This window comes from Herpailurus yagouaroundi, unplaced genomic scaffold (assembly GCF_014898765.1).
Source record: "Herpailurus yagouaroundi ecotype Mexico unplaced genomic scaffold, PumYag 250, whole genome shotgun sequence".
Classification (NCBI taxonomy): Eukaryota; Metazoa; Chordata; class Mammalia; order Carnivora; family Felidae; genus Herpailurus; species Herpailurus yagouaroundi.
Window position 1 is genome coordinate 21687253 of NW_024412467.1, and position 72089 is coordinate 21759341.

Below are 72089 nucleotides of genomic sequence, written 5' to 3' on the forward strand. Positions count from 1 at the left end.
AGGTATGGGCACTTTGCAGCCTCAGTGTCTGTCCCAGTGAAGAATATGAAGACACAAAGGATCTCCCTCTGATGGATTTATATGCAGACATTTTGTGAGCAGCTTTAGATGTCCTGGCTCCAGTATCCAGCAGGGATGAAAAGGCTTGGAGGCATGCTGGCTATATTCAGGGGTAGCTGCACACAGTCACCTCCCCACTTGGGGGTCTTCTCTTTCCTTGACTGCTGGCAGTGCTGGAAGCTGGGGCATCAGGTCTCTAGCCTGGGAACAAGGGTGATTTCTAGTGGGTCCTCAGTGCTAAGCTATACCAGCTGCATGCTGCATCCTAGGGAGCCTGGCCCACATCAGTAGGGATCTTGTCCTCAAACTCTCTCTGTTCTGTGACCATCCCTCATTGAGCCTTTGTGATGGCAAGAAGAGATCTTGTTGGAGTAGGAATCTTGCTGTTTGCTCTTTTTAGAACATATGTTTCCAGTAGAATTTGTCCCCTGGAAGGGTCCTGGAGCTGGCCCACACTCTTACCCAGAAACATTTCCTCCCTGTTGGGAAATGAACTCGTCAGCTGGCAAGTATCCAGTTAGATTCCTGAAGGGTGAAGTGTCCTGTCACTTTTCTGGGCTCTGCTCATCCCTTCAGAGCCCTCATTGTCCCATCGTCATCACTGGAAGCTGGGGGACAGCCTTTTTGATCCTTCTCCCTCTCCCCTGGGGACCATCTTGTCTGTGTTCTTGTGCTCTAAGGATCAGTGTGCCTGAGCCTAGAGAATGGGGTCTGGCTGCATTCCTCCCCAACACCCCAACATTGTGGCTGGTGTGACTTCCATGAATCAGTGAGTCACACTGATGTCCTAGCTGCCAGTGGGGCAGCTGCCAGTGAAACATAACTACATTTTCCTTCTGAAAGAACAGGAGTGACTGTTCTCTTCATACTGACATAGATCAGCCTACTCGATATGCTAAAAGATGGTGCATCTTCCCCAATAGACATTACACTATGAAGCCAACTCAGCTCTTCAGTGGTTTCAATGAGTGCTCAGCACAGCACAGAGGCTAGAGGAAGGGCAGCAGCATCCAAACAGCCAGCCAGCTAGCCAGCGGTTTGGGGAGTCTCCTGCCTCTTGAATTATACTAGCATCATTTATATGAGAAGGGGAGAGAGACAGAGACAAAGAGAGACAGACAGAGAGAAAGACAGAGACAGAGACAAAGAGACCAAGAAAGAGAGAGACAGAGAGGCAAGGAGAGACAGAGACAGAGAGAGAGAAGGAGAGACAGAGAAGGAAGGAGGGGAAAGAGGGAGAGAGAGAGAGAAGGAGGGAGAGGCTTACTCTGGAGGATGGAGAGAGATGGATGGAGTAGGGTGAGGGCTGGGGGCTCCTCTGCTCTGGTAGCTGTGGTCCAGGTAGAGCCCTTCTGTTTCTCCTTTTCACCCTCGAACCAGCCAGAAGAATCTCTGTGGCAAGTGGACAGATGATCTAAGGAAGTGATAAGTAGAAAGGAGTCTTTTCTTCCTTCCTGGGTGCTTTTTTCCTCTCAAATCATGGCTCTTTCAAGTGAGCTTTCCAGCGCATCCCTGGGACCCACTGCCAGCTTCTTCTTTGCATCAGAAACTAGGTTGTCTCCATCTTCACTGCAGCTGAGAGCCAAATGTGCTCTCCCTTGTCACAGAGGGGTGAACAGGCATCAGGAGCCCAGGCCCGTGTTCCACGTCCGGAGTGCTGTGGCCTCAGTGGCCGGCCTCTCTCTGGCCATCATGGGAATTGTGCCCTGTGTTCTTCTGGTGGGAGAAACCCACAGACCATGGGTCCTCTGTGCCACAGCTTGCAATGCGGCACCAAGGCCTCTCAGCTACTGCGAGGTGCATGCCATTTTCCAGAAGTCTCTGGCTGCTTCCAGTCTGTGTGTCCAGCTACCTGAACACTTCAGTACATGTTTGCTTGCTTCTCTTTCTTTCTTTCTTTCCCTCCCCACCTTCCCCTTTATCCTCCTTCTTGTCCACCTCTTCCTTCTTTTTATTCATCTTCCAAAGCCCAAATTTTCTCTTCTGAGGCTAATTATGGCAGAGTCCTTAATTTGGAAACCATTGTTTTGTCTTCAACAAGAATCCTATAATCAGGATTTTGAGGGGTGTAAAATGAGCTTCCACCTTTATGTGTTAAGAATAAAATGTTCTTGGGGAGTCTGGGTGGATCAGTCGGTTGAGCATCCAACTCTTGATTTCAGCTCAGGTCATCATCTCATGGTTCGTGGGTTCGAGCCCTACATTGGGCTCTGCACTGACAGCATGGAGCTTACTGGGATTTTTTCTCTCTCTGTCCCTCACCCACTCTCTCTCCCTCTCAAAATAAATAAACTTTAAAAAACAAAGAAGAAAATGTTCTCTATCCTTTCCTCCATTTCTCGCTTAGTAAACACATGCTTGTTACACAAAGAAACCGTGGGTGTGCAAGTGTGGCCAATGCCACAGTAAACAGGCAGAGGGGCAGTAGGGAACAGTCCTCTGTGTCTGTAAGCACAGTAATATAAGGCTACACTTCCCTCGGATCTGGAGGGAAGACATCTGGAAATACACGGGACCACTGCAGTCCACTAAGTCATGAACATGCCTTCCTCCCTGGTTTATCCATGAATAGACAGGCCGAGTAGGGGCAGGGAGCGTGCAACCCCAAAACAATTGCAGAGATAAAGAACACGACTTGATTCCCTTACAATACTATGAGCACGTTGGTGTGAATTGTGTGTCTCCAGGACTTTCTCATTTCCTCCTGACCTGTTCACCATATCTCTGTGAAGAAGGCTGGGGTCTCTGGTTATCAGCTGCAGCTGACTGAGGAGTCCCAGAAAAAAATGCCAAGCAAATTCCAATCATTTCTCTGTGCTGGATGCATTGATTCCCAGGGCTGTAAGTCTAGTGGGGCAGTAGGGTGTTGGCACCCCAAGGTGAGTGAATTGAGGGCAGGCTTGGGATAGAACACGGACTGTTAGAGGCTGTGTTGTAAGAGACAGACAGGGCATGTGCCAAGGGGGCACTTGTCCTTGCACGGTGCATGTGTTCCAGAAATCAGAGGCCTGACCCCCCACTTAGAGGGGGAAGAGTGCCCCCACTCTTCCCCATCCCATGTGCTCATCTATAAAACGGCAATATGCACTGCCTACCTCATAGGAGGGGCTTGGACCCAAGTCTCTGAGCACCCCTGAACTCAGTTCAGAGGAGGAAATTATAAAAGACTGCATTATTTAATATCATCTTATTTTTATCCTCTCATATTTCCTTATGTCTGCCTTTATGCTGCCTTTATTTCTCTATATTACAGATCTAAAACAAAGCCCACATCTTTTCCTACCTCCCTTCTTGCCCATCGCTCCTGAGCTCATCCCCTGTCCTACTCGCCACAGGTCCCAGCTCTCTGGCTTTCAGAGTCCCCCAACTAAGCCAGTGGTGGGTCCACCCTGGAGTTCATGAGTTCTCCAGGCTGCAGAGCACTGAACCAAAGGGTCCACTCAAGAGGCTGTATCTCAGAAGTGAAATCAAATGACAAGCTAATCACATTGTTCTTGTAGAGGGAGATTCCAAGTGTGAGCCAATGATACAGCATCCATGGAAACCAGAAAGAGAGACATTTCAAAGCAGGGGCCTAGAGATGGAGCCTAAGCAAGTCCTCCCATCAAGAAAATATGAGAGTAGGTCTACCCCTCGAGGATCATGAATGTGCTAATCAGAGAAGATTGCTCCTGGCACACACCTAAGAGGTTATCCCTCTGGGGAATCTAAGCCATGACCAGGGGGAGATGCAACTGGCTGGTTAGAGACTGCATGTTTGTGTAGTCCTCCCCTCAAATTCATATTTCGAAGCCCTAACCCTCATGATGAAGATACTTGGGAGTGGGGTCTTTAGGAAGCAATGAAGTTTAAATAAGGTCATTAGGATAGGGTCTTAATTTGACAGAGCTGGAGCCCATAGAAGCAGAGGAAAAGGCCAGAGCCCTTTCTGTCTGCACCATGTGAGCACACAGAGAGAAGAAGGCGGCCGTCTGCAATCCAGGGAGAGTCTTCACCAGGAACTGAATTGGCTGGCACCTTGATCCTGGACTTTGCAGCCTCCAGAACTGTGAGCAGAAAATCTCTGTTGGTTAAACCACCCAGTCTGTGTGGTGCTTGTCTAAGACAATGCCCAAAGGCCATAAACCTGACACCATTTCCTATGTCCCAAGGAGATTCCAAGTGCTTTGTCTAGTCTGCTCATTTCATCCTCGCCATTTTAACCTCACAAATCAGTGGGGTCAGCCATTTTCGTCCCACGCACCGATGAAAACCCCAGGTATAAAGAGGTCCAGAGACACGTGCAGATTGTCTCAGCCCTGCAGCTCCTGGGCCTCACACTCCAGCTGTCTGGTGCCGGAGCTTGGACAGCAAAGCGCTGGATGTCTGTGCCTCGTGGGGTTTTAATGGTAGAAGTATTAGTCAAGGGCACAGCACTTTCAGGCTCCCCTGACTGGCGGCCTGAGGCTGCGGCCACCCTCTGGTCCATCCGTGGGGACTTCCCTCTCAGGGCGGGTCAGTGAGCAGAGGAAAGAAAGCCTCCGAGAAGCTGCTAACCTGGGGGGTCGGGGAAGGTACAGAAAGGCTGGGCCTCCTGTTGATTCATTGTTCCTCTCTCTGTGTGCCCTTCCTGGCCTTTGTCCCCACTTCCCCCAGGAAGTCCCTAGCCATTTCTAGGTTAGGAGAAGGGTGAAAGCTGAGGAAGCAGGGATTCCTGTGCCCTGGCCCGTGGTTGTTGGGAGGGCCTCTCGCTGAGGACCGCCAGCAGGTGATGAACATTCCCCGTCCATTTCTCAGAAAAGTGACTTTTCACCCCACCCTCCAGTGACCAGGGTGAGGGCGAGCACGCACCATTGGCCAGGGCTCTGTGCATGTGGAAATGACGGCTTCTGTCACAAGGGCTGCGAAGCTGCAGGTCCCCTTGAAAGGGAGAAATCACAGGTCCAGAAGGAGCACATCAACAGCGTGAGAACACCATCTGTGCCACAGGGGCTCCCTACGAGGCTTGAGATGCTTTTGCTGAAGCAAGCATGCGTTCTCAGGTATTGCCTTTCCTGTGCAGCAGGAGAGAAAGCTCCAGAGTGGCCCCGTGGTCTCAGCTCTGATACAGGAATATGTGCACCAGGAAAGGCCAACTGGTGAACGAAGCAGCTTTCAACAGCAGTTTTCTTCTTTGCTCTTTTCCTAACATTTGATTTTTCATGTGGATTTAAGACTTCTCTCAGCAGCAATTTTACATTACATTTCTGAATCATTGCTAGTTAATGACATTTCTATTTTGTCAAGCACTGAAAGTGTCTTTTCAAAGATCCAGGTAGGTGATATGTTGTGGTGCATGTATCTATTTATTTTAATTGCTTAGTGAGCTGCAAAGCAGTCGTGGCCACAGGGGTAACAGTGTGGGTGCTGCAGTACGTGAATGATGATGTGTCAGGTACTTTGTCAGGCATTTTATATACATTATCTCAGGGAGGCCTCCAGACAACCCACAAGTTGGATAGTTTTCCTTTTTTTAAATATTTTTAAAATTTATTTTTAATTTATTTTGAGAGAGAGAGAAAAAACATGCAAGCAGGGGAGGAGCAGAGACAGAGGGAGAGAGAGAATCCCAAGCAGGCTCTGTGCTGTCAGCACAAAGCCTGACATGGGACTCGAACCCATGAACCATGAAATGAAGACCTGAACTGAAATCAAGAGTCAGATGCTTAACCGACTGAGACACCCAGGTGTCCCTGTGTACTTTTATTGTCCCTTGCTCAAGGTGGTTGGTGGGCATTTAAGAGACCACAAAGAGAGATCATACTCAGTACCATATCTGTCGTGGCTGGACAGGAGCATATGCCCTGTTTCCTTCTGTACAACTTTCAAGACTGGGGGCACTGAACTGCCAATTAGACATTGGCCTAATTGTAATTGGTAGTTCTGTGCCTCTCCTCATTCCCTATTTTCCTTCATCCCTCTTTTCTCTCCTTTCTGATGACAATAGAAACACTTATTTATATCTACTAGGCAATCACTCCCTGTGATGGACTGAATTAGGTCCCTCAAAATTCTTATGTTGAAGTCCTAACCAGCCATACTTCAGAATGTGGCTGTATTTGGAGACAGAATCTTTTAAAAGGCAATTAAGTTGGGGCACCTGGGTGGCTCAATCAGTTAAGTGTCTGGCTCTTGGTTTCAGCTCAGGTCATGATCTCGCAGTTTGTGAGTTTGAGCCCCACGTTGGACTCTGCACTTACCACATGGAGCCTGCTTGGGATTCTCTCTCTCTCCCTCCCTCTCTGCCCCATCCTGCTTGTGTTCTCTCTCTCTCTCTCAAAATAAATAAATGAACTTAAAAAAAAAAACATTAAGTTAAAATGAGGTCATTAGGTGGGTTCTAATCCAATGAAGCTGGTGTCCTCACAAGAAGAGGAAATGCAAACACTCAGAGAGATGCCTGGGGTGTGTATTCAAGAAGAAAGACTACATAAGGACACCAGCTACCAGCCACAGAGAGAGGCCTCAGGAGAAACCAATCCTGAGGACAACTTGATCTTGGACTTCCAGCCTCCAAAATGGAGCAAATAAATTCCTGTTGTTCATGGCCCCCAATCTGTGGCCTTTTGTTATGCCAAAATACTCCCAATACAGACTAACATACTCCCAAAGTGTCAGCAGTTGAATACAATGTGGTCCCAGGCATCATCCATTGACTCCCAGTCCAGTGAGAGAGATAGGCAAGTTAGCAAATAATTGTAGGACAGTTTGATGAATGCTCTGAGAGGGGAGTGCATGAGGGTAGTGTGGGGAGGAGGTGAGGAACAGTTGGTTGGAGAGATGACCTTTGAGCAGAATCAGAAAGAATTCGGGTTTACCAAGCTAACAAGAGAGAAAGAGAATGGCATTCCAGATAGAAGAGCAAAGGCAAAGGAAGGTGGAATTTTAAGAATCATGATGGTTCCTTGGCAATCTCAGATTGAACTCTCATGGTTTTGGCAGACTTGAGTGAACAGGCAGGTCCTTGGCATGTACTAATCTGTAATTTTGCAAAGGCACAAAGGTGAAGATGAGGGTGTGTGTTGCTGGTGTGGGAACAAGTCCCCTTAGCTGTTAAGTGGGCTTCTGTATTGAAATGACTCATTCAACACAAAGCATGATTTCAGGCTCATAAAGACCCATGAGAAACAAAGCTGTAGATTAGGAAATAGAGACAATTACATGTTAGAGTCATATTCAAGACTCAGAGCATTCACAAAAGTCTCTCAGTGACTCTCTTGTGGATTTTAAGGGTCCTTGTAGGTCTGAGATTAATATCACCCTGTGTTGGATAAGTATGTTTTCATTTCCTGCCATTGTCCCCTCGTTAACTCAGTCACTCACCAATCACTTATTTTTTATTCAGCATTTCTACTTTGTGCCAGTCACCATTCTAGGTACCCAGTGATGACAAAACGCATGTGCCTCCGGTCTCTTGGAGGTCCCAAACTACTAGGCGGGGATAATGAGCAAGGAAGCCAACCTAGATGATTGCCAAGATTGAGAAATGCTTCTAAGGAAAAGTGTTGGTGTTGGAGGATAGAATAACGGGTAGGGACAGATGGTAGGGGGTGAGTAAAGGGCTCTTTGGGGGAGGTAAAGGATAAGGAAGGCTGCCTTCCCTGCAGGCAGAGGGAAAAGCATGTTTGAGGGCTCTGAGATGGGAGCAAGGTGTGTGCTGGAGGAATGGGGAGCAGAGAGTGGGGGTGTTGAGAGGAAAGGAGGAGCAGCAGAAGGTGAGTGGGAGGAAGTGGGTGGGGCCAGATTGAGCTTGTTCCCCATGAAATCGGGAGTCCCAGTGGGCTTTTGACTAGGGAGTGCCAGGCTCATCCCTCTGGCTCTCACTTGGAAAACAGATGGGAGGGGACACATGTGAATGCCCAATCAGAACACAGGTTCCTAGATATGGCTGCAGATTAGAATCCCTTGGGAGTTCAAAATACTACTGATGTCTGAGTCTCCCCCCATCCCAGACATTCTGATTTAATTGGTCTGGGGTGCAGCCTGGAATTTTAAAAAGTTGATTCAAATGGGCAGCAAAATGTGAGACTTTCTGAACCTTCTAGATAGGATTCAGTAGAGATTTGAGGGCGCTAGGACTGTAGCCATGAGAAGCAGCGTCATGAACAAATAAATGAGATGCATTTTAGAGACAGAAACAGCAGCTTAGCAGGCACCCTGGTTATGAGCAGCAGAGGAGCAGCAGGATTTAAAGATTACTCAGAAGTGAGGTCAGAGCCACAGATAGACATTTGGGAGCCATTGATATTTGGGTTGGTATTTAAAGCTGCAGAAATAGAAGCAATCACATTGGAGAGAACATGGATAGAGGAGGAGGGCTCAATTTTAATAAGATGGGGAGGAAGAGGTTAGATTTGGGCGGCTTGGGGCATAAATGAGAGATGTGGTGCCACGGAGGTGTGCGTGAGGAAGGACTGGCCATTGACAGGAGGAGTAATGCTCCCACCATTTTAGCAGGGGGAATGAACAATAGGGGGGCAGTTATGGGTGGCTTTGTAAATTAGTTACGGGAAAGTGAAAGCACTTTTAGCTGATAGATTTCATTTTCTCAATTGAGTATAAGCAGATAGGAGCTGAGGGTGAGTGGCCAGGTAAGGGTTGGGGAAAGGAGGAGGGGTGGGAGGTTTGCAGAGTTTACAGAAGTTCTGAGAGTCACAGGAGTAGGGGTGGAGAACACACTCTTTGGAGAGTGTTGAGAGTTTAGGGTGGCACTGTGTGTCCATCTGAGGATGATGGTCATGCATTTGTAGTGATTGTCAAGCTATGCCTTTGCCTCCACTAACAAGGCTTAGAGGCATAGGTGCAAGCACAGAGACATGGTGGGTTTCATCCTAGATTGGAATTTGCACATCTTTGGTGACTGTAACAGCCTTAATAATGGGAGATCCTAGATTGTGGGGTGAAGGATATGTGGGAGGTGTGGGTGTCCTGGAGGATGCACTGCCCCATCTCTCTTCAAGGCAACCTGGTGATGGCACCCTCAACAGGACCCTGTTCCCCCAGGCTGCTTCCAGCCAAGGACCACAGACACCAATGTAATGGCGGGCGTACTGGATTTACTTTGTATTTTCAAAACAATGTTTGTATTAGTTTCTTATTGTGAATTTCCTGTATGAAAAATTACTACAAACATAGTAATTTTAAACATCACACATTTATTATCTCAGTTTTCACGGGTCAGGACTCCAGGCATACTTAGGGTCTCACAAAGCTTTAATCAACGGGGGTTGAGGTCCTTTCCCACATGCAGGTGTTTGTTGGCAGAATTCAGTTCCTTGCAGGTACAAAACCAATGGAAGCTTGTTTCCTCAAGGTTAGTAAATGTACAGAAAGGTTGGGCTTCCCCTTGACTTATTCTTTTCCCTCTCTGTGCCCTTCTTGACCTTTATCTTCTCTTCTTGAGCCCAGGAAGGCTCTTGTCATTTCTCAGGCCACAAGGGGAGGAATCTGTGACTCACCTGAGTTGCAGAACCAGGGATTCTAGATGAAGGAGACCATCTCTACTCCTTCTGTTCTCTTACCTCCAGACCAGCTTTTACAAGGTTCACTTCCTTAGGTCAGGTCCACCCAGGATAATCTCTCTTCTAATTAATTTAAAGCCAACTGACTAGAGACTTTATTACATCCACAACATATTTTCACTTTTGCCAGACAACATAACCTCATCAGTGGTATTCATGTGTCTGGCCAACACTCCAAGGGAGGGGATTGAACAGGGCAGGTGCACCAGGGGAGTGGGAATATTGGGGACCATCATGGAATTCTGGCTATCCCAGCATTCACAGCAGGTGAAAATTTTAAAAAAAAGTAGTGTTTTTATTTTCCTGAGTGTAAATGTAAATTAAGTTCATAGGGTAGAATTTGGAATCTATAGACATGTACAAAAAGGGAAATTTAAACCAATTCATAGAATATCATTTCTTCCCTAAATACAAACGTGGTTATAATTTTTATTTCTCTTTCTTTTTTAAATGTTTATTTATTTTTGAGAGAGCATGAGTGGGGAAGAGGCAGAGAAAGGGGGACAGGGGATCCCAAGTGGGCTCCACGCTGTCAGCAGCAAGTCCAATGTGGGGCTTGAACTCACAAACTGTAAGATCATGACCTGAGCTGAAGTCAAATGTTCAGCCAAGAGAGCCACCCAGGTGCCCCTATTTATTTCTCTTTATATAATGGGACCACAATATGGAATTTTTTGGATTTGACGTTAGATTAAGAATTCTTTGAGAATGTGAATATGGCTCATAGTATTCTGTTGCATGAATATGGATTCGATTTATTTACTGTTTTCCTTTTTACACTCTGGTTGCTTCCAATTTTTTGGCTATTATAAATAATCTTGATAAATTTACGCTAGCATATCTAAGTACTTATTCAGAGCTCCCTATTCACTTGAAATTTTGAGGCAGAGATAGTTAAAGCGGTGGGATCAGATTCCAGTAAAGAAAATAATCAGAAATGGAACACATCCACAACCTGTAATGGGTTGTTTGGAAAATAAAATCAGTTTTTATTTGGGCACATTTTTTTCCACAAGCATTTATTGGGGAAACCAAGATTCCACTGAAGTGCTTTGACATAGGGCTTCGTGAATATGGGGATGACATTTATCTCAGGTTATAAGTTACTGTGTCACTCGCACAATAACTGACCAATACAAAGATTTGCCTATGCTACTAACATAATTTTGTAACAGTCCCTGAAGGAAAAGATCTGAGTGTGGAGAAGGGGTAGAGAAAGAATGGGAGGTGAGTTAAGATCGTGTAGGAAGGTGGAGTAGGAAGACGGTGCGTCACAGGGTCCATGACCGCAGAGTTAAAAAAGAGAACTCCCTTTGTCTTCCAAAGGAGATTTGGAAGCTGAGCAGACTGCCCTGGGCTGGCATGAAAGCTACCTGTAGTAATGAGCTCAATAAAGTGATTTAAAACATATTGATCTTTGTGTCTTTGTGGGTTTGGGCTTAACCTTGGTGGTTGTCTTACTTCGGGGCAAACACTTTGTACTTTATGTGGAGTGGGAAGAGCCTCCATCATTCAGGGATGAGTTTGGAGCACCGTGAGGAGGTCTCAGGCTCTGTCTGAGGACACTTAGTTCTGGAGATGCGGACAGGGCCTTGGGCCTGTGCTCCTGGGATGGAAAGGCAGTGCATTACTTTTACTTTCTAGATTTTCTGGGAGTGTATATGTGTGTGTCGGGGAAGGAGATAGGAAGGGAAAGAGCAGGAATGATTAGTTGAGTCCCTATAGTGGGCCACTGACAAATGCTAGGGAGGCTGGTCCTTGGCATTGTCATGCCTGACAAATGACGTGGGTTTTTTATGTTTATTTATTTATTTTGGGAGAGAGAGAGAGAGAGAGAGGATGGGGAGGGTCAGAGAGAGGAAATGAGAGAGAATCCCAAGCAGGTTCCACGCTGTCAGCACAGAGCCTGATGTGGGGCTCAAACTCATGAACCATGAAATCATGACCTGAGAAATCAAAGGTCGGACATTTAATGGACTGAGCCACCCAGGCTCCCTTATATGCATTTTGCTCTACTCTGAGGAGCATACCAGCCTTCTCTTTCCGAGTGCAATGGAAGTCATCTCTCCCATGACAATTGTGCCCAAGCTGTTTGCTATGCTTTGTCTTCTGGGAGTAAATTATTATTTCCCTTGAAGAGACCTCTGTGTCTCCTTTGCTGAGCAGAACCATAGACTCCCTCTCTCCTCCCCCAAGAAGCTCTCCAGTGGAGTAGCTGTGAGCTTGGTAGAACCAATTTTCATGTGAATGAATGGCGAGAGCATCAAACTCTAGTTACTTCCTCAAAGGAAGCATTGCTCTCTCTTTTCCTTTCTGTAGTCTCAATGAAGACCCTAAGCCACATGTGAGAAGTGTGTATGTTTTGGGAAGAGTGACTCACTGGTGGTCTGTCCATAGTAAATCTCCAGGAAGTGGCTTTGCTTCTAGGACTTTTAAAATCCTGTTCTTTTCTCAACTTTACAATTATGATAGTCAAAGGACCAAGCATAGGTATATATAAGTAGTTCTCAACTGGGGGTGATTTTGCCCTTCAGGGGCATTTAGCAATGTCTGGAGACATTTTGGCTAATGGTGGGGGAGTGGGGGGGTGGGTGGAGAACACAACCCATCTAGTGGATAAAGGCCAAGGATCTTGCTAAACATCCTACAATGCACAATAATTATTCTGCCCCAAATGTCAAAGGTGTCAAGGTTGAGAAATCTGGGCATAGACCAAAGTATTACTCCTGTTACCAGGAAGCCTGGGTTCTGAGTTTATAAGATAGAAACCAAAGTTTACATGGGAGCTGTCTGCTTGAACTCTATTTAGGGAAAGAACATGACCTACTTTTCAGCATTTCCCCTAAAGCAAGATTAGTCAAAACATTTCAAATATCCCTAATGTGGGAGAAAACAAACAAACAATGTCCAAATCAATGGGTTAAAAGACTCATTTACATAACAATGAGACACTTGAAGCAAAGGAAAATCTGGGCTAGAATTGCCTCACTTTGAGTGTTCCTTGAGAAAGAGAGCAAAGCTGGTAAAAGGGACATTCCCCTTCCTTCACATGCCTGCATCATGCCAGCATCCAGCAATGATTTCTGTCGGAGGCAGTGCTTACTGGGCAGAAGACCTAGAGATGGCCTCCCTTTGGGCAATTTATGCTAAATTAGTTTTGTGGATGCTTCAGGTACCAATTCCTCCAGACTTTCTTCATTACAGAGAGTGCCTCTGGGACCAGTGGTGAGAAACAGTGTCTTAAATTACCGGGTCATAAATTTAATATCAGAGACCATCTTCCCTTCCTATATCAGATACCTATAGCAAATAGCTTTCAGTGTTTTCAAAAATGCTCACACTTTAATGTGATATCTGGGGTTTGGAGAACCTTAGGTCAGGGTATGGGCTTTATGAGCCCTGAAACTGTCATGCAAAATTGTGTGTGAGTTCGGTTACCTGGGGAGAGAATCCACTGATTTCATCACATTCCCTAAGGAGACTTTATTCCGAATATTAAGAACCACTGCTATGGATTCATTCATTCATCAAATATTTATTGAGTGCCTATTCTGTGCCAGCACTGTGTTACATACTGGAAATAAAAAGAACTAGATGGTGGTGAATCATTGATTGAAACTTTGAAGAAAACAGGAAGGAGTCTAAAGAGGAAAGTATAAAATTAATCAAGACACATTGAAGAAAGCAATTGAAAAATTTAAAGAGCCTAAAGATATCTTTTATTTGATATTGATAGACATTTCTATTTATACATATACAATATTGTAACGATACTGCGGAAATGGAAACAAAGCAGAGAAAAAGTTATGGTCATGAATACTTACATGAAGTAGATTTTTATTAATAAGCAATTCACATCTCTAAGCGGCTGATTCTGAAAATAGAACCCAATTTGTTCCTCCCCCCAAAATGTTGTTTTTAATTTAATTATTAGGTGGATTGATCATCTGTGTTTCCTACAGCTTATAATTTCAGTGTTTTGGAGATGATACTGAAATGAAAGCTTGCTTTCACAAAGGTACAGGTAAACTCTTAAGTCTGTCACACCAATGAATTATCATGAAGGCTTCTGTTTCTATTTTGTTTACTTTTCCTCTTCTTAATGCTACAGTTATAGTCTGTTTCCTAAGCCTACCCAGACCCTGAGATTGGTCACTGAGGGAGTAGAGGTGGGTGGAGGTGGGGGAAGGTCACTTCCAGTCATCAGTGGGACTGTCAAGGACACCCGGACTCTGCCCTATCCTACAGGGTAATTCTGGGCTGGACCCCATCCCATGTCCATTGGACTCATAGCTCCAAGCTAAATGGCAGAGACTTCTACTACTCTCCTTTGTGACTTGTAGTCCATGTTTCTTCATATGGATGTCACCTTATTCGTGGTGCCCCCCCTTGAATAAAAACTTGCTGTCTAAACTGTAGGCACTGTACATTTACCTAAATTTCCTTTCACTTTAAATAAGCAAAGCCATAGGAGATCCCTGTTTCCTGTGCCTGAAGGGAATTCAGTTCATGCTGCTTGCCTTGGTGATGCTTAGAATCTCTATTTCATAGCATTTAGAAAGTACCTGAAGGTTTATATAGTAAATCCCATTGTCTCATCTGATAGACGAGGAAACCATGGTTCCTAGAACTCAAGCTTGAAACTAGCTGAAACAAACTAGAATCTCCATTCTGAGTTCCTTCCTGGAACTCCCTTCACAGTGCTAAATTTCTGGAAGACATAAACATCAAGATTACTTTTCTTCAGTCCTTTCTAAGCAGAGTTTGATGGCCTCTAAATTTAGTTCCTGTCTTCTGTGGATGATTCAGACCCAGCCCAGCTGAGAACAGCAACTTACCCCTCTCAGTCTCCTGAAAGGAAATAAACATACAAATAGGACAGTTTCTTGACAGGTCACTTGAATGTGGATCTCAGCAGAGACAAATGCTTATCAGACATAAACATACGAGCAAGAGAAAAGTAGGTCTAATGGCTCATTCTGCCCAAGAGGCCCTATTTCCTATAGTGTGAGCAGGATTCTATTTCTTACCCAGTTAATACATTGCTCAACAATCGTTCTCCCAATGCCAGGGAAGCTATCTTCCCTGCTTCTTGGGTGCTCCTACTTTTGCAAAAGGGTCATGTCACAAAAATCTATTTGGTGGCTGAGGGAAAGACAGCAAGTTATTCCTTAAAAGTCATCTTCCCTTCTCCCATAAATATAAAATTTTCCAAAAATATCCAAGCATCCAATTGAAAAAATGGACAGAGGACCCAAATAGGCATTTTTCTAAAGAAGACATACAGATGGCCAACATACACATGAAAAAATGCTCAACATCACTCATTATCAGGGAAACAGAAGTCAGAAACACAATGAGATATCACCTTACATCTGTCAGAATGGTTAGAATCCGAAAGACAAGAAATAACAAGTGTTGGTGAGGATGTGGAGAAGAAGGAACCCTTGTGCACTGTTGGTAGGAATGCAAACTGGTGCAGCCACTATGGGAAACAGTATGCAAGCTCCTCAAAAAATTAAAAATAGAAATGCCGGGGTGCCTGGGTGGCTCAGTCAGTTAAGTGTCTGGCTCTTGGTATTAGCTCAGGTTGTGATCTCACGGTATGTGAGGGGAAGCCCCACGTAGGACTCTGCACTGACAACGTAGAGCCTACTTGGGATTCTCTCCCTCCCTCTCTCTCTGCCCTTCCCCAGCTCACACACTCTCTCTCTCAAAATAAATAAACTTAACAAAATAAAAAAAATAAAAATAGAAATACCATATCATCCAGTAATTCCAGTACTGGGTATTTACTCAAAGAAAATGATAACACTAATTTGAAAATATATATGCACCCCTATGTTTATTGCAGCATTATTTAAAATAGGTGAGATATGGAAGCAACACAAGTGTCCATCTATAGATAAGTGAATAAAGAAGATGTGAGATACACACACACACACACACACACACACACAGTGAAATATTACTCAGCTACAAAAAAGAACAAGATCTTGTCATCTGCAGCAATATGGATGGACCTCATGGGTATTATACCAACTGAAATAAGCCAGACAGAGAAAAATAAATACCACGTGGTTTCACCTATATGTGGAATCTACAAAGTAAGACAAACAAACAAAAAGCATAAATAGACCCATAAATACAGAGGGGACATTGTGGGCGATTGGCAAAATGGGTGAAGGGGAGTAGAAGATTCAGGCTTCCACTTATGGAACAAAAAAGTCATGGGCATAAAAGGCACAGCATACGGAATACCATCAAGAGTATTGTAATAGCATTCTATGGTGATAGATGGGAGCTACACTTGTGGTGAGCTCAGCACAGGGTATAGAGATATTGAATTGCTATGATGTACATCTGAAACTAATGTAACACGATGTGTCAACTATACTTGGAAAAAATGCCCAGAGAGAGAAAAAGAAAAAGTTTTTAACCTGGTCACTGTCGGCGCAGGGGAAAAAAAGATTATATTCTCTAGCTCCCTTTGCTTTGAGTATGGTCATGGGATCAACTTCCAGCCAGTGGGACACAGGGGGCGGTGTTGTGTGCTGTGTGCCTCAGTGGGACAGAGTGTGCTCTCCTGTCCTTTTCTTCTTCCCTGTTGGGTGGAATGTCAATGTTACAAGGGATCCTTTTGGAAATGCAGGTGCTATGCAATGGTAAGATAAAGGCTGACAGGGCAAGAAGATTGTCTTAGTCACGCAAGCTGTCACAACAAAATACCACAGACTGGCAGCTTCAAAAGCAGTCCTTTATTTCCCCCAGTTCCAGAGACTGGGAAGTTTAAGATTAAGGTGCCCACTAGATGGCCACCTCATTGCTCTGTACTCACATGGCAGAAAGAGCTTGTTTGGTAAGGACACTAATCTCATCTTGGGGCCCCACCCTAAGGACCACATCTAAACCTAATGACCTCCCACAGGCTTCACCTCCCAATACCATCACACTGGGGGTAGGACTTCTACACATGAATTTGAGGGGGGCATGAAATTCAGTCCATAACAAAGATAAACCTCACAAGCAAGGTCCCGTACATGAGAGCGAAGTGTTTCTAACTTGTTAAGCCACTGTGGGGACCTCTCTCACATCCAGACAAATTTATAATACAATAAATACAGTAATTTAGGTTTGTTCTTATTAATATCACATACTGTTTCCTCTTGTCATTTTTATGGTAAATTTTACTCCATGAAAGCTCATGTAGATTCTTACCACACACAGGCATTCAGGCAACAGGTGGAAGAGTTTACATATGACTCCCCACATGTGACAGACCGGAAGGCCACTGTGGTTGGACTGTGACTGGAAGTTCACTGAGTAACTTCACTGAATCACAGATTGTGCAGACACATGAGGGAGAGCACTGGGCACCATTCTTCCCAATGGACCATGGCAGAACACTCATTTGATGCAGAAGCCTTTCATTTCTGTCACTAGAAGGGGGGAAGGGAGAAGAGACAACATGGAGTGAGGCTAAGGGGGCTATCTTTGCTGGGGCTTCCCTAACACAGTACCACAAAATGGGGGGCTTCAACAACAAAAATCTTTTACCCCACAGTTCCAGAGGCTGTAAGTCTGAAATCAAGGTGTCAGCAAGGCCAATGTCCCTTAGAAGCATGGGAGTCCTCTCTCCAAGCTTCCAGTAGTTCCTGGTTCATGGCAGTGTAACTCCTGTCCTCCCTATGTGGAGAATGTGCCCGCATTCTGTTTGTCTCTGTGTCGTATTTCATTTGATAAGGACACCAGTTGTGATAGAGCTACGGCCCACCCAGACGACCTCATCTTAACTCATAATGTCTGCAAGACCCTATTTCTAAATAAGGTCACATCCTGAAATATCCTTTCTCAATGATAAAATAATGCACCCTCATTATAGCTAACTTGGAAATGACACAGAAGTTAAAAGCCCATAGGAAAATCGCCCCTAATTCTAAGACCCAGAAAACCCCTGTTAAATTTGACTTCTATTTCATCCATTATTTTCTTCTTTTTCTATGCATATTTTAGAACCTGGACCATGATCTCTATTTCACTATATGCTTTGATTTTTCACACAACATAATAGAAAATTTTCTATGTTATTATAAGTTGTATTTAAACATTCTTTCAACAGCTGAATAATGTTGAAGATGGCCAAATAATAACACAGAGAAGATGATTTTCTGCATTCCAGACACTGTTTCAACCAACTTATGCACATTTTTTTCCATTTGATTCTGACTACAGGATTCCTATAAGGTAGGAATTATTTTCATCATACAAATTGATTAAAAAATATCGAGGCTGAGTTTTAGCGATGTGTCTAACATCATACAGTGATTAAACAGCCAAAGAGGAATCTCGAGACAAGTTTGTTGGATGCTACTTTCCACGTTTCTAATTACTGCTTAATTTCCTATTCTTGGACATAGGGTTTGCTTCCACATTTTTACTGTTATAAATACCACAATTTACTGTTACAAATACCATCTTTGGACAGAACATTTCCCCCCACCCCAAATAAATTCACAGAACTGGAATTACTAGAATTAAGATTTGAACGTTTAAAAAAACCCCACATTTTTGTTACATTATTGCCAATTTGCTTTCCAAGTAAGTTGTGCCAACTTGAGTTCCCTCGAGTGCTGTTAGTGCCGTTCTTGTTTCTTTATACCGAGCACTGGACAGTCAGACTTGCTAAGCATATCTGCTATTTATGATCACTGAAAATAGATCGATTTTTCTTTTATTTGCATTTTTTTGGTTATTAACAGGGTTACACATTTTTTTTCGTGTTTTAAGACATTTGTGTATTCCATGAGTAATCTGGGCCCATTTATCCATTACAGCTTTAGTATTCAGTTGAGCCATGTGCAATTGATGTCTTTTGTAAGTCAAAAAGTTGATGACTATCAGCTCAAATTTTTTTTTAAATTCATTAAGAATATTAATCTTTAGGCATTTTGGCTATAAATATTTTTGTTGATGTTTTGATACAGCTATTTTTATTTCAAAATGAGCATCCAAGAATCTGGAAAGCATTTAGGTAATGAAAATTGCATGCTAATGATTCCATGGACTTTTTTTTTTTTTTTTGCTTTTTCATGTTAGTTGTCCCTTCTGAACTTCCTTCTCTTCCCCCACTCTCTCAGGTTTGAGTCCAGAATGATGTATCTATATGAGGTAGATCATAGCTTCGCCTCCACTTTAGAGATAGAATAGGAAATGTCACTGAAAGAATTATAGGCACCAGTAAAACAAGTAAAAGTAATGCATCTTCACTATGGTCGATGACCTTTTAAAGTAAAAAAAAAAAAAAAAAATTAAAACTGTAGCCTGAAAGCATTTGGAGACATTGCTTTTACTGCAACAGCTTAGAGGCTCTTTAAGGAAAGAGTAATGGGGGCACCTGGGTGGCTCAGTCGGTTAAGCAGCCAAGTTCAGCTCAGGTGATGATTTCACGGTTTGTGGGTTCAAGCCCCGCATCAGGCTCTGTGCTGACAGCTAAGATCCTGGAGCCTGCTTCAGATTGTGTCTCCCTCTCTCTGCCCCTCCTCTGGCCCCTCCTCTGCTTGCATCTTGTCTCTCTCTGTCTCTTAAAAAGGGAATAAAAACGTTAAAAAAAATTTTTTTTTAAAAGGAAAGAGTGATGGTGGTTTAGGTGAGGGGATACACCCTGCATGCCTGACAGCTGAGAATTGGCTGTGTCTCATTCTTAGCCAAATGAAGAGAAAGCCAGACCATCTGGCTCTGCAATGAGTCCGTATCTTCTTCCTGCAGGTAGATGGGGAACCATTTGAAAGAAAACTGTCATGACTGCGTATCACACGCACATTTTTAAACATCTGAAAGGAAAGGGGAACTGTACAGGTTGCTTGTTAAATCTAAGGTAGTAGTAAGAGAGACAGAAACTCTGCTTTGGCAGCCGTGAGTATTTCAAAGTTTACTGACGAGCATTTGCTTTTCAACATCTCAGGCTTCAAGATCCTCGTTTGTAGAAACAGTTTCTGTTTGCTTGAGTTCATACGGTTGTACCCCAATCCTCTTCCTTGAGTCTCTGGTTGAAATGACTCACATCAACTCTCCCTTGGCCTTAAATATTTTTTTACATCAAGTACCGATTCTCTGCCACAAAGCTGGGAAGCAAATCTTGGCTCCTCCTGCGTCCAAGCCTTTGATCAGCCCAATGTATCTTGCTGCCTGCCTAACGTGTAAATAAGATTGCATTTTGTATTTACAGCGTGGCTCCTGGGAGGGCAACTGAAGCTATTACACATGGGGTGTTTGCAATAACAATAAACTGTTCTTCATGGGTGAGGATGACATTCCTGACCCACCCTCCAAGAGCATGAGCTCACAGCTGGTTTCCCCAGGGAGAACGCCACTCCTGTCACCTGGTTGCCATTTGTCGTGCGCTGGCCAGGCTGGGGCTGCAGCTAGGGAAGAGAACAAAGTTTGCCTCTGTGCAAGGCTAACTGACCCATTCACAAATCCCAGGCTTCAAGCCTGCGACGTCAGTCTTCCTGGCACGCGCCACAGACCCACACAACTAACCGTTCCAAGTCATGTAGGAACAAATCCGTCAGCACACAGGGTTCTGCCATCCGGAGCAGGCATTTCTGCAAGCCCCCCAGTGTGCCTGCTGGAGTCTGTGTGCAGAGCTCAGCCAGCGGCCACCGCCTACCCCCCAACTCCCCTGTGCACTTGGCCTGGCCTTGTGAAGATGGCTTACACACACATTCCAGATGTTCCCTGTAACCAAGAGCCCTGGAAACAGCCCCACACACATTTGCTTTCTAAGGGCCTGACTGGAATGAGACCAAATGGTCTGGGGTTATTGTCTGATTACTGGGCAGTTGAAGACTTGACCCTGTTTCTCCATAACCTCTCTTTGCTTTTGGACCTCACTTCACTAATGGGGCAAGATTCTAACAGCCGTGGTTGTAGTCAGGGTCCCTAGTAATATAAGAATCATACAAATGTGGGGCTCCTGGGTGGCTCAGTCGGTTGGGTGTCTGACTTCAACTCAGGTCATGATCTCACAGCTCGTGAGTTCGAGCCCCTTATCGGGCTTTGTGCTGACAGCTCGGAGCCTGGAGCCTGCTTCGGATTCTGTGTCTCCCCCTCTCTCTGCCCCTAACCCACTTGCATTCTGTCTCTGTCTCTCTCAAAAATAAATAAACTTTAAAAATTTCTTTTTAAAAGAATCACATTAACACAAGAACTTTAACATTAAACATTTTTTAAATGTTTATTTATTTTGAGACAGAGAGAGAGCAAGTGGGGGAGAGACAGAGAGAGGGGTGGAGAGAGAGAATCCTAAGTAGGCTCTGTGCTGCCAGTGCAGAGCCCTGTGTGGGACTTGGTATCACAGACCATGAGATAATGACCTGAATAGAAATCAAGAGTCAACTGCTTAACCAACTGAGCCAGCCAGGTGCCCCAAGAACTTTAACATTTTTAAAAAGAGAGCAAAAAGAACACAAAGGGAAGGAAGCTGATGACAGCTTGAAACAAATATTGGAAAATTGGATCATATTTTCAGAATGATAATATTATCTGTTTGCTTTCCATCAAAATTTATATATATGTCTCTTCCCCCAGTCCCTTCTCTGCCATGGGGGTGCAAAGTTCTCCCTTGGAAGGGTGTGAGTAGTGACAATGATGTGAGTCTATGCAGCTGTGATGTAAATCTTTTCTTAAATCAACTGCATGGATGCATTTGTCTTCCCTGAGGGCCCAGAACCAAACAATACAGGCTGTGTAACGTCTCCCTAACTGCTTTCCACTCCCTCTCTGTCCAAACCTGTCCTGCACACTGCCATTGGGTCCTCATGGGGCCTAAATAGCAAGAAGCCATCTCCTTAGTGAAGAGCATGTAAGAGCTTCATGCTCCACAACGTGAAATGCATTAGGAATAAAGACTAGTTGCTTCTCGTTGGCTTTTGAGACCATCCCCATGCTGCCATAATCCTACTTTCCAAATGTCCTCTCACCCCACACAGGTGTCCTGAGGTTTCCGGCTGTTCATGTTTCCCAGATCTGATAAGACCTGCTTCTCAATGATCTGAACCTCTTCTTCCCAGCCTTCCTCACCATCCCTCTGTGAGGGTGACAGTTGAGCAGTCTTCCTCACTGGCTACCTGCCGTATCTGGTAAGTAGGTGCTTTGAAAATGTTTGCACACTGAAGGAGTGACCATTTTTTAGCAGCCAGGCTGGCCCTGTCTTTTAGCATTTCACAGCCATTCACTGTTCAACACAGCAGGTCAGTTCAATGCCAAGCCCGGGCTCCTGTTGTTTTCTCTACCTGGGATGCCCCTCCCTCTCTCCCATCATCCACACCCTGTTTACCCTTCTTAGCCCTCCTCAGATTATTCTCCCATACAAGGCCACCCCTCATCCCTAACCTATCAGATCCACTGTGGGATACATTTCCAAATTCTTGGTCACTGCACCAGGCTCACTGCACCAGGGACACAGGCCTTAAGGCCTTAATCACATACTTCCTTGCAGTGAGACCTGAATGTTCCCAGTGTTTGTTCCTGGATTCCCTTGTTGTGCCTGGACTCCATTATCAAATTTGTATCCACCTACCCCAACTCCTCAGCATCCTGAGCAGAGCTGAGCATAGACCAGCTGCTCGATAAATGTCTGCCTGACTGATTCTTCTCTCCAATTATGCACATCCTATCTATCACTCAAATTTCCACTCAAGCCCAGCTTCCTCCACGGTGGCTTGGTGGATGATGCCCCACATTGATCTCACAGCTGGCTCATGGGCCAGATCCACACCTTCCGCATGTTGTGTACCTGTGGGATGACACGTTGGAGCACCACTCCCAGTGTGCGTGCACATTCCATTACTTGTGAACTTCATGTGTGCCCTGTTGTGTCCTGGCTCTCGGAACCCTGGCACACACCCAGGGGAACACGCACCTCACCTTGGAGACTGCAGCACTTGAGTATGGCTCATCCTGTGTTGCCATTTCCTGCATGCACTTGGACACCAGAGCACACGAGGCCCCAGGTATGCGACTGGGTTCCTGCCGCCCTCTCAGGACAATCTTCTGTGAGAGTCACAACTCCTCGTCCTGGAGTTTGATGCACATATTTCTCAGTATGGAAGGCTGACAGCAGAGCTCTTTGAGACCAGATAACCCACCACCAGGAGACTGAGCATTTTCTTGGGCACAGAGAGACAGTATTTCAAAGAAGGCTCACTGTGCCTGGTACACAGCGGAAACCCAGCACACATGGAAATATAATAAAAACAGCTATGATCCTTGATGGAAAGTATCCTACTCCAGCGTCTTCAAGCATTATCTTGAACACTTTGCAAAAGAATTTTGAAAATCTACGTGCTCTTTACACATTTTTAACTTGACATCTAAAATTTTTCACGTTTTCAATTTTTTTAATGTTCATTTATTTGAGGGGGGGAGGGGCAGAGAGAGAGGGAGACACAGAATCTGAAGCAGGCTCCAGGCTCTGAGCTGTCAGCACAGAGACTGAGGTGGGGCTCAAACCCACGAGCTGTGAGATCATGACCTGAGCCAAAGTCATACGCTTAACTGACTGAGACACCCAGGCACCTCCACACATTTTAAAAATAAGTTTATTTCTTATTAATAAGAGATAGGAAATGTACTATTTTATATATTGAAATAAAATGAGGATTGACTATAATTTGATAAATATTTTGTATTATTGGATAAAACAAATTTTCATTACTGAGTAAAGCACGCTATATCTGAAAGATACCAGGTGAAATTTTTGTTTGTGTGTTTGATTTATCATACTTTGGAAAATCCAATTGTCCTGCAAAAATTACATTTTAAAGGATCAACATCACAAGCTTATGCTGCTTTGTATATTCTGAATTATGAGACCCCATGGGCCAACATGGCCTTCTTGCAGAAGTATGTATAAGACAGGGAAGGACAGAAAGCCTTATGAGCTCTGGACTTGGTTTATCATTAATTTTTTTTTATCCCATTGTTTCAAGAGCCCTCCTGCAGTAAAGAACCAAAGCAAGATTTGGTATGGGCAAGGGATATGTCTTTCTTTTGTAAAATGAGAAAGGTATATTCTTTTTTTTTAAATTTTTTAAATGTTTATTTATTTTTGAGAGAGAGACAGAGTGTGAGTGGGGGAGGAGCAGAGAGAGAGGGAGACACAGAATCTGAAGCAGGCTCCAGGTTCTGAGCTGTCAGCACAGAGCCCGATGCAAAGTTCGAACTCACAAACCGTGAGATCATGACCCAAGATGAAGTCGGACGCTTACTGACTGAGCCACCCAGGCACCCCATGAGAAAGGTATATTCTAAGCATAAGTTCATTTCAAGCAGATCAATATTAGCAAAGAATACCTGTGGACACTGATGCCCTTATAACTATCCTTGCCTGAGTATCATTTGGAAAGTGTTCAAATCTTACAGAAAGTGTGTACCCCAGTTGGAAGAACACTGGCCAACTCTACTGGCTTGTCTATGAGAGAGCTGGAGTAGAGTGATAAGCAATTCTTGTCCAGGCTGGGGATCTCCTGCTTCCCCATTGCCTCCATGGAGAGGACAGCCCTCATTTTCACTGTCAAATAGGTTAATTTGGCTTGCCAGAGGCAGCCAGGACAAAACTGAGAAAATTGTTAGATGTTAAATTGTCAGGCCTTAGAAACAAAGACAGAAACCAGAAGATAGCTAAGCCAGAGACACACAACAGAACAGGCCAACTCTCAGAGGAGCAAAGAGCCAAGAGGGGTGGGTAGGGATAGCTGAGGTAGGGGTGTAGGAGAGAACAAAAGGCAGGGCAGGGGATCTGGGACACATTCATAGTCAGTCTAGACCAATTCAAGTGCATGGTGGTTCTCATTGAGAAAGCCAGTTCCCCAAATGATAGCTTTTTCTTACAGAAGGAAATTGTTAAACCCCTGTTGTATGAAGTGCTATAAATATAGCTTAATTTCCACATCTTTGTAGCTCTGGCACTTCCTGAGACCTTCCAGACTCATGTTCTAGTCCGCATCTTATTTCTCTTAGACAAACCAGACCCTGGCAGGCTTTTGCACCAGAGCCATCCCCTCCACCTGGAATGCCCTGCCTTTTAGCTCACAAGTGATTGCCTCTGAGCCTTCTTTTTCCAGCATATTCATCTCACCTCATCCCTTAGAGCAGAATTTCACAAAGTGGGATCCACTACTGTGTCCGCGTTATCTAGGATTTTGTGGGAAGAAAGAGAGTAGATTACTAGGCAAATCTGGAGGTCTAGATTTCAGATCTATAATATTGGAAGCCCTGTGACAATACATAGGAACTTGCACTTTTATAAGCTGCCCAGATGCTCTTATGTGTTCTAAAGCTTGGGATCCATCAGGGCTATGATCTGAATGTTAGTGTCCCCCAAATTCACATGTTGAAATCCTAATTCCCAAGGTGATAATATTTGGAAGAGAGGCTTTTGGGAAGTGATTGAGTCATAAGGGTGGAGTACTTATGAAAGAGACCCCCAGAGATCCCTTGTCCTTTCTGTCATGGGAAGACACAGGGAGAAGACAGCCATCTATGAACCAGGAAACAGGCTCTCACCAGACACCAAATCTGCTGCACCTTGATCTTGGGCTTTCAGCCTTCAAAACTGAGAAATAAATTTCTGTTGTTTATAAGCCACCCAGTCTATGGTATTCTGTTAATGCCACCACAGGGGACTAAGACAAATGGTGTGCAGTCAGGGACTCTCGGTGTCCCTGGGCTTCCCTCACACCTCTACTGCAGTGGTCCTGGATCAGACTGTGATTTCTTTGTGTATTTGCTTGTTTCCATGAGTCTCTGAATACTCAAGAAGAGAAATGCCATTGGTCTTTGTTAACTCCACACTAAGCACAGTGCCTGGTACATAGTGGTACTTAATCATGGGTTTTTTTTTTTTCTTTCTTTCTTTTTCTTTCCCCCTCTGGAACAGCTTTTTATTAAACAGCAAAGCAAAAGTGCAACACAATTTTAAATGTTTGTAAATCAGGTCACAAAAGGGACACAAGATGTTTGCAGTATAACTATTATATTCATACAACTAAAGTCATTCATTGAATCTTATACCAATACAAACATAAGGTTATTCCATGATTAAAAGTAGCTCAAATCTAATAACCAAAATGATTTAGTGGATCTCTTGTCCTATTTAATATTTATTAAAAAGTTTATTTATTTTTGAGAGAGAGAGAGCAGGGGAGGGGCAGGGAGAGAGAGGGAGAGAGAGAATCCCAAGCAGGCTCCACCCTGTCAGCACAGAGCCCGACACAGGGCTCCATCTCAGGAACTGTGAGATCACGATCTGAGCCAAGATCAAGAGTTAGGCACTTAACCGACTGAGCCACTCAGGCACCCTTTTCCTACATAACATTTTAACATGGCTTCTGATACTAAATTTCTTACCAAACGGAATCTACAAACTAAATTTTTACAAGCTGCCAAAAAGTGACTAATCTTTCAAACCAAGTAGTTAGGTTAACAGCAAATTCTGGGAGAAGTGTTGAGATAAAATACTGAGAAAGTATCAGCTAGTATGCATGTGAAACTCTTGCATTTTATTCATGATTCTGATACCAATACACTGTAGAGGGCTTTTGCAAAAGTTGATCTGCTGGGTGCTACAAATAAGCCTTGAGACTAAACTCTTTGTCACTGTTCTCTTGTAGATGTGGTTGACTTAAGGTTAGTCACATTTCATCTACTTTCATACATATATTTCCTAAAAGATCTTGTCTGTTCCAGAGATCACACAATTCTGGAGTAAAAACATTTGGAGTTGGTTACTACTGTATGCCAAGTACTTTTCCCATCCTATTTCCATTTTTCTCAAAATTTCTTATTTCAAACATATAACTAGAGCTCATCTTTTCAGATACCAAATGGGTTATTTTGTGCAAAAGGAAGTTTTTAACAACAAACCTTTCCAATGTGACAATTCAGTTGCAAAGAAGAATCTTCATATTTATAGGCTCTGTTTTCAGTTGATTAAAAAGAAACTAACAATCCTATCTTATTGCTATGGTAAGCCCTAACTGTGATTATACCTTATTTTGGCTAAGTTTCAACAATTCAAGCTCAGGTTACTCTCACAGATGATTAAATAGTAAAATTACTTTTACAAATGTGAAACCAATTTCTTCCTTAGGGGAAGGGAAATGGCAAGGAAGAAGCCAGTGGAGACGAGGCACAACATGGTAGACAAGGTACATAAAGCTGGGTATTCAGTGCATGATTTTGGTCACTTTTCACAACACAGTGGTTATTTTCTTGTATCTCTTACTATGCCTACAATAAAAGACAGTGCTAAACCTCTAAATTAAAGCAAATTTGATAAAACATTCACTTTCAAATTTTATACATACATGCATTTCTAATTATAAAGTCTCTACAATACATTTGCATGTTTTCATAGACTAACATATATCACACAAACTCATGGAAGTCTTCTGTTATGTTCTTAATTTTGCCTAGATCTGACATTATCTTCATAAATATTCAATTAGGCCACAAACAAAAGTACTATAACTTTTTGAGTCTATCCACATTTTAAAGAAAAAAACAGATCAGTGGCAATTCCATAAAACAGAAGGGATGTCAATCCTTCACATTCTTTTGCTTTTTGTGTCAGTCATTTGAAAAACACTAGAAGCTGACATGAGGTTTTCTATATATTGTCCAAGAGCTTGGTTGTCTGATTTTAGCTTCCTATTTTCTTCCTTAACTGCATCTACTCTTGTGGAGAGATCTTCAAGTGTGTGCCGAAGTTACAACAGTTGACTACTAAGTCGTTGTTTTTTCCTCCAGTTCCACATGATGTTCAGCATCAACTGCATCTGTGTTGGCATTCATTATCTCCAGTGACAAACTTGGGCACTGGGTACAAAACCCTGGATAAATGGTCGGCCGTTGGAGGTCCTGGGAGTGGGAGGGATCTAATTGTTGTTTTTCTGTGGTCAAGGTGTCCCTAATAAAGGGTACAACAGAGAGAAGAGAAACATCCTCAGTGTTCCCCTTGGGTATTGGGAGCATAATACTCTCAAATTCTAAGACAACCACTTGCCAGGGCTAGGGTTAAGATAACTGGCTCTGCAAGATGCAAAGAGCAGACCCAGGTAGAAGTGGTAGCCAAACATCTTGCTGCTAACATAGGTTCAACCTCAGTCTATGGACTTCTGCCAACTGGTCAGGATTATCGAGGAGAATGGTGATGTCTACGATAGTGGCAGTGTGTGGTGAGGGGAGGTAATAAGTGTTCACACAGTCTAGACTGGCCTCCAAGACTTGCCTGTAGGTGTGCGCAGTTTATTAGGTTCCTTGTGAGGCAGTGACAATAATGAACCACCTAACACCCATTTCCCCTTTCTTCCTCAGTATCTGAATTTTTGGAAGGCAACGAGGTCCCCAGCTGAAAAATTGCATTTCCCAATCTCCCTTGTGGATAGGAGTGGTTAATGAGATTTAAGCTGAAGTTACTGTGTCTGCCCTCTGCTCTTCCTTCTTGCAGCCAGGAACATGAACAGCAGCTGTAGCAGCCATTCTGCACCTGTGGGTAGATGCAATGAGCAGGAAGCTGTCAGGGTCACTGTTGACATCACAGAACTGGCATTTTAGCCATGGATTGTCAATCTTTGGACTACTTTTATGTGGGAGACAAAACAAACAGGCACACAAAGCCCTATATTGTTTAAGCCACTGATCTATAGGTTTTCTGTATAATCCTGACATTCACACTGCTGACATCACTTGGCTTATGAACTGATTGCTCAGTATGAATTTCTTGTTTGCTGTGCTCATGACCTCTTAGAGAGGCAAGACTCACCCTTCACTCTTACTATCTCTGCTCCCAGTTCCACAGGGTCATTGAGACTGTCTGCCTGAGACTATTCAATCTTTTAAGTTACCTGAAAACAAGCAACTGGGCTCACTAGCCACCTGCAACATCAACAAGATGGGTCTTCGAACTCTTTGCTCAGCCCACTCTGCCTGGGGAACTCTGGAAGATTCTTTCATGGACTCTTTAATTTGTACCCAGAGGAACCACTCAGCTGGGAACTTGTTACTCCTGAGATTTTCTTCCTCAAAGAGAGTTGCTTTTGAGATTTAACTGTATATGTGTAAATCTTCCAGTTTGCAGTTGACGCAAGATTTCCTGGGTAGTCAATGCCAAGCTTATAAGGGAAAATCCCATGATGCTCTCAGAGAAGGAAGCATGTACAAGACAATGTATTATTTTAGGGGGAGGCACTTCAAGGTGTGGGACTTCAAGTCTTCCAATATGAAGGAGACTTTGCAGTCAACAGATCCAGAGATCATCACTAAGAAGATCTAGGCTAAGCTCTAACCAGCATTCCAGTGCCAATGAAACAATGTACATCTGTAGGTCTTTCCAGAATATTGTGCATAAACCAAATCTAGCTGAGGCAAGACCAAATAATCCACATGCAGTGATCAAAATGGTAGAAACAGAGATCTGCAAAAGTGTGCTAACATGGCCTTTGAGAGTCAAAGAGAACTGGGTTCAAAGCCTCTTTTCCTCATTAGAAATGAGAGTGTATCTTGGCAGGGTTGTTGAGGATGAAATAAGCAGCTGTGAGTAAAGGGGACTGGCCATCAAAACACAGAATAGAGGCATGGGGGAGATAAGCTCTGGGGTGATCAGAATGGGCTTTGCCATCCTAGAGGTGATGGTCTGAATCTAGCCTCCTTTACTTATTTCTCTGTGACCTTGGACAAAGCAGCTCACCTTTTTAAGAAAAAAAATTTTTTTTAATATTTATTTATTTTTGAGACAGAGAGAGACAGAGCATGAACGGGGGAGGGGCAGAGACAGAGGGAGACACAGAATCAGAAGCAGGCTCCAGGCTCTGAGCCATCAGCCCAGAGCCCGACGCGGGGCTCGAACTCAGGGACCGCGAGATCGTGACCTGAGCTGAAGTCGGACGCTTAACCGACTGAGCCACCCAGGCGCCCAGCAGCTCACCTTTTTAAATCTCAATTCTCCGATCTGAAAAAATAGGGATAATAAACTCTGTTATTGATTGGGTTCTTGCGAGAATTATGTGACATCAAGCATGTCATATAAGCACTTAGCAAAATTCCAAAAAACAGAACAATATTTCAATAAGTAATACTGCCATAGGCCAGCTTCTTCCTCCTCCCTCTCCCCTCCTTCCTCCTCCTCCTCCCTCCCCTCCTCTCCCTCTTCCTTCCCCTCCTCTTCTTCTTTCTTCTACTACTTCCTCTTCTTCTCCACCACTTCTCCTCCTCCTTTCTCTCCCTTCTTCTCTTTCTTCTCCTCTTCCACAATAATAGGAAAGAGCAGATTATTTTCTCTTTTATACCAAAGAATACATTAACATGCTCCTTGGACTAGGAAAAATTGTTTCCTATATATTTAGTCAATGTTTTCCAAGTTTTATTCATTGGAATGCTAGTTATGACAGAATCATTTACTGCTCACCAAATATCCATGTGCATCTCATATTTCCCAGTCCCTTACAGGGTCTATATGACCCCTGTCATATAGTGGGGCTATATGACCCCTGTCATATAGTGGGGCTATATGACCAGTTATGGCCCATGAGTAGTCAGCAGAAGTGATGTGTACCATTTGAGCTCAGAGCATAGAAGAGTGACCACTTCTTCATATGCATTCTTCCCCAGGCATGGCAAATCCTGGAGTTACACCTTTGAGATGGACACAAAGTATTGGAACTGCCATTAGTTTGAGCTCCTGAGTGGTTATTTGGACCCACACTGCCTGTATTTAGCTACTGGATTTTGATATTGATTGTTATGACAACATAACCTAGCACATCTTGACTAATAGAAATATTTGTAGCAGCCGCTGATATGAATTACACAAAAAACTACTTCAAGGTCAGATAAGCTTAGAGAGTTGTAGGTTACAGAACAGGTTTATTCTGGACTTTGTGGGTCCTTTAATTGTTAATGTCCCTTGTGAAGCTCCAAGTTTTTCCACAATAATCTGACAAAAGATTATTTATTTTTTAAATGTTTATTTCTTTTTGAGAGAGAGAGAGAGAGAGAGAGAGAGAGAGAGAGAGAGACAACACGAGTGGTGGAGGGGGCAGAGAGAGAGGGAGACACAGAATCTGAAGCAGGCTCCAGGCTCTGAGCTGTCAGCACAGATTCCAATGTGGGGCTTGAACTCACGAACTGTGAGACCATGACCTAAGCCCAAGTCAGACGCTTAACCGACTGAGCCACCCAGGATCCCCAAGATTATTTTTTTAAATTATTTTAAAGGAAGCATGTTATACAGGTCTAGTGTTCCATAAAATACACTTCAGAAAAGTGTGCTTGGTTAATTGACTGTTTCCTACTGAGACCCATCCTTATTTTTCTATTTCCATATGAATCCAAGCAATGTATTCCTGCAGTTCCCTACTTTTTCTATTCCAACATTTCTACATTCCATGGCTTCCCATCACTCGTAATTCTTTTTCTTCCCTCTGAATCCCAAATTGCTGAGCCCTGCTGGAAAATAAAAGGTGGTAACTGACTGAACCTCCAATGCTATTGCTATGCCCTGTTAAGCTCCTAGAATCTGTAACCTTTTATTTCATTTTCAGTCAATTCCCTGTAAACCCCCCACCACAGCTTTTCTTTTGTTCACTTTGCTAACACCTCAAACTTACCCTTATGCCCCCTCAGAAGAAGACCTCATTACCTACTTTATGGAAAAGATCAGAGTCATCCAATGTAAACTTTCAATGCATCTTCTCCTCTTCCTATTTTATGTAGATCATTACTGTTCTGTCTTATCTGAAAAGAAAAAAATTTGTTTTCTATTTTAGACATTCCCCAAAACCCAGCCAAGCTATTTTTTTCTATTCCTTGTGTCTGTTAAGCAGCTTTTAAGCTTTCAGCAAATGAATACAGTAACCACCAAGAAGTAACCAAGAGCTTCTTAAAGCCCCCTTCGTTTCCTCAAATTTAGTTTTTTTTACCCTGTGTGCTTTCCCCTTGGCCATCTCACATCCTCTTGTGACCTTGATGTAACTCTATGCAGATAAATTGTGAATCTAGGTTTTCTTCTTTCTTGTTCTCGAAGATACAGATTTTTGTCTGCCAGCTGGGCACCTCCATATGAATGCCTCAGGTATCTCACCATTCAAATCAAACACATTATCTTTTCTCTCTTGTGTATTCCTCTTCTTCTGCTTTTTCTGGAGTTGGCCTCCCAGGAACTTAGTGCAAAGTATCACAGATATCTTTGCCTCTTCCTTTCTCTTAACTCCATCTGCTGTGTTGATAAAAGACCTCCTCTTTCCTTTTCTGTATCTGTTTCTTTAGTCCTCATTCCTCAGATATGGACCAAAGAAATAGTTCCACAACTGGTATTTCCAACTCTAGTCCCCACTCATAAACCCCCTCCTAATTGGTGCCAAAGAAAGACTTGATGGAATTCAACACCCATTTGTGATTCAAAAATAAACAAACAAGCAAACCAACAAGGAAACAAACTTCCTGGCAACCTAGAAATATAAAGACAACTACAGTGGTAAAGATTGTCTCAAGCTGGCAGCCAGTACTATACTTATCAATAAACATTGGGACATTCTCATTAAGGCCATGAACAAGACAGAGATGCTTGCTACTATAATTAGGCAGCATTATAAAAAAAAAAGGAGACATAACCATAATAAAGAATGAAGCAAAATTATCTTATGGTATTAATTGATTTTTTGAGCCAATGGATGAAAGAATGAATCTCATGGAAAATTATTTATATATACAAATATATAAATATATATTGTTGAGTGAAAAAGTAGTGGCTAAAAAAAGAATATAAAGAACATGATCCTAATTTTGTGGTGAAAATAAATGCATATTGATTGAGTGAATGGGGAAAAATTTCATGACTGAAGAAATTTAGTTTGCAAAAATTTGTCCACTGTAATCTTAATTTTGTTATTTTTTTTTCCTAAAATAGATCTTCAGATATATAAATGAAATTTTATTTTGTTTTTGTGTTTGTTTCATGTGTTCTATAAAGAAATAGATTCTTGGGGCGCCTGGGTGGCGCAGTCGGTTAAGCGTCCGACTTCAGCCAGGTCACGATCTTGCGGTCCGTGAGTTCGAGCCCCGTGTCAGGCTCTGGGCTGATGGCTTGGAGCCTGGAGCCTGTTTCCGATGCTGTGTCTCTCTCTCTCTCTGCCCCTCCCCCGTTCATGCCCTGTTTCTCTCTGTCCCAAAAATAAATAAAAAACGTTGAAAAAAAAATTAAAAAAAAAAAAAGAAATAGATTCTTTTGAAATAAGCAAAATGTTACATATATTTACATATATATATTTATATAATACATATATATGTAACATATATGTTATAATATATTATATTATATAATACTATTATATAATTATTATATTATATACTACTATATAAATATTATATTATATAATAACATATATATGATAATATGTTACATATATATGTATTATATATGTATAACAACATACATATATATATGTGTGTGTGTGTGTATATATATATATATATATATATATATATAACCAAGCCTCTAATTTGTAGGTTCCAGTATAGATACCAGGTGAAGTTTAATATCCTTGCCATTTCCCTTGTGACTACCTAAAGATTAGCTACTTGTCACCCCTTTGCACAAGTTCTAATCCTCCCTCTAAGATATAAAATGCCTTAGTTTGTCCTAAATACAAAAAACATTACTTTCTGTCCAAGAACTTCCAGGCATAAGACACCCATAGGGAAACTTCTATTTAGAAGCTATTTGTTAATTGGTGTCTCTGTTCTCAGAAATTCAGTGAGTAAATCACAGATCTAGACCAGGAATTTACCATTTCAGTGGATAAAGAAAGGAGGACATTGTTGTCTTGTTTGAAGCAACAGAATTCACACAGAACCTGAGTCACAAAGAGTATTGTTCAGCCCTGCTTCTGTTAGAAGTTAGGAAGAACATTTTGAAGCTTATGACCAGAAACTGCCATACAAGAGCCCAACTTAATTAAAAATAATAAATCCATCTGATTCAGGAAATTTAGCTATGTTTACCAATGACTTAATCCTCCTCTGCTTGTTACCTTATATTTTGGATTCTCTTGTCCTCAACTTGACTTGGTCCTAGGTTTTTAAATTTCTGATGTCCTTATTGTGAATTCTGTTACCAGTTCCCAGTGTTGGCCCTCAGACCATGCACCTGTCAAGGTCTCTGGGGTTCATCTCTGCCCAGCTCATGAGGTTGGGCATGACATTTCATGCCAGCTGTACATTCAGTTAATTAATCAGATCAGGCAATAAACAATTGTAGGTGCTAACACGGCAAACCATAGGGTATGCTTTTGAGTATATTCTTGCTTGAGGTTTACTGAGTTTGTTGGAATTGTGAATTTATAATTATCATCAAATTTAGAAAATGTTCAGTCTTTTATCTTCAAATATTTTTTCTCCCTCTCTTCTGAGATCCAATTATATATGAGATAACTTGTTATTGTTCCACAGGTCTCTGAACTGTTAATTTTATTTAGTTGTCTTTTTTCTTGTCTATAATTTATTTTTGATAGTTTCTATTTCTATTTCTTCAAGTTCACTGATCTCTTCTTCTGCAGTGTCTAATCTGGTGTCAAGCACATCTAGTGATTTTTTTTTTCCACCCGTTTCTACATGTTGTACTTTTCAGCCTTAGGCTTTGATTTGGTTCTTTTTTTTAAATCTTCTATTTTTATATAACTTATGTTCATGGTTCATTTTAAACCCTGAGCATATTTATAATAGCTATATTTAAAAGTCTTTACTCATTCCACAATTGATATCATTTCTGGTTCTGATTCCATTGACTGATTTTGCTTTCTGGGTTATAGGTCCTTGGGTCTCATTTACTATTTCGTCATATGTCTAGTAGTTTTTTATTGAATGCTGCCCATTGTGTTATGGGGTGTGTATTGCATGGGTTTTGTTGTCTTCTTTTGTTAATTACTTAATTAATTTTTAAATTTACATCCAAGTTAGCATATGGTACAACAATGATTTCAAGGGTAGATTCCTTAATGCCCCTTACCCATTTAGCCCATACCCCCTCCCACAACCCCTCCAGCAACCCTCTGTTCTCTATGTTTAGGAGTCTCTTATGTTTTGTCTCCCTCCCTGTTTTTATATTATTTTTGCTTCCCTTCCCTTATGTTCATCTGTTCTATATCTTAAATTCCTCATATGAGTGAATTCATATGATATTTGTCTTTCTCTGACTAATTTTGCTTAGCATTAATACCTTCAAGTTCCACCCATGTAGTTGCAAATGGAAAGATTTCATTATTTTTGACTGATGAGTAATACTCCATTGTATGTATATACCACATCTTCTTTATCCATTCATCTTTCAATGGACATTTGGGCTCTTTCTATACTTTGGCTATTGTTGATAATGCTGCTATAAACATTGGGGTGCATGTGCCCCTTTCTTGTCTTCTTATAAATAGTATTGAGCTTTGTTCTGTCAGGAAGTTAAGCTGTTTACAAATCAGCTTGACCCTTTCAAGGGTTGTTTTTCACTTTTGTTACAGCAGGTCTAGAGTAGACTTTACTCTAAGGCCAAATAAGCCCTCCCATTACCCCTTCTAAGGTCTCTATTGAATCCCTTGGGTATTGGAGAGCCCTCCACTCCGGATTATTGGAACTCCAGTGTTTCACATCCCTCTGTGAGCTCCAGAAATTGTTGAGCTTATAGGTTTCTAGTAATTATTTGCTTGGCCTTGTGGGGTTTCACTCTCTGTAGACTCATGGGGACCTCTATTCATATTTGTCTTTTCTGGTACATGCCAATTACAGCTACCTCAGAATCCCTTAACTCTGATCTCTCTCTCTCCTCAATCCAGAGGGCTTCCATGCTTTGTTTGGGTTCCTTCTTTCCATCTCTTGGTCTGGAGAATGTATCCAAGCAGAAACTTCTTGTGATTTTAAGACTTAGGTCTATGTTTCTCTTCTTTCAGGGATCATAGTTCTATGCTACCTTTTGTGCAATGTTTTTAGTTGTTATAGTGGGATGGAAGTCTAATATCAGTTACTCCAACATGGCTGGAAACAAAGCTCCCCTGTACTTGTACTTTTAATTTAAGTAAGTGGTATTATGAGAAATAGATCTCATTCTATATTTTACCATTCCTTCTTTTTTAAATTTAGAACTATGTGTGTCAGATAAATTCAGGTTGATATGTTTATATCAATTTGTTTCTTCTAACTGTTGCATGATTGGAACTTTATTTTTTTTAATTCATCTGGCAGTACTATGAGCTGAATAGAGAAGGGACTTGTCCTATTTATTCACATTTCTATAGTTTTTCTAAAGCTCCTCTCATTAACAAAAATACCTTTGTTCCTCCTGTCTGTTGAAATATGCTTGTCACTTTCTTAATAATTAAAACATTCTGAAGTATTTTTCAGTTTATGGAAGTATATAGATAATATAGAAAAAATGTAGCAGATATATATATGTGCCAATCATCTAGATTTAAATATACTTCTGTGCCTGCATTGTATGCAAGCTTTTTGAATGATGATAAGAAATAAGATGTTTCAAAAACAGCAAAAGTCGTTTTCCCCCTACTCCCTACCTTAGGAAAACACTGGAAGTTGCTGTGTATTTTTCAATCCATGATTTTATATTTTTATTACATAGGTCTTGCTTCATTAAGTATACAGTGGTTTTTTACATGTTTTAAAACTTTACCAAAATGGCATCATGCTGTTCATATCCCTTTGCAACTTACTTTGTGGCTTAGTATTAGGTCTGATATTTTGATTTATTGAAACTGATAGGCATGATTAAATACGTTAATTGCTCTATGGGATTCTCTCAGTTATTTCATCCATAGTTTCTTATCTGTCCTCCTACCCATGGAAAGTTTACTCTTTATTCTTGTAGATATTTCCTTGCCCTCATGTCTCCTTGTGCTCACTTCATCTAATTGGCAAAAATTTAAAAATCCAGTAAGACTAAGTATGGTTAAGAATACAGGAAAATGTAATATCTTATACGATGTTGATGTGGGTATAATTCTGCTTGGGAGATCAATTTAGAGATACTAGCACTGACAATGACTAAAGGTCCATTTTTTTATTTTGGTGAGAAAACTGTCAGAACCACTTTTTTTGGTTCTATGTAATACACTTTTATGGCAAGTACATAGCTTATTATTCTAGCCATCTCAAAAACAGAAAACTGCTGTAAAACTTTATGCTTTTTGGGAAACAAACTCCAAAGGGTGGAAAAAAAGTCTTAAAAATTTTTGAGTGAGTTTATTGTAAGTTTAGTTACACCTGGAATTATTAATAGAAAGTAAAGTTACTGATCTTTCACTGTATCCTACACTAGCGATATTTTACCACTTTCTACAGTTACTCAAAATGTGTTTTAAGTTAGCTCCCCCTCTTAGCTGAAAATGTCCAGCGTCTTTTCTAACTCCTCTTTGCTCTGATAAGGTCATTTCTCTCTCCCTCTGCTACTTAGTATACCCCTTCTATGTTTATGAAAAAACAACAAATCCCAGTGGTTCTCAACCCTGGCTGCTGATTGGAACCACCTATTTTAAAACACCAATCCCTGGGACTCACTCCCAGAGATTCTGATTAAATTGGATTTAGAACCACTATATTATGCAGTTCAATTTAACAGTATAGACCTTTACACAAAACAATAAATTATGAAAGATACATCTGTATATAATATACTCATATATCTTCATCTTTTACCTTCTTTTGGAGTCCATAATTTGGGGAAATTTTTCACATGAACCACCCCTACTCTAGTTCCTACTGACTAATTATGCGAATTTGGAGAAATTACTTAATCTCTGTGTGGCATTTTCCCCCTCATCTGTAAAACGGAAATAATAATCACAACACACTCTCCAGGGCTATTGCAAGAATCAAATTAAATTATACATGCAAGTAAAATGGAAAGCAATTTACAAATGTTAATTATTATGAGTCTCTCTGCTCAACATTAACATATGCTGTTTGAATCACATCCGCATACAATTCTGTATATGTTGAATTGTAATTTCCTGTTTATTTTTGTATGTATCCTTAAATTTGTAAAACCTAAATCTCAATTCAATTAAGATGTTTTTGGGGGAAGAAGCAAATTTATACTTCTTTAGTATGTTTTATTTTCCCCACTTCCAAACAGAGAGAGGCAAAATCCATTGAGTTGAATGTATTAACAGAAACATGGTCCATAATTAAAAATTTTTTTCTGTTACAGTACATACTAACTTTGGCTATATTTTATAGACACAGGAAATTGTTTTCTGACATAATAACCTTTATTCCCTCTCCACATATCTCTTTTTCCTTTCTACCACTTTCAGTCAGATACTTGGCTCATTGAGAGTTGGTTAATTGTCCAATGGGAGGGTTGTGTCAAGATCAAAAGCAGAAATAACATATGTGTCTTTTTTTTTTTTTTTTTTTTTTTTTTTACTTTTCCTTTCTAAAAGTCTAAACCCAGAGCAAGTTAGAGGATTTGGAGCATAGACAAAATGACGCATGAAACCATGGAGAACACAGAATTTTTTCCATCTCCAGGCAAGAAAAAGATTTACCTGAGCTAAGGAGTGAGGTGAACAGAGAGAAAGGAAAACTGTGCACAGAGGTGGCAAGATCCCAGAAAAGGAGGCCGAGGGGGCATCAAGGCAGATGGACAGGCTTGAGAAGACTTCAGTGTCCCAAACATGATTCAGAAAGGTTACAGCACCTGGACTTCCAAGAACTGACATAATAGGGAAGTGGATGTTCCCCATGGCAACTCGTGTGGACAGATGGCAAAGGATGGGATTTCCTGTAACTCCCCAGGCCTTGCCACTGTGTAGGATTTTGCAACCATGCACAACTCTGGCTATTGTGGAAGCACAAGGTCATAAAGACCAAGGTTAACATATCTTAATAGCTTAGTAGCTAAAGAAAGTTCTATTTCTTGCACATTTAAAAATATGGGCTGTAATATCCACATATATGCATGTAGTTGTTTATATTTTACATTTATACACACACACACACACACACACACACACAACCACACACACAACACAGAATTCAGGTTATCCTGCCAGAAATGACATTTGTAGTTTTCTGTCTCCTCTAGAAGGAGAAGTGCCCAGAAATCACCTTAGAATCTCTGGTAGTAGCCCCACTATTGGAAAGACCGTTTCATATTACTGTGGAGTCACTGCACAAGGAAAATGCTACCTTGAGATATATCAGAAAGGTGACAATTTTGTAGTGAAGAGAGCATATATCACATTCTCAAAGAAATTCAGAGGTCAGAGGTCAACCACATATATACTAAAGAACAAACTTACATTAATGTTAACATTTTCCCATTACTGATATTTTTCTCCTGACAGGAGAGTTGACATACAGTTTTTGTGATAAATTAAGAATTATAAAACTAGGGTATCTGGGTGGCTCAGTTGGTTAAGTGTCCAACTCTTGATTTTGGCTCAGGTTGTGATCTCATGTTTCTTGAGTTCAGGCCCCGCCTGGGGCTTTGTGCTGACAGCGCAGAGCCTGCTTTGGATTGTCTCTCTCTCCCTCTCTCTGCCCCCCCACCCCACCCTGCTCATGCTCTTGCTCTCTCTCTAACTCTCTCTCAAAAATAAATAAAAATAAACTTAAAGAAAAGAATGATAAAACTAATGTTATCTCATTAGCAATGACAAATTGACATGACAGCCAGTGGCTAGTGATTTCCACAGCAAGGCAAGGCTCGGTTGTTTTAAACGACAAAATGAAGGCAATCCAGAGTTTCTCACATGTAGCCTTGAGCGTACATCCTCAGAGGTTCTGGTTTTTAATTCCTACGAGAAGGAAGGTGAAAAAAAGGGGGGGGGGAATAATTAAGAAAATTCCATGGGGAAAAAAATAGCTGATCAAAATTTGAAACTGTATCTTCCTCACCATTCTATTCTTCCCCTTTGCAATGCATCTGAGATGTCTATTAATAGAGACCTCTGTCTGTGATGCATCAGTAGTCCTGCAATCTTGAGACAAAGCTATTTGGGAAGAAAGGTAGAGCTTGAAGACAGAAGGAAACTGATTTCTTGATAACTCCCTGAAACAGATGTTGATGGCCCATGACTGCCTACCTCTAGACTTCTTGTTACAAGAGGACAATAACCTTTTTAAAAAATTTTTTTTAAATGTGTATTTATTAAGAGAGAAGAGTGTGAGTAGGGGACGGGCAGAAAGAGAGGGCAACACAGAATCCGAAGCAGGGTCCAGGCTCTGAGCTGTTAGCACAGAGCCCAACTCGTGGCTCAAATTCACAAACCATAAGATCATGACCTGAGCTGATGTTGGATGTTGAAGCAACTGAGCCACCCAGGTGCCCCAGAAAATAATCTTCTGTCTTAAGTCACTATGGTTGGATTTTCTGCTCCTTGCGGCTGAATGCTTCCTTACCTCAAATCTACATGCACAACTATGATTGGCTAATATCCTAAGGAGCAAGATATGCTTAGGGCAGGGCTCATTTTTAATAATAGTAAATGGAAACCTACATTTCAGTAAGTTGCCTTGAAGATGTTTGGCCAGGACCTTGTTCAATTAGGTTGGATTATCACTACTTTTATTCACTATGGAGGTATTTAGAGTTCAGGCCAGGACCTATTCTATCACCATCCTGCTGTTTATTTACACCTCAGTTAATACTCCAGAAGAATCTTTAGAAGTCACTATTGTATCTTATGAAAATTAACTTAATTAAAAGGTTGTGATGCATATGCAATGTAATTCTTTACATTAAAGAATGGAATATATCCATGTAATGAGTCATATAAAGTGCAAAAGGAGTTTCCAATCTGCCATCAAACAAACAAGGGAGTTCCCAGCATTCCTACCCCATCAGACATGAGGGTTTTCCCTTTAGCAGGACCTGGCAGGCCACATGCAGATGAGGAGAAACAACACTGTTAGTCTGAATATGAGGCAGTAATAGAGTTTAACTTACTTATTTTAGGAACTGAAGTAAATATAGAGTTTGGTGAATTAGAAACTCTAAAGGGACATTCAAAGAATGTCCCTTCTTTTATAAGAAGATTTTAGCAACTAGATTTTGCATAAATTCCCCCCTTTCCAAATTATTTTTTACTCATTACTAGGCCTGCAAAAAAGTCTGGGAAATTTTCAAGGAGACAAAGCAAATAAGTCTCACATTCTTATATGTAAAACAAAACAAAACAAAACAAAACAAAACAAAACAAAACAAAAAACAAAAACAAAAGTAATCAACACGGATCATGAACTTAAATGCAAAATGTGAAATTGTGAAACTTTTTGAAAAGTTAATAGGAGAAAAACCTGCTGGGTCCAGGATTAGGCAGACTTCTGAGACTTGGCACCAAAAGCACTTTCCATAAGAGGAAGAACAATCAACTAGACTTCATCAAAATTAAAAACTTTCACTCTACAAAAGACCCTCTGATGAGGATTATAGACTAGGAGACTATGTTTGCAAACCACATGTCTGACAAAGGACTAGAATCTAGAATATATAAATAACTCAAAACACAGCAGTAAAACCAAGCAATCCACTTAAAGAATGGTCAAAAGATATGATGAGACATCTCACTGAAGATACACAGATGCCAAATCAGCACATGAAATGATGGTCAGCATCACTATCCATTGGAGGAATGCAAATTTAGACCACAATTAGATATCACTACACCTATCAGAATGGCTAAAATAAAAAACAGTGGCAACTCCTAATTCCGGTGATGATGAAGAGAAACTGGTCTCTCATACATTGTTGGTGGGAATGTAAATATAAAGTATGGTACAGCCACGCTGTAAAATAGCTTGTAGCTTCTTAAAAACAATAACTAAACATGAAATTACCATGTGGCCCAACATTTATACTCTTGGACATTTGACCCAGAGAAATGAAAACTATATGCACACCTGTACATGAATGTTTATAGCAGCTTTGTTTGTAATGGCCAAAACCTGGAAACAGCTTAGATGTTCTTCAACAGGTGAATTGTTATACAAATGGAGGTACATCTACCCTATGGAATATGGTACACCAATAAAAAGGAATGCACTATTGATACACGCACCAATCTAGATGAGTCTCCTGAGAATTATGCTGAAAATGTTCAATCCCCCAAATGACATACTATATGATTCCATCTTTATAACATTGTTGAAATAAGAAAATCATAGAAATGGAGAACAGATTAGGATTAGGGACTAAAGGGGGATAAGAATGAAAAGCAAGTGGGTGTGGCTATGAAAGGGCAACATAAGGATTCTTGTGCTGATGGAGAGGTTCTGTATCTGACTGTATCAATATCAATATCCTAGTTGTGATATTGTATTATAGTGTTTTGAGATGTTACCATTAGGGGAAACTGAGTAAAGGATACAGAGGATATTTGTATTATTTCTTAGAACTGTATATGAGTCTACAATTATCTTAAATAAAAAGTTTAAAAAGTTGTTGGAAGTGGGGGAGGCACCTGGGTGGCTTAGTCAGTGAGGCACCAGACTTCAGCTCAGGTCATGATCTCATGGTTCATGGGTTCAAACCCCATGTCGGGCTCTGTGCTGACATCTTGGAGCCTGCAGCCTACTTCAGATTCTGTGTCTCCCTCTCTCTCTGCCCTTCCTCTGTTCACACTCTATCTCTCTCAAAAATAAATAAACATTAACAATAATAATAATAATAAATAAAAAGTAGTTAGGGCATGTGGGTGGCTCAGTTGGTTAAGCATCCAACTTTGGCTCACGTCATGATCTCATGGTTTGTGGGTTCAAGTCCTGTGTGGGGCTCTGCACTGATGGTGGAGCCTACTTGGGATTCTCTCCCTCTTTCTCTGTCCCTCCCCACTTGTGCACTCTCTCTCAAAATAAATAAATAAATTTAAAAACAAATTAAAAATTAAAAGGTAAATAAATAAAACTGTGCTTTAAAACCAGAAGGTAAATTATAAACAAACTTGAAAGTTAAGGTTGCCCAGGAAATAGAAATAGCAGCAGTTATGGCCGTCAGACTAAATGTTAAGTCCATGGCAAAAACAAAACAAAACAAAACAAACTTGAACTAAGTTAGGTTTCTTAAATATCTTGGGAGTAAGTCACCTCAGTTTGGGTCACCAGGATCCCCACAGATTAAGTTCAATTAAGTAGAAGTTCATACTAAAGTTACAAGGAAACAAGCCACCATAAAGGAGAACAATAAATTAACACAATAAATGTTAGATTTAGGTGCTGAAGGACATGAGGTATTTTTTACTTTTCTGGTATGGGGTATAAAATGGCTATAAAAGGAGGAATTAAACTCAATAAATGATGAAAATAAAAATAAGGAAAGAATAAGAATGCAAAATTACCATTATAAAAAGATTATAAGGTAAAACAGCTAGAACTTACAAAAATGAAAAAAATATAATCATTAAAGTTAAAAGTGAGTGGATCACTGCCTCCATTCTGCATTGTACAGAGGCCTAGCCAGTAAAAATGAAGTTTTTTTTTAAAAAGGAAATAGAAGATATAAAAATTGGAACAGAAGGAGCAAATCTGTCATTATTTTCAGGTGATACAATTATACAGCAAACTCAACACACAGAAAAATCATTAGAATAAAGAGAGTTTAACAAGGTGGCTAGAATGCAAATCAATATACAAAAATCAAATCATTTCTATAAACCAACAATAAACAGTGAAAGTAATTTTGAAAAAGATACACTGACAATACCAACAAAAACAAATTGCTTCAGAAGAAGTGTAACAAAAGGTCTGTAGACTTTTTATAGAGAAAACTTTTAAAACTTATTGGGAAAGAAAACTGAAATAAATGGAGAGATAAATAATGTTCGTGAATTAGAGAGACTTAATTTCAGCAGCTTTTTACCCTCTCTTCTCCTCCAGTTGATGCGCTTGCTTTCTGATCCACTGAGAAGAATGTAGCAATCAGAGAACTTCAACTACCACATATGAATATCAAAATTGCAGCAGCAGTTTTATGGAACTATATATAAAAGTTGCTACATATGTTTTGTTGAGTGTATCTTTTGAGGCTTTTTCTGTCAGAAGCAGTGATATATACACTGGATGCAGCTTCCTCTACTTCTTCTGCCTCCCTCCCTCTCATCCAGGCCAGGTGCAGCTGACCAATCTATGGGCAAAGAGAGAGAGTTCCATGATTGCTTAAATTAGGCTCTTGCTTCCCAGACCTTGTTACTCCTGTCCACAGGTGTCAAGAGACAGCCTACTCCCTGCCTCCATCTACAGAGGGCAAGAGGAAGCCATGACACCTGTCCCTCTCTATTCTTCACCAGGCTATTTTCATAATTATGTTAACTGTTTATGTCTGTTTCCGTCAGTGGTCCCAGACTCTTTGTCACCCCTCATCTCCTGTACTTGAGTCCCCACATAGCTCAGTACACCCTTTCATGCCCCATTTCCCACGCCTTCCCAAAATATGAAACCCGACACTGTGCCCTCTGTAACTCATTTGGCAAAATCTTTTATACTTTAAACCTCTACTCGGACATGTTTTCACTTTCTTGCTCAGAGGACACCTGGATTTCCCCTGAGCACCTGCTTCTTCTAAAAACCTCTTACATGACTGTTATTTGTTCTCCCAGAGTGCTTTGATCCCTGGGTCTGGAAATGGCCTGAATATCTTCTTTGCCACACATCATTGTCTCAAACCATTCTCTCTCTTCCCACTCAATAAAATACCCCATCTTTGAAAATCATTTTGTCTTTTCTAGCCCCCGGGGTACAGCTATCTCCTGACCTTTGTTTCATCTTACTTCTAATTTACTTTAACTCCTAGTTTTCTGTCACTTTATTCAACATTCCTTTTGTCTTCATTCTTAATGATTTCAATATGCACATAGTCTGTTCCACACTCTAAATTCTCATTTCTTTGACTCTTCTCAATTTCCATTGTCCTCCACCCTATCTTTCCTTTTTACTACCAAGCACATAACTTAGACCTTGTTATTACCAATAGCTCCAACTCTAGTATTTCTGGCTCTTTGACTTCAGGCATATGGTAGAATTGAACTTTGTTCCTCCACTGAAGTTAGAGATGGCCATATGATTTCTCTTGGCCAGTGAAATGACCGAAAGAAGCTTTATTATGAAGAGCCTTATTTCTCTTCTCCCTGGCATGATGCCCAGCTACATTTGCGATGATGACTTCCCTATCTTCTGGGACCATGGGTTCTCATTAGTGATGGACAGAGCCCTCCTGAAGGCTTAAATAAACCTTTACTATTTACATTAAATAAGGAATTTGGGTTTGTTTATTGCTGTAGCATTTTGTGCTTTCTACCCTTTCTCTATTCCTCCAATCTTTCCACATCACCCCCTTTAGTTTCCAGATCCCAACAAACCTATGTGAATGTCAGAGAGCCAAAAGTGGCATATGGTAATTCTCTTTGCAGTTCTTTGGGGGTAAATCTAAAACTATTCTAAAGTAAAAAAGTTTATTAAAACTAATAGAAGAGAATGTCAGCAGCATGGTAGACTAGGAAACTCTAGGCCCTAATTTTCCCACAGAAACATGAAAACAAAACAAAAACTAGACACTGGATAAAATAACTTTATAAAAGATCTGGAAAAAAGAAAAAAACCTGCAGCAACAGAAAAAATAGTTCAATCCTTTAAAAGCCACATTCAAAGCAGTAGAGAATTTCATGGCATGTTTACTTGTTCTTGCCCCCACCTTCTTACCAGTATGATCAGGAATAAGCAGCTAGTCCCTGCTTCTCTCCCTTGAGATGGAAGAAGAGTAAATCTTATCTGCCATGTTATGACCTGTCTGCAGGCTGCTCAGAGGACTGGTTTCAGTTTTGCCTTATTTGGAGCTTGATGAGGGAAGGTAGCCTAACTTAGATCCACAGCTTGAGAAAGGCCAGAAAAGGCAATGGGAGACATTGTGGCAGTAAAAGCTTCAGGGGGACTGCAGATCTTCAGGTCTGTGGCAAGAGATTATAAGTAGAAGAATACAATAGAGCATCTAAGGCCTCAAGAAAAAATGAGAGGTGAGATTCTGGAAAATCAAGACATTTAAACATAGTCATGTATATGGAGGAATATTTTAAAAAAAGAAATCATCCAACCCCCCACTCCTCACACAGCCCACACAAGATGGAGTCACAGAAAAAAAAAAAACTGATAAGACCTTAGGCTTTCACTCTGGGCTGATCCCAATGCTCAGATCATGCCCTGATAATTAGCAAAAGGCTTTTGCCCCTACTCCCTCATCTGCAAAGGCTGAGAGGGGTGGTTATTTTTTCAAATGCCCATTTTCAACAAATATTCACAAGACATACAAAAAAAAAAAAAAACAAAAATATGACCCACTCAAGGAACAACATAAATCTCCATAAATCATTCCTGAAGAAACCTAGGCACCAGACTTAAAAGACAGACTTTAAAACTGTTGTCTTAAATATGCTAAAGAGATAAAGGAAAGCATGGAGAAAGAACTCGAGGAAATCAGGAAAAAAATATATGAACAAAATGAGTGTATCAGCCAATATATATTAATAATTTTTAAAAAGAATCAAACAATTGGGGCGCCTGGGTGGCGCAGTCGGTTAAGCGTCTGACTTCAGCCAGGTCACGATCTCGCGGTCCGGGAGTTCGAGCCCCGCGTCGGGCTCTGGGCTGATGGCTCAGAGTCTGGAGCCTGTTTCCGATTCTGTGTCTCCCTCTCTCTCTGCCCCTCCCCCGTTCATGCTCTGTCTCTCTCTGTCCCCAAAATAAATACAACGTTGAAAAAAAAATTAAAAAAAAAAAAAGAATCAAACAAATTCTGGAGATGAAAAATATAATTAATGAATTTAAAAATTCACTAGAGAGGTTCAACAGAAGATTTGAAGAGACAGAAGAAAGAATCAGCAAACTTAAATACAAGTAATTTGAAATGACCATGTCTGAAGAGCAAAAAAGGAAAAGAATAAGAAAAAGTGAATTCCTAAGGGAATTCTGGAACACCATAGAACAGAGCAACATATTCATTGTGGGAGTCTAAGAAGGAGAAAGTAGAGAAAGGCACAGAGTAATTACTTGAAGAAATAATGGCTGAACACTTACCAAATTTGAGGAAAATCATGGATCTACAAATCCAAGAACCTCAACAAACTTCAAGTAGGATAAACTCAAGAAGACACACACTAAAGCACATTATATTTAAATTTTTGAAAGATAAAGGCAAAGAGAATCTTGAAACAACAAAAGAAAAGTGACTCATCACATAGAAGAGATTCTCAATAAGATTATTAGTGAAGTACTATTCAGCAGAAACCTTGCATGCCAGAAGTTAGTGAGATGACATATTTAAAGTGCTGAAAGAGGGTGTCTGGATGGCTCAGTAGGTAGAGTTTGCAATTCTTAATCTTGGGGTCATGACTTCAAGCCCCATAGTGGGTCTAGATTCACTTTTAAAAATTAAGTAAAAAAATACCGAGAGAAAAAAAAATGTCAACTGAGAATTCTGTATCTGACAAAACTATCCTTTAAAAATCAGGGAGACATTAAGACATGAAGACAGATAAGGAAAAGCTAAAGGAGTTAATTACCACTAGACCTGCCTTACAAGAAATGCTAAAGGAAGTGTTTAACGTTGAAATGAAAGAATAAGAAATGAAATGTAAGACAGCTACACAAAAATATAAAGTTCTCTGGCAAAGGTAAATACATGGAAAGACATTAAAAAACTGTTATTATAAATTTAGTTTATACTTCTATTTTTGTCTACAACAGGATTTAAAAGATACATGCATATACTTATTATAAATTAGGTTAATAGATGCATAATATATAAAGATATAATTTGTGATATCATTAGCATAAAGGAAAGGAGAGTGAAGCTGTAAAGGAGTAGAGTTTTTGTATGCAACAAAAGTTAGGTTGGTATCAATTTAAAATAGATCATTGTAACTTTAGTATGTTATACACAGTCCCCATAGGGAATAAAAGGAAAGTATCTGTAGAGTATACACAAAAGAAAAGGAAAAGGAAATAAAAATGACACTACAAAAATCAACTAAACACAAAAGAAAGCAATAATGAAAGAAATAAAGGACAAAAAGCTGTCATATGCACAGAAAACAAATAACAAAACTGCAGAAATTAATCTTTCCTGATCAGTAATTACTTTAAATGTAAATGAATTAAACTCACCATCAAAAGGCATTAATTATCAGGATGGTAAAAAAAAAAACCATAAACAAAAACAAAAGCAAAAGCAAAAAATATACACAACAGACAAAACAGGATCTATCTGTTGCCTACAAGAGAGTCATTTAATTTTTTAAATTTTTTTATTTAACTTTTTATTTTTAGAGAGAGAGAGTGGGGGAGAGAGGAGCAGAGGGAGAGAGAGACAGAGAGAGAGACTCTTAAGCAGGCTCCATACTAGGCACAGAGCCTGACACTGGGCTCAATTTCATAGCCCTGGGATCATGACCTGAACTGAAATCAAGAGTCAGCTGTTCAACTGACTGAGCTATCCAGGTGCCTCAAGAGTCATTTTAGATCTAAGGACACATATATAAGTTGAAAGTAAAAAGATAGAAAAACATATTTGGTGCAAATAGTTACCAAAAGAGAGAAGAGGTGCCTATACTATCAGACAAAATAGACTTTAAATAAAACATTGTTATGAGAGACAAAGAAGGACATTGTATAAAGATAAAAGAGTGAATTCATCAAGAATATACAATAGTTATAAACATATATGCACCAGACATTAGAACTCTAAAATATATGAAGAAAAAATTGACAGAATTACAGTGAGAAATAAACAGCTCTACAATAATAGGAGACTTCAATACTCCTCAACAATAATGGGTAGAACAACCAAAACCAGGCAGAAAATCAGTAAGATAAGAGAGAACTTAAACAACATTATAGACAAATTGGACATCACAGACTTATCAGTCATTCAACCAACAACAGCAGAATATATGCTTTTATTCAAGGGAACATGGAACGTTCTCCAGGATAAGCCATATGTTAGGCCATAAAACAAGCCTTAATAAATTTAGTAAGATATAAATTATATAAAGTATGTTTTCTAATCACAATAGAATAAAATTAGATAGTAGCAGCAGAAGGAAAACTGGAAAATTCAGTATGCAGAAATTAAACAGCACACTCTTAACAACTAATGGGTAAAAGAAGAAATCACAAGGGAAATTAGAATATATCTTGAGACAAGTGAAAATGAAAACACAACGTATTCGAACTTATGGGATGCAGCAAAAGCAGTGCTAAAAGGGAACTTTATGACTACAAGTGCATTTAAAAAGAAAGATCTCAAATCAACAACTTAATTTTATATCTTAACAAAATTGGGAAAGAAGAACTCACTAAACCAAAGCTAGCAGAAGGAAGGAAAAAAATAAAGATTAGAGAGAAATAATACGGAGAATAGAAAAACAATTAAAAAAATCAACAAAACCAAGAGCTGGTTCTACATAAAAATCCACTAAATTGACAAATCTCTAGCTAGACTGACTAAGGAAAAAAAAGAATGAAATAGCTAAAATCAAAAATGAAAGAAGAGAGGCATCTGTATGGCTCAGTTGGTTGAGGGTCTGACTCTTGATTTTGGCTCAAGTCATGATCCCAGGGTTGTGGGATCAAGCCCAGTGTCAGGCTCCATACTCACCATGGGACCTGCTTGGGATTCTCTCTCTCCCTCTCTCTGACCCTCACCCCTATGCATGCACACTGTCTCAAAAAAAAAAAAAATAGAAAGAAAGAAATGAAAGAAGGGATATTACTACTAATTTTACAGAAATAAAAAGGATTATGAGAGTGTACTATGAACAATTGTACACCAACAAATTGGATAATTTAGATGAAATGGATGAATTCCTAGATACACAATCTACCAAGATTAAGTCATGAAGAAACAGAAAATATAGGTAGATTTGGAACTAGTAAGGAGATTGAATCAGTAACCAAAAACTTCCTAATAAAGAAAAGCACAGGGTCAGATGGCTTTCCTGGTAAATTCTGTCAAACATTAAAGAAAAATTAAGAATATTTCTCAAACTCTCCTAAAAATTGGAGGGAATGCTTTCTAACTCACTCTATGGGGCTAGCATTGATACCAAACCATATAAAAACACTACAAGAAGTGAAAATTACAGACTGATAAATATCGATGCAAAAATCCTAGACAAAATACTAGCAAAACTGAATTCAAGATCATATGAAAATGATTATCCCCATAAGCAAGTGGGATTTACCTCTGGAATGTAAGGATGGTTCAGCATGTGAAAGTCAATCAAGGTAATACCCCACATTAACATAATGAAGAAAAAATAAACACACATCATCTCAATTGATAAAGATAAAGCATTTGACAAAATTCAACACTGTTCTATGATAAAAACACTCAATAAACTAGTAATAGAAGGAAATTACCTAAACATAAAAGTCATATACAAAGCTATAAATAGAAGGATACTACCTCAATATAAAGACCTTGCATGAAAAACTCACTGTTAACATCATATTCAATGTTGATAAATGAAAGGCTTTTCCTTTAAAATCATGAACAAAACAAGAGTGCCTGCTTTTGCAACTTCTACCCAACATAATACTGGAAGTCTTAGTTAGAGCAATCAGGCAATAATACAAAATAAAAGGTATCCAAACTGGAAGGGAAAAGTAAAATTATCTGTTTGTAGAAGACATGACCTCATGTGTTATCCAAAGGATACAAAAACGCTGATTCGAAGGGGTACGTGCACCCCAATGTTTATAGCAGCAGTATCAACAATCGCCAAATTATGGAAAGAGCCCAATGTACATCGAATAATGGACGGATAAAGAAGATATATGTACATACATACATACATATAGTGGAATATTACTCGGTGATCAAAAAGAATGAAATCTTGTCATTTGCAACAACGTGGATGGAACTAGAGTGTATTATGCTAAGCTAAATAAGTCAGTCAGAGAAAGATAAATATCATATGATTTTACTTATATGTGGAATTTAAGAAACAAAACAGATGAACACAGAGTAAGGGAGACAAATCATAAGAAATTCTTAAATGCAGAGAACAAACTGAGGGTTGCTGGAGGGGTATTGGATGGGGAGATGGGCTAAATGGGGAATGGGCATTAGGAGGCACTTGTTAGGATGAGCACTGGATGTTGTGTGTAAATGATGAATCACTAAAACCTAGTCCTGAAATCATTATTACACTATATTTAACTAACTTGGATTTAAATAAAAAAATAATAACATAATAAATAAATAAATAAATAAACAAACAAACAAATATCAATTTTTGAAGGAAAAAAAAACCCTGAAGTGATGCTCAACATCGCTAATCATTAGGGAAATGCAAATCAAAACCACAATGAGCTAGCACCTTACACCTGTCAGATGGCTGAAATAAAAAAGACAAGAGGGATGCCCGTGTGGCCCAGTCCATTCAGAATCCGACTTTGGCTTGGGTCATGATCTCGTGGGTTGTGAGTTTGAGCCTTGCATCAGGCTTTTTGCTGTCAGCATGGAGCCTGCTTCAGATCCTCTGTTCCCCTCTATCTCTGCCCCTGCCTCGCTTGTGCTCTCTCTGTCTCTCTCTCAAAAATAAATAAAGCATTAAAAAAAAAAAAAGACAACAAGTGTTGGCAAGGATGTGGAGAAAAAGGAAGTCTTACAGACTATTGATGGGAATGTAAATTGGTGCAGCCACTGTGGAAACCAGTATGGAGATTCCTCAGAAAGTTAAAAAGAGATGACTATATGATCCAGAAATTCCACTACTAGGTATTTACCCAAAGAAAACAAAATACTGGTTAAAAAAGGTATATGTGCCTTTATGTTTATTGCAGCATTATTTACAATAGTCAAGATATGGAAGCAGCCCAAGTGTCCATCCATGGACGAATGGATAAGGAAGATTATATATATATACCTATAATTAAAATGTTACTCAACCATAGAAAATAAATTTTGACAAAGGTGTCAACACCATTCAATGGGGAGAGAATCTCTTTTCAACATATGGTGTCAGAAAACTGAATATCCCACAAGCAAAAGAATAAAGGTGGACCGTTACCCTACACCATACACAGAAATTTAACACAAAATGGGTCAAAGACTTAAACATGTGGAAGAAAACTATAAAACTATTAGAAGAAAACATAGGGAAAATCTTTATGACATTGGATTTGGCAAAGATTTCTTGGATATGACACCAAAAGCGCAGGCAGCAAAAGAAAATATAGGTAAATTTGAATACATCAAAAATTAGAAATTTTTGTGCATCAGAAGAAAGTAATAACAGAGTAAAAAGGCAATCCACAGAATGGGAGGAAATATTTGCTAATCATATATCTGATAAGAGACTAATATACAGAATATACAGAGAATTTCTAGAACTCAACAAACAAAAGAATCCAATAAAAATGGACAAGGAACTTGAATAGACATTTCTCTATAGAAGATAAACAAATGGCCAGTAGATGCATGAAAAAGAAACGAGGGAGATGCAAATCAAAACCGCAATAAAATACTACTTCACACATTAGTGTGGTTATTATTTAAAAGAAAAAAAAACACAGAGAATAATGTATTGAGGTGGATGTGACAAAATTGGAACCCTTGTGCACGAGTGGTGGGAATATAAACTGGTTAAGTTGTAGTGGGAGACAGTATGGTCGTTTCTCAAAAAATTAAACATAGAATTACCATATGATTCACTAATTCCACTTCTGGGTATATACCCCAAAGAATTAAAGCAGGGACTCAAACAGATATCTGTACAACCATGTTCACGGCAGTGTTATCTATAATAACCAAAAGGTGGGACCAACCCAGTGTCCATCAACAGATGAATGGATAAACAAAACGTGGTATATAGATACAATGAAATAGTATTCAGCCTTATAAGGAAGGAAATCCTGACACATGTGACAACGTGGATGAACCTTGACAACATTACACTAAATAAAATAAACCAGCCACAAGAGGAAAAATATTGTATGATTTCACACATATGAGGTCCCTAGAGTAGTCAAATTCATAGAGACAGAAAAAAGAATGGAGGTTGCTAGAGGCTGGGAGAGAGGGGGATGTAGGAGTTAGTGTTTAATGGGGATGGAGTTTTAGTTTGGGAAGATGAAAATGTTCCAGAGCTGGATGATGATGATGGTTGCACAACAATGAGAGTTACTTAGTGACACTGAGCCATACACTTAAAAATGGTTAAAATGGTAAATTTTATGTTATGTATATTTTACCATAATAAAAATGTTAATATAAATAGAAATTCTAATATTTTTCCCCAAATCTCAATGAATTGTCTTATGCACTGTATGGGTCCATGTCTTCTACTGTGGACAACGCTAATCTAGAGGATTCCTTATCCACCAAAGACAGTGAGGTCTCAGATTCTGTTTGCTTAGCCATTCTGTTGTGAATATGCAGGACATCTACAGAACCAGATGGACAACTTCCAAGAGAGTCCAGTAGATTAATTAGACCACCTGGAAGATTCCACCCCTTCTGCCATGCAATATGTACACCCTCCCACCCCTCCCCCCGCCATTTTATCTGCGCTGCATACTTACCTTCAATCTCCTTGATACATTACCAGTATGACACCAGTGTATCAAACTTTGTCATCTAAGATGTTGGTTTCATGCCACACCTATAGCCCAATATTCCTGATACTGATCCAAAAATCCTAGACAAAATACCGGTAAAACGGAATTCAAGACCATATGAAAATGATTATTTAGATAATAAAGAGTGAAACTGCCGTTCACAGTGTTGTGAAAAACACTGTGTGCCCTGAAATAATCAGCTTTGCTACTGGATCACTTAGTTTCATCTCAACATGTCTTCATTCGTTTTTCTGTACCACAGTCAGGAATATCATTTCTGTACCTGAATGTCCCTCATTTTTATAGAGGAAAATGTTCTCCAAGTTGAGTGAGTCCCAGGATACTTATTAGTATATTTTCAGATGAACTTGATCTCAATGTGTACATAACACAAAATAAGCACATTGTAATTATCTCTTGGAGAAACAAAAATACACAATTAGGTTGGCAGGTGTCCAGAATTGGTGCATTCTGAATTGACCAGTAATAGTTAATGTATCTGATGCATCTTGGGATGCTTAATTGGCATATGTAATATCATCATAGTCTCAGAGATGATTATTGGCTTTGTTTTGATGTTCTTTAATTTCACATTTGTTTCAACTTCTCTTCTAGACCACATATTTATTTATCTTTTCTGCATCTGTTCTCAGAATATTTCTGCTTAGCAGAGAAGCAATGTCAGTAAGATTTACTATGTTAAAAAGTTTATCAAACAGCAAACTGTTTTTAGCTGGTCTGTGGACCAGAAATTATTGGTGTTTTTTTTTTTTTTTTAAGTTCTTTTAAAGTATATCCTGTAGGGGCTGATTTTGATTAAAAAAAAAAATCCTTTGACTTTTAGTCTGCCATGAACTTATGAACTCACATTACATAAAATCTTTATATTTGCACCAAACTTTGAAATTTCCTGAGCATTTCCATACACATTTTCTCATTTAATTCAACAATAAATACTATGTGGCCATCATTAATTCTGTTTTACGGGAAAAGCAACTAATATCCAAAGCTCCCGAGGAAGGTTTTCTCTTTCTGTAACTCTTGAAAATGTGATCAAACTTTCAAAATGTATGAAATAAATTATACTAGTATTTCTTCATTACGTATTTCAGGCCTCTGCAAGTGTGCGGATATATTCTGCATCATCCTAATGAAATTTATGAGAATATTTACATTTCATAGTTTTATTTTTTGATGATAAACATGTTTTAGATTATCTGGATAAGTGCCTTAGAAGCAACATGTACATTCATGGTCATGGTGATATTAAATAATGATTTAAAGTTATAACTCTTTACTTTTAATGTGGTGTTTCTTAAGCTAGGGTGGACTTTCAGGGGATCTAGAATTTTCCAAATTGACCAACCCCAAGCAAAAACTGACAAAGAGAAAATGAGCTAACACCTGAGTATTTGCAGAAAACTTTCTGGTTCTCTCTTTAAATAAAAAAAAATTTTTTTAAGTCTGTTTATTGATTTTTGAGAGAGAGACAGACACAGTGAGCAAGGAAGGGTAGAGAAAGAGGCAGAGAGAGGATCCCAAGCAGGCTGTACACTTTCAGCACAGGCCCAGATGCGGGGCTTGAACTCACAAATTTTGAAACGACCTGAGCCGAAATCAAGAGTTGAATGCTTAACCAACTGAGCCATCCAGGTGCCCCTTCTGGTTGTCTTTTAAAAGAAGAATGTTTTGTTGTTGCTTTGGTGCTGTGACTCGTGTTGATCAGCATGGTGATATAGAATTGAAAGGAACTTGAAATGATTTATTACTATTTCAAAGAGCAGAAAGTCTTATACAAAGGGAAAAGATATAGAACCAGAAATGGAGCAGAAACAGGTAGAAAAGAATAAGGGGATGGGGAGAAATTGAGGACAGCACAGGAAGTTAGATTTGGGGCTGCTGCTCTGTTTAGCCTGTAAGAGAAAGGAAAAGAAGTTTTTAATAAGTGTGCTCTGTGTTGTGAATAAAAATCCACTTTAGCATTTTTTAGAGACTATTTGAAAAACTTAAATAGCTTTGATATTAGAATGGTGTCCAAATGTAATACGATCCTAAGATGGCCCCTGAAGGAAGCATCTTGGATTTATCTAGCTTATTTTATTACTTAACTTAGGTTCTTCTGTGAGGGTCAGAAAATTGAAAAGATTGGTGAATTAAAGGAGATAAATATTTATCTATATTTGTATAAAGGCAGCCCAGGGTCCATGGTCATCAGGGATTTGGTCCTCTATTTTGTGGTTCTGCTATTCTCAACATGTGGCTTCTATCTCATGAGCCAAGGTGACTGTCTCAGCTTCATCTGGGGTCTTGCTGACCCTGGAGGAACTACCCCTCCCAGAACTATCTAATTCCTATAAATAGTAAACAATTTACCTACAGTGTGCTTATCAGATGCAAACCAACCAGTCTAGAGCCCACACCTCCAACATCTTTCTTATCAGGCTCTCACATTTAGGCCACTATCCACCTGTCTTAAGCAGGGTACCAGACAACTAGGGGCAGCCTCTATGGCCTAGTGCCCCATTGAAATCTTTCAACCTAGACAACCCTAAACCTCCTTAGCCTTCCTCGCCCATTTCTTGCCCCAGAAACCAGTTCTCCACTTTTGCCTCTAGAATGACACTGGTGCTTTCCTGTGTGACCCCTATGGCTGGTGTGCCCCTTCCTTTAGGGATCTGTGAGTACAAAACTTTCTTTTCAAGGATTGTTGTTTCCTGATCTATAGGCCTAGATAATAATGAAACCTATATTTTATTTTATTTATCTAAAAAATTGTTTTAGCCTGGGTGGCTCAGTTGGTTGAGTGCCCAACTTTGGTTCAGGTCATGATCTCTCGGTTTGTGAGTTTCAGCCCCATATTGGGCTCTGTGCCAACAGTGCAGAGCCTGAAGCCTGCTTCAGATTCTGTGTCCCCTTACTCACTATCCATCCCCCACTTGTGCTCTGTCTCTCTCTCTCTCAAAAATAAATAAATCATATTTATGCTTTTTAATGATTTATTTATTTTTGAGAGAGAGAGAAAGAGAGAGAGAGAGAGAGAGAGAAAGCATGAGTGAGGAAGGGGCAGAGAGAGAGAGGGAGACACAGAATCTGAAGCAGGCTCCAGGCTCTGAGCTGTCAGCACAAAGCCCGAAGTGGGGCTTGAAGTCACGGACTGTGAGATCATGACCTGAGCTGAAGTCAAACACTTCACTGACTAAACCACCCAGGTGCCCTTAATAAAACCTATATTTTAAAACATAGTTTCATAGCGGGCATCTCTGGGTGATACTAAGCCTTTTTCTTCAATCCAGATAGGTACCTTATGTTCTGGGGACCTATAAATCAGAGATAAAATATCTCCCTCAACACACCCAAAATACAATGTTGAGTAGGAACAAGGAAATCACAATTAAAATTTTAGCGAAAAATTCAATAAAGAAAGAATGAGAAGCACCAGTATCAATCCCTGGAGATAGAGCAGGAAGATTCTCTTCTCTGTTAGGAGAGTGTGTTCCCTGGTTAGTCCATCTGGTAGCTCCTATTGGAATAAACCAATCCAGCTAATAAAAGACACTCCATTGCACTACAAAAGAGAGAACACAATTTAATATTGAATAAGCATTAATGTAACACATGCATGGCTTGTAGAATGATAGTGTCTACAAAGTCCAGATTGAACTTCACACATTTATACAGAAAAGTAGGAGAGAGAACATTAAATCTTCTCTTCTCTGCTGGGATTTTCTCCTGTAACCCCCCTGAGAGACACTTGGAAGTTTATGTTGGAAGTAAGTAGTTATAGGCCCAAATGGTCAGAAGGTTCATGACCTTTGGCTGCAAAAATCAAAAGTTTGGATCTTTTATTGGGTTTATTATATTTTCAAGGAGACACCCCACCTAGAGTAGAGAAGCATCATCTTCCCCTTCAGCCCTGGTTCTGCTCTGTGGGTTATGATCACATGGTCACTATGCTCTGCAGTCTCTGGGTCTGTCCTCTGGTGGGGGGTTGGGGACAGCACTTCCTTGTGTGTTGTCTTGTACAGGGGCATCTGAAGGGGACATTGGAAAAGGTGCCCTTTTATGGGTTGCACATACTTCTAGCTGGGCCAAGTTTGGAGTTTGGATTCTGCTCAAGGATTGACAGTTCAGGCTACTTCAGGCCAGCTTTGTGATTTCTTAGTAGTTTGATGTTCTCAAAAATTTAAGCTTTCCCCCTATTTGGCTTTAATCAGTTTCTTGTGCAAATAATCACAAATGAATATCTGTCTAGACAAAATTTGAACCTGAAGACTGAATCAGCAGTCTCTGTGCTCTGCCCATCTGCTTCTCTTGCAATATGATGGTGGTTTCCTTGAGGCCATCTGATGCTATAGGCTTAAATGGGAAGACAAAAACCTTAATTTGACTTTGTTGCTGCAGAGGCTCCTGTTGTCCAGTGGAGATAACCTAAATTAGGAAGTTGCTTTAAAAAAAGACTTGTGGCCACAGGCTGTCACTTTGAAGTCACTGCTTATAATATCATAAGTTTGGGCTGCAGAAGGAGTTGACATTTTCAGTTCAGATAGTCTCAATGAGTAACTTGCAGTGAAGTTAGATCACAGAACATAGGCAAAAAGAGTCTCACTTTGCAAAGTTACTCTCTTCAACTTGGTCTATAGGTAAGTTAGCTATAATCAGAGTCAATTCTCTCTTGTTGGACTTTGTTGAAAGTGTCAGAAGTTGCCAACACACATAAGCATTCTAAATCTCTCCTACTGGTACACACTTGGATGGCATGTGAAGTAACCTCATGGGCAGGGCTGGGACTGGGGTGAGGTGAGTGAAACTCTCACCTCAAGTACAAAGTTTGAAGGGGCACCCACCCCCCTCCCCTGTAATCAAGATAAAGATAAATATTTCAATGAAAAAAAATTTTTTTGTGGTGGGGAGAGAGAGAGAGAGAAAGCATACAAGCAGGGAAGGGGCAGAGGGAGAGAGAGATTCCTAAGCAGGCTCCATGCCCAGCATGGAGCTCAATACAGGACTTGATCTCATGACCTGAGATCATAACCTGAGCCAAAATCAGAGTCGGACATTTAACCCACTGAGCCACCAAGGTGCCCCTAGATGAGACATATTTAAAAAATAAAAATTAACACAAATAATCTGTGACAAAGTATCAAAATTTTAGATGAAGACAGGATCCATATTGCTGACTCTTCCTTCTGTCTCAGGTTCCAGTGTGGCTTAGCATGGCATTGCTCACAGATAATTTTGCCAAATATTTTGCAATTGAAATAATAGGAATTGCCAGCTTTCCAGCCTGAAACACTGAGTCCTTATTACCATCTGCCACAAAGCTTCCAATAAGTCACCTCTAGAATCCCACTCCTGGTACCTAATTGTATCTTAAGATTAGGTTCTGTTAAAAATGAGAGAAAATCCAGACTAGCAGAACCTTAAGCAAAACAAAAATTTATTTCCTTCTCAGGTAAATATAGGCAGGCCAAGATTGGTGTTCTAGTTCCATTATCGCAAAAGACCCAGGCTCCCTCTTTCCTAATTCTCCATTATCATCGATATGTGGCTTCCACCTTACAGTTCTTAAAAGCTGCTGTAGCTCTGGCCATTACATCTACATTCCAGCCAACAAAGTGGAAAGTGTGAAAAAGGCAAAGATTATGCTCACATTGTTTCTAAGGAGTGTTTCCTTAAACTACCACATGACACCTGTGCTCATATTTCACTGGCCAGAATCAACAAGGCTACATCTAGCTGCAAGGGAGGCTGGAAAGTATGGTCTTCGTTCTGGGTTGCCATGTGTCCAGTGGAAGAAAAGGAGCTCAGGCACTGGGGACATCAACAGTCTTGTAAGCTATGAGGACTTTGGCTGAATCTGCAGCATCAGCTTCATTTGTGCAGGAAAGACCTGCCACCATGCGGGCCAGGTAATCACTATCACTCTTAAACACTTTGTCACATTGTGCCCCTGACCACCATTTCCATTAGTTACCTCTGATTTTGGTCTACTAAGATCTAATCTTAATTACATTATTAAGTTTGTGAGGTGAGAAAGATATTTTGAAATGTTAACTGACTTTTCCTTTCCTCCCTATATATCCTCCTACTCAATCAGCTAGCTACCCCTTTTTTTTTTCAGAGAAAGGATAAAATAGAATGACAATGCCAAGAATTTTATTCTTGCCTTTTGAACTTCAAAAACCTAAGACTGCTGATAGATTTAGAAGACTACATCACCAGCTGGAGCTAGTGTCTGTCTAGTGATTCCTTCCCTCCAGAGCATGCATACATTTTCCTGGACAGAGGGGAGGATGAAGAGCAGAGATGAAGCAGGAGAGTTACATGCTGGTATGAGTCCCTGGGAAGGGGCCCAGGGTGTTGGGTGGGGCTAGGGGGGTAGAATCACCTAGATAAGTTTAGGATCCAGGAACAGAGGCATTTGTGTCCCAACCCCCAGGGAAGAGCTCAGGAAGTCTAAAAAATGATTGCCAGGTAAGGTCTCTGGGATGAAGAAGTGTCCACATTGTGTGTCCAGTGTATTATTCAAGGTTTGTCAGGGAAACAAAACTAATATGAGATTTATTATAAGGAATTGGCTTGACTGATTATGGAGGCTAAGAAGTTTCATATCTACCATCTACAAGCTGGAGACCCAGGAAAGCTGGTGGTATAGTTTCAGTCCAAGCCTGAAGGCCTGAGGAGCAAGAGAGCTGAATGAATGCTATAAGTCCCTACCTGATGGCAGGAAAAGACTGAAGTCCCAAATTAAGCAGCCAAGCAGAGAGATGGTCCTCCCTACCTCTGCCTTTTCTGTTGCTGTTCAGGCCTTCAACGGATTGGATGAGACTCACCCACATTGGGAAAAGCCATCTGCTTTACTCAGTCCACTGATTCGAATGCTGATTTCTTCCAGAATCACCTTGACAGACACACACTAAAATAACATTTAACCAAATGTCTTGGCACCCCATACCCCAGTCAAGTTGACACATAAAATTAACCATCACATCCAGGTCAAACAGTCTGTTTCTACTGCTGAACATTCTATTTTACATGCAATAAGGTGCCACTGGAGAGTTCGATCTGGGAAAGAAAGGATATGATGACCATTTAAAAGTGGTAAGTCTGGTGTTTGAATGCTACTGGGCAAGACTGTCCACAGGGAGGGCTGAAAATCAAGACATGAGGGGTAACTGAGGCAGATGTCACAGACTAGAGAAGTATTAGGTGGAATGTTCATCATCTGGATGACTCATGCAAGTTAGATGGGCCTGGGGACAGCAGGTTTCAGAGGTGGCCATATTGTCTTTATTTGTTTGAGGCTTTAGAAATCTGATTCCAGATCCCTTTGGGGGAAGTTGCTCCAGATCTGAAGCTAGCTCAGATCTAGTGGGGGATGTGTGGTTTGACTCCTGTAGAGTAGTGGTTCTCAAACTTGAGTGTGCATGTGAATCACGTACAGGGATTGTGCCAGTACAGACAACTGGATCTCAAACCCAGAGTGGCTGGTTCGGGGTGGGGGGGCAAGAATATTCATTTCTAACAAGCTCTAAGGTGATGCAGATGCTGCTGGTCCAGGGACCACACTTTGAAAACCATAGCTGTTGGGAAAGAAATGACGGTCAGAAGATGGGGTAGATAGAGAGTGGAGTCTCTTTCAACCAAGGGGCCATCTCAGGTGGCCCTCTGCATCCCCAAATTGGTTCATTACCACCATCACTTGATAGCACATTTTTTTCACACCTACATATAATACTGGTTTCTTATTCCTCAAAGTCTCCCAAATTAAAGGGCTTCCTGGTGGTGACATTAGGAGGAACAGAAGACCAATGGGACATGGCTAGGATGTGACTTACCCCCCAGCTAACATTCACTGACCATCCCTATGGGCTGAGCACAGTTTTGGGAGCCATATATATATTATCTCTTTTATTTCTTACAGGAAGTGAGTGGGGTTTATCCCCATTTTACAGCTGAGAAAACTGAGACACAAGTAGATTTAAGTAAATTGTCCATGGTCTCACAGGAGTTAGTGGAGGACTGGGCAGACTGGCCTCAGTGTCAAGTAACCACCACAGCCCCACCAATGCTCATTCAGTTGCTGCCTCTGTACTGCTTTACCTTCTGTGGGGAGAGAGGGAAGAATCTTCCAGGGAATTCACTGGGAGAGAGGAAGCTGTGCTCCTGAAAGAGGCAGGTGATGCAATCCAACTCTCAATGTGGGGAGGGCACACCCCACGCCAGGCAGCTCTGGGGTAAGCCCAAGCTTAGAGTCTCCAGAGCTGCCCACTTGCCTCCTAATGGAAGGTAGAGAGTGTTTTAGATAGTAGACTTTATTATTATTCAGTATGGTGAGGTCAATAGACCCACAGATGACAGCCATTGAAGAGATAGCTGGCTATTGTCACTAATCCCAGAATGCAGGGCATGCCATGACATGAGGCAACATGGCGAAGCACCAGGGTCAGTCGTGAGGCAGAGGGTGTGGGAGAAAGTGTGGCGAGAGCCTTTATTTATTTATTTATTAAATTTGTGTTTTCTGTGGAAACAAATAAGTGAGGTAAGGTGAACAGGTTTAGGGTTGGCTAGATTGAAGAATTTCAGCCCCAGGGGGGCTGGGGCACAGAACTATCCCTAGTGGTCAGGTACCTGACCCTGGGTGATTGGCTTAAAGAGTGAGAACCTTTAAGTGGTCGGGGTGTGGGCTCCAACTGGTTGGTTTGTATACAGAAGGCACATGCACAGGTAAGTCTTAGTATCTCTAACTGGCTAGTCTTGGGAGGGGCAGTTGCTCCAGGGTCACCAAGGCCCCATGATGTCTAAGTATCAAATACAGACAGAAACTAGAAAACACAGTTATTACAGAGACTCCACACCAAGACTCCATTAGGAGCTACCTCTCCATTCAAAATCCCCGATCTGATTTTATCTCCAGGGTCATTTATTTGGAAAGAGATTATAATCAGAAAATAATAGAACAAGGAGGGCAGGCCACAGTTAAGAATAAGCAAGGGATTTGTCTTTCTTGGTACAGACCCAAAGTGTCTAGGCTTAAGAACTCTCTTTTAATGAAGGTATTGAAGATGTCATGTCACAAGTGAAGGCAGGGCAGGGTGAGAAGAGGCTTGCAAGACTGTAAAAGGGGCTGTCAGCACAGAGAATGATCTTTCGATATCCCTGAGTCACATTATGTAGACTCATGGGACTTTGTTTCCCTGTAATTTCCACATTTTCTCAATTGACCTATGTGTCAAAAAGCACCTGGGGAGCTCCCTACAATCGCTGGGTCTTACCCCTACAGCAAACCACTACTCCCCATCAGAATCCCCTGGAGGGGTTGCTAGCACAGATTTCTGGGTCCCACACCCAGAATTTCTGATTCAGGAGGTCTGGGATGGGCCTAAGAATTAGGATCTGTTTCTAAAAAGTTCCCACATAATGCTGCAGCTGCTGGCCAGGAGTCCACATCTGGAGAACCGCTGACCTCTGGATTCCCATTTAGTAGGTCTGCACAGGGTCCCAAGTGGTTTTGACACAGCTCTTCTGAAGCCCACGCTTTGAGAAACGTGGCCCTGGGATTTTGGTGAATTCTGGTGTGGGCATTCTAAGAGTGCTACTGCAGTGTTGTGAAGAATTGAGAGAAAGTCCTTGACCCTGCCTGGGAGGTGGAGGGGGCTCCCAGCATGGTGGTAGCAGCAAGACATTTTAGAGGAATGGGAATCCATCTTTCACAAAATGTCCTTCCTTGTCTAGCCCACTGGTGCTCACCTGAAAGATACTCTTACTTGTCGATTTATCAAGGAAGATGGTGTTTTCTGAAAGGGAAGGTACCCAGATGACTTGCCCAGCTCCTTCTCTCCCTCGTCCATGTTGAGTGCTAGTAGACCTTCTCTTATGGTGAGTCAGCCTCCCTCCAGTAGGACCATGCTGAGTCCAACAGTTGCCTCCCACGTGCACTTTCATCTGTGTGTGCTACCAACCTGCCCTTTGGTCTGCTGCAGCATTTTCTCACACCCTCAGGCTCTCCACTCCCTTGTAAGGAGAGATGATGATCTTTAATATTTATATATTTTACAAGTTTGATTAGACTCTGGGTTGGAACAAGAATTCCTTTGTCAATGTAAAGATTGCCAACACATCACATCATAAGACATTATTCTATCAATATCTCCATGGTTGTTTAACACTTCAGCAGGAACCTCTGTCAAGTGAGGGATGGGGAAGCAGACAAGACACTGCTGAAGGCAGCCAAGGAGCCCTGAGAGGGGAGGGGTGAAGGAGGAGATAGGAGGTGCCCAGCTGGGCCTCCTTTGTAGGTTTGTGTAGGGTTGGCCTGGACTTAGCCCTCCAAATCCACCTTGGTAGTTCCATTGGTACAAATGCCTCATGCTGTTAAATGGTAGCCTTCATTCTGCATTTTCTGATATAATTGTTATTTCATGTGATTTTATTGTTTTCAAAAGACACAGTCCATTCAAGATGCCTGTCCCCAACAAAGGAACATCCCACCCTAATGTGTCACTCACCTCCCTTCTCCTCTCTCCACCTCTAGCTTCATCAGGATATGTATTGACTTTTCCTCCCCTGCTCTCCTGCAGCCACCCCTTGGCCACCCTTTGGGCATAGTCATTAAAGGGGAATTTGTCCTCAGGTGAAACTTCCCCCTCAGCTCCTGGGATGCCTGGCTCTGTAAGGAGGGACACATCCAGGAGAAGGTAAGAGTGGTCCCCCCAACGTGTGGGGCCTCGTTCAGGGGTGCCCGTCATCCAGTCTAAAAATAGTATCTTAACAAAATGTCATTTTATTCTAATATCTTTTGGGGCTTGTCATGATGTTAGTAACACAAAACTTGCCAGATCATCTGGCTTGAAAAAAATATCACCATAGATATAAAGAATGTCCCCAAACTTTGAGCTCTTCTGCTGTTAAAACACCCCAGACTAGACCTAGCCTCAGGGCTCAGTGTTGTGGAAACACGCATGTAGAGCCAGGACTACAAAGTTTCAACATCCAAGGTGCACGGGTGACCTCTCTGTGGGAAATTTACTCTTTCAAGAAAACTTAGTTCCTCCTGCTTCAAAAGCTGCTTGGAAAAATTCAGGCAATGATGAAAGCCAGCACCAACTTTAAACTTCAGCATGCTCCAGCTTTTTCACATTTGTCACATCAGCAAAGGCTTCCAGGAACACTTTTTAGAAGAAGGGCATGGAGGGAAACTAACAACTTGTTTTGGTCCTGTGATCTATAAATGCAAATAATGAATTGGAGTTGATTTCTGGTGCAGGAAGAGTTGAATGACACAAACTCTACTAGCTTTCTGTAGCCTGGACAAATGCATAATTTAATCTCAGATAGCTGGACTAGCAAACTGCGGTGGGGGATGTCAGGCCAGAATGCTATTTGTGCAAGGAATCGGAATTTCAAAGGACAGCCTTGCCCGGAGAGATACCACCCAGAACAATGAGGGTTTAATTAAGGTTTAGAACGCTGATTTGTTCACTAAGGGCTGAGCGAGAGCCTCCAAGTAAGATTGTATTTGGTAATAGATTATTGACCAATGGCAAGGGAAGGGTGGTCTATTTGCATATATTACTATTCATGACCTCAGGACTAAAGGAATCAGAATGACAGCAGGTGATATCTCTGTCAGCCTGCTGTTTCTGGAGGGAAAAACAGTTTGGTGGGTGGATAAATAGACATTTTTTGTGCTGCCTTTTCCTCCTGGACCTGATGTTCTATCAAACGCAAGTGTGAGAAATACTCTGAGGAAAAGGGAACACTTTGATGAGATTAATTAACCCGAATACCAAAGATCCATTTGTGGCACCAAGATGTGGAGCCAGTGGGCAGACCTTGCTCAAAGAGAAGCAGGTTGAAGTTCCAGGAAGGCAAAATGGGACCCGGGAAGCTTGCGTGGGCTCCTCAGCATGAGCCAGGCACTCTTGCTTTACTCTCGACCAGGAAGGAAATGATTCTGGGGAATTCCCAACACATTCTAGCCAGGGATGCAACACAAGGGTTCCCAGGTTGTGGTGCTGAGCTGGGCCTCACCTGCTCACCCAGGTGAACAGGGTACCAGGGAGAGCTTTCTAGGGTGAAGCTTTCTGGAGTTAATGGATTCATGAAAGATGTCATCAAATACAGGGGTAAGGGAGAGGTGAAGCTTGGTAAGGTGGGGTGAAAGCTTTTCTTCAGGGACCTCAGCCTCCAGTTTCTGCATTTCTTTCTCATTCCAATGACACTGTCTTCCTAGATGTCCACTTCCCACCTCTACCCACACATAACAAAACAACTTTGTGGTGACCAGTGCTTACCCCCTCACTTCTTGCTTCCAAATTTGCTCTCAGGAAAGCCTCCAGTACCAGTAATTAAAACTTTTGGAGGAATATATATATATATATATATATATACACACACACACATACATATATGTATATATACGTATATATATGTGTGTGTATATATATATATTCATATTGTTTGTTTGTTTGTTTGTTTGTTTGTTTTGAGAGAGAGAGAGACCGAGAGAGCATGAGTGAGGAATGAGCAGGGAGACAGGGAGATGGAGAAGCCCAAGTAGGCTCCCAGGTGTCTCTGAGATCATGGCAAGAGCTGAAACTGAGAGTCGGATGCTTAACAGACTGAGCCACCCAGGCACCCCGGAGGATTTTGTTTAATGTTTCTTTATTTTTGAGAGAGAGAGAGAGAGAGAGAGAGAGAGAGAGAGCAAGCGGAGGTAGGGCAGACAGAGAGGGAGACACAGAGTCCAAAGCAGGCTTCAGGCTCTGAACCGTCAGCACAGAGCCCGACACAGGGCTTGTATTCACAGACGGAGAGATCATGACCTGAGCTAAAGTCAGATGCTTAACGGACTGAGCCACCCAGGCGCCCTCCTGGGAGGATTTTAATTTAGATATTACCTTACCTTTTTTTACATACGGATGTCCAGTTTTTCCAGCATTATTGTTAAAAAGACTGTCCTTTCTCCATTGACTTACCTTTGCTCCTTTGTCAAAGATTAGTTGATTATATTTGTGGGGTTTATTTCTTGGCCCTCAATTCTGTTCCACTGCTCAATCTGTTCATTCTTTCACCAATATAGTGCTGTCTTGATTACAGTAGTTTTATAGAAGTTTAAAGTCAGGTAATATTAGTCCTCTGACTTTTTTTTTTTTTTTTTCAGTATTGTGTTGGCCACTCTGGGTCTTTCACGTCTCCATATTAACTTTGGAATCATTTTCAACATCCAAAAAATAACTAGCTGGAATTTTGATAGTGACTGTACTGACTTTATAGATCAAATTAAAAAGATCTGACATCTCAACAATTTTGAGTCTTCCTATCCATGAACGTGGATATCTTTCCATTCATTTAGATTTTTTAATTTTTTGAAAAAACTTTTTAACATTCATTTATTTTTGAGAATGAGGGAGACAGAGTGTAAGCAGGGGAGGGGCAGAGAGAGAGAGGGAGACATAGAATCTGAAGCAGGTTCCAGGCTCGGAGCTGTTAGCACAGAGTCCGACAAGGGGCCCGAACTCATGGGCCACGAAATCATGACCTGAGCTGAAATCGGATGCTTACTCAACTGACCCACTCAGGCATTCCATATTTAGATCTTTTTAAAATTTCTTTTACCAGAGATTTGTAGTTGTCCTCACATAGATCCTATAAATATTTTATTAGCTTTAAGCCTATTTCATTATTAGTTGATGCTAATATAAATAGCAATATGTTCTTTTAAAAGAAAATTTTTTAATGTTTATTTATTTTTGAGAGAAAGAGACAGAGCACCAGCCGGAGAGGGCAGAGAGAGGGGAGACAGAATCCGAAGCAGGCTCTAGGCTCTGAGCTGTCAGCACATAGCTCACGGTGGGGCTTGAATCCACAAGCTGTGAGATCATTACTTGAGTTGAAGTTGGACACTTAACTGACTGAGCCACCCAGGCACCCTGCAATATGTTATTTTTATAAGACTATTTTTTTTTTTTAGAACAGTTTTAGGTTCACAGCAAAATTGAGAGGAAGGTACAGAGATTTCCCATATATACCTCTTACCCTTACAGATACATCACCTCCCCCAACAGCAACATTCCTTACCACAGTGATGTATTTGTTACAATTGATGAACCTACATTGACACACTGTAATTACCCAATGTCCATAGTTTACATTATAGTTCACTCTTATTGTACATGCTATGGATTTGCACAAATATATAATGGTATATACCCATCATTATGATATCATACAGAGTATTTCTACTGCTCTAAAAATCTTAAATGTTCCACCTACTCACCCCTTCTCCCCACCACCCCCAACTAACCCCTGGCAACCACTTATCTTTTCACTGCCTCCATAGTTTTGCTTTTTCCAGGATGTCATAGAGTTAGAATCATGCAGTACATAGCCATTGTAGATTGGCTTCTTTCACTAAATAATATACATTTAAGGGACCTCCATGTCTTTTCATGATTTGATGGATCATAGTGCTGAATATTTCATTGGATGTACCACAATTTATTTATCCATTCACCCACTAAAGGACATGTTGGGTGCTCCCAGGTTTTGGCAAAGCTGCTCTAAATATCCTTGTGTAGTTTTTTGTGTGGACGTAAGTTTTCAACTTTTTTTTGGTAAATACCAAGGAGTGTTGTTGCTGGTCATATGGCAACACTATGTTTAATTTTGTAAGAAACCGCCAAACTCTTTTCTAAAATTACTATACCGTATTGCATTTCCACTAATAATGAATCAGAATTCCTGTTACTCCACATCCTCACTAAAATTTGGTGTCAATATTCTGGATTTTGGCCATTCTAATAGGTGTGTAGTGCTATCTCATTGCTGCTTTTAATTTTTATTTCCTTGATGACATATGATGTTTGTGTATGTTTATTTGCCATCTGTATATCTTCTTTGATGAGGCATCTGTTAAGGTCTTTGGACAAATTTTTGTTTGTTTACTTATTGTTGAATTTTTTTTATTAAATTTTTTTTTAATGTTTATTTTGAGAGAGACAGAACAGACCGACAGAGTGCGAGCTGGGGATGGGCAGAGAGAGAGGGAGACACAGAATCCTAAGCAGGCTCCAGGCTCTGAGCCATCAACACAGAGCCTGATGCAGGGCTCAAGCTCATGAGCTGTGAGATCGTGACCTGAGCCAAAGTCGGATGCTTAACTGACTAAGCCACCCAGGATCCCTTACTTATTATTGAATTTTAAGAGTTCTTTGTATATTTGGAAAATAGTACTTTATCACATGTGTCCTTTGTAAACATTTTTTCAGTCTGTGGCTTTCTTTCTCATTCTCTTGACATTTTCCCTTTAATTTTAATAAAATCTAGCTTATCACTTATTCCTTTCATGGATCATGCCTTCAGTATTGTATCTAACAAGTCATTGCTGAGGCACCTGGGTAGTTCAGTCTGTTGAGCTTCTGATCTTGATTACAGCTTAGGTCATGATCCCAGGTTCGTAGGATTGAGCCTGATGTCAGGCTCCACACTAGTGTGGAACCTGCTTGAGATTCTCTCTCTCTCTCTATCTCTCTCCTCTGTGCTTCTCCCCTGCTCAAGCTTTCTCCCTCCCTCTCCCTCTCTCTAAAAAATAATAAATAAATAAATACATACATACATACATACATAAATACATAAATAAATAAAATTCATTGCTATACCCAAGGTCTTCTAGGTTTTCACCCATTTTATCTTGTAGGAGTTTTATAGTTTTGAATTTCACATTTAAGAATGAGATTTTGAGTTAATATTTTGTGAAGTGTGTAGCAATCTTGGTCTAGATTAATTTTTTTTTGTATGTGAATATTCAGTTGTTCCAGCACTGTTTGTGGAAAAGACTATTTTCTATTGTACTGCCTTTGCACCTCCATCAAAGATCAGTTGACTCTTTATGTGGGTTTATTTATGGACTTTCTATTCTGTATTGATCTTTTTGTCTATTCTTTCACTAATACCACATTATCCTGATTACAGTAGCTTTACAGTAAATCTTAAAGAACTTTGGTCTCCTCCTTAAATGTTGTGTTGGCTATTCTGGGTCTATTACCTCTCCATTTAACTTTAGGGTCAGTTTGTCAATATCCACAAAGTAATTTGCTAGGATTTTGATTGGGACTGCACTAAATCTATAAACCAAGTTGGGAAGAACTGATATCTTGACTTCCTATCCATGAACATGGAATATCTCTCCATTTATTTCTACTTTGAAATTGTTCATCAGAGTCTTATAGTTTCCCTCATATAGCTCTTGTACATGTTTCGTTAGATGAATACAAAAGTATTTTATCTTAGGGGGTGCTAATGTGAATGGTATTGTGTTTTAAATTTTAAATTCTACTTGTTCATTGCTGGTGTAAAGGAAACCAGTTGGCTTTTGTATATAACCTTGTATCCTGCAACCTCGCTATAATCTTTTATTAGTGTCACAACTTTTTGTCAGTTCTTTCAGATACTCTATTTAGAGAAACATGTCAACAGTGAAAAAAGTCTGAAGAGAAGTCTGATGTAATTCTTATCTTTGCTCCTCTATAGGTAAAATGTCTGCCCCTCTTGCCCCCACCCTGGCTTCTTTCAAGATTTTCTCTTTGTCTTTGTTTTTCTACAGTGTGAATATGCTATGCCTAGGTAGAGACTTTTTAGTATTTATCTCTGTTGGTGTTCTCTGCCCTTTGCATCCATAGTTTGGTTTCTGTAATTAATTTTTAAAAATTCTCCACCTTTATTGCTTCAAATATTTCTTCTGTTCATTCCTCTTTTTCTTCTTTTTTGGTATTCTCATTATGTGTATGTTAACACACAATTATAATTTGTTATTGTCCCACAGTTATTGGATATTATGTTCTTTCTCTTTTTATTTATTTTTTTTCTCTTTGCATTTCAGTTTTGGAAATTTCTATTGGCATAGCTTAAAGCTAATTCTTTCCTTGGCTGTGTCCAGTGTACAAATGAGCCCATCAAAGGCATTCTTCATTTCTGTGACAGTGTTTTTGATTTCTAGCTTTACTTTTGGGTTTATTTCTTAAAGCTTATTTCTCTTGGTTTATATTAGTCATCTGTTCTTGCATGTTATGCACTTTTTTTTCCATTAGAGCCTTCAGCATATTATTCAGTTATTTTAAATTCCTGGTCATATCTGAATCTGGTTCTGATGTTTGTTTTGTCTCTTTGATTAAAAAAAAAAAAAACTCTTTGACAAGCTTTTAATTTTATTTTGAAGGCCAGAAATGGATACCTATTGGTAATAGGAACTGAGGCAAAAGGTCTTTATGGTAAAATTTTATGCTTTTCTGACTAGGAGTTATGTTGTGTTTAATATAGCTTACCTGTAGCTTTCTGAGTCTTCAATTTCCCCTAGTGTTCTTGTTTTGCATTTCCTTCTGTTATCTTGGGGCTTTCCCAGAGACTCCTTCTTAAATAGAGTCTTAGGTTTACAATTCTTCCAGCCATAATTCCCTGTCAATATACAAGAAACTGTTGGTTTGGTGGTAAGGTGTGGTGGATCCTGTGAGTAGGATTCAGTCAGTCTTTTAGTGAACCTGTTCCCCTGGACTGTGACCTTCACAAGTACTTCTCAGCTTTTTATTCTGCCTAAGGTGAGGCAGGAAGGCTATAGGGGGCTAGAGTTGGGTATTTCCTTTCCCTCACATTTGTTAAGTCTCTGGTAGAGCAGCTTCCTTTGAGGGAAGGCCTTCATTAATAAGAAGAGATGTTCTTCAGGTGTATTTCAGAATGGTTAGTTTTCCTCTTCACCGAGAACCTGGTGAAGATTTTAGAGGTAAAATTCATGAAAGTGTGGACACCACCACCTTCCCCCTCAGCCGCCAAAGGCCCCCAGGATTTTTTGGATCTCAAGCTAGTCCACACTCAGCCTCAAAGAATTATTCAATTACCATTGAAGCTTTCCTGTCCATTAGTTACTTGCCCCAATGGCTTCTGCTTCCAGTAAGCTATAATTCTCTTTAGTCAGGCTATGATCTGTATTTACCTGTTTTTCAAGTTTTGGGGCAACAATTTGCCCTGTGACCTCAGTTTTCTCGTGGGTCTCAGAAGAGTTGTGGATTATCAGTTTGCTCAACTTTTTTTCTTTTTGTGGGGTAAGAGTGATGAGTTCCAAGCTCTTTCCATGTTGGATGAGAAACCCAGAAGTCGGGGCGCCTGGGTGGCGCAGTCGGTTAAGCGTCCGACTTCAGCCAGGTCACGATCTCGCGGTCCGTGAGTTCGAGCCCCGCGTCAGGCTCTGGGATGATGGCTCAGAGCCTGGAGCCTGTTTCCGATTCTGTGTCTCCCTCTCTCTCTGCCCCTCTCCCGTTCATGCTCTGTCTCTCTCTGTCCCAAAAATAAATAAACGTTGAAAAAAAATTTTTTTTTAAAAATAGAAACCCAGAAGTCTAATTAACTTTTATATGAAGCATGAGATTAGGTAAGTGTTCATTTTGTGGCTTATGGATATCCAATATTTAAATTTTTTAATGTTTATTTAATTTTGAAAAAGAGAGAGAGACAGAGCATGAGTGGGGGAGGGTCAAAGAGAGAGGGAGACACAGAATCTGAAGCAGGCTCCAGGCTTGCAGCTGTCAGTACAGAGCCCAATGCAGGGCTCAAACCCACAGACCATGAGATAATGACCTGAGTCTAAGTTGGATGCTTAACCAACTGAGCCACCCAGGCACCCTGGATATCCATTTTTTTAAATTTTTTTAAAATGTTGATTTATTTTTGAAAGAGAGAGAGAGAACCTGGGAAGGGCAGAGAGAGAGGGAGACACAGAATCTAAAGCAGGCTCTAGGTTCTGAACTGTCAGTACAGTGCTGGTTACAGGGC

At 40.6% G+C, this 72089-nt stretch overlaps 1 pseudogene; it reads right to left on the reverse strand.

Annotated features, from left to right (window-relative positions):
* Nucleotides 1-27208: 27208 nt before the first annotated feature.
* On the reverse strand, nucleotides 27209-28142 carry LOC121020551 (short coiled-coil protein B-like; annotated as a pseudogene).
* Nucleotides 28143-72089: the final 43947 nt, after the last annotated feature.